Source organism: Vitis riparia, chromosome 14 (genome assembly GCF_004353265.1).
Source record: "Vitis riparia cultivar Riparia Gloire de Montpellier isolate 1030 chromosome 14, EGFV_Vit.rip_1.0, whole genome shotgun sequence".
In the NCBI taxonomy this organism is placed as follows: Eukaryota; Viridiplantae; Streptophyta; class Magnoliopsida; order Vitales; family Vitaceae; genus Vitis; species Vitis riparia.
This window is the reverse complement of record NC_048444.1, coordinates 20,972,772-21,033,727: the sequence shown is the minus strand read 5'-3', so window position 1 is coordinate 21,033,727 and position 60,956 is coordinate 20,972,772. Positions and strand designations below refer to the sequence as shown.

Genomic DNA, 60,956 nt, shown 5'->3' with positions numbered 1-60,956 from the left:
CCCCAAAACCCACTCTAAGGGCATGATGGCCATTTTACATCTTAAACCCGAAGGTTCAAAGTAAAAATGACACAAACATTCATCTTATAATTAGAAATTACCAATTACCAAATTCCTACTCAAAGTAGTAAAATAAATAAATTATATAATCCCCAATTCTCAACTTTAAAAATTAACACATCAACCCAAGTGTTATTGTCCAAATAACTCAAATAATTCAAACGAGAATTAAATTTTAACATCTAAATAATGTCCAAAATAAAGTTTGTACCAAAATCCTAACAATAGCCATCACTCATCGCCCGAACTAAGAGTACCTAAAAAATTATCAACAAAGGGACATGAGCTTAAAGCTCAATAAGAAACATGAATACAGTTTCATGAATAAAACATTTTTAATTATAATTATAAACAAGAGATATAACATATATTCCATTTTCATAAGAACTTTTGAGTTAAACATGCTAATATATTCAAAACTTTTCAACAAAACTTTCTCATATCTATTTCAAAACAATTTCACATCAAAACCAAATCAAATACATTTAAAATATCCTTCCTCTGGTTATAGAATAACAAATGGTGTCCAATTAGGTGGGACTCCACAAATGAGTGTCTAGTTTCAAATTTGTTTCATTTAAGGTGAACAAAACCAAATATCAACAATTATAACCTATTGACTAATAACCCATTGATTAAGGTCGAATATGTCAACAATTATAACTCATTGACTAGGGCCATAAAAACCAGAGTCAAACACTTCATTTAATTAATTCAAATTTACAAAACAACATATCATATCTCCACAATTTCATTTTTCATAAACAAATAAAATGTTCAAACGTATTTTCCATGCAAAATGGATATTTGATATGTGCATAGAAATAAAATATTATTTTTACACATTTTAAAATACAATATAAAAAATAATAATAAATAAATAAATAAATAACTATTTCCTTTTACAAAACCTACACTAATTTCCCTTACCTTAAAGAAACACTCAAAATTTTGAAGAATTTAGCTTGAAGAATTTACTCTTCACCTAACATAATTTCATACACAACATTTATTGTTGATTATTTATCTAAAGATACATATTTGACAATTCTAAAAATATTTTATTTAGCATTAGAGATCCTAATTAATTTCTCATGTTAATGATATTACCACCCAACATTGTTTTCAACTTCCTAAACAATAGTAATATAAATTAATGAATTTCCAATTTTTTATAAGCTCATATTCCTTTGAAATCTTATTATAACCATCTACTTATTTTATATACTTAAATTATATTAAAACCTTTACTAATAACAACTATTATTATTATTATTATTATTATTATTATTATTAATCCCAATATCCTCACTTACTTAACTACCTATGTACCTAACAACAACCCCACCAATTCCACTTATTATTATTATTTTAATTTATTCCACTACCATCCTTTGCCTATCACGGTTATAGATTTATTTTATTTTTTTTAACTCAACAATCTCCAGTCACACATATTCGTTCTTCTTTTCTTCTTCATTTTTTTTTCAAAATTGCCGCTCCAACATACTACCTCAAATTCCAAAATCTAGAAACCCTACAATTATTATTATTATTATTTTTCCTTTTTCGATTTAAAGCCTCCACAAACAATTTATTTATTTATTTTCTAAATCTAAAATTTCTTTTCTTCCATTGATTTTTCATTCTTTTTTTTTTTTCTATTCAATTGAATTTTTTTAAATTTTCCTATTTTCATCATAATAATATCTACATTCATAAATTTCCAATCTTTTAATCTAAAAATTAATTTAATAAACCCTAATCTAGATTGAGATCTTCCAAAGAATATCTAAAGTGTTTAAAACTAATTAACAAATATAAAATATTAATTTAAGAATTAAAATCTTACTTGGAAAATTGATCTTCAACCCTAAATCTTCAATTCTTTAACCCTACGCTCTCTGATATTTATGATCTTCGTGAAAAAAGGTTTTCTGAATAGACAAGATGGGAAAATTTTAATTTATCCTAAGGTTTTTAAAAACGAAAAGAATTTTCTACCCTTATTAAATTAATTAATTAATTAATTAATTTCTAAATTACGAATTTACCACTAAATTAGGTTTGGGGTATTACATGAATGGTGATAATTTTTGTGCATTGGTCTCAGTCCATTCAAATGTATATTTAGTAGTGTTAGTAGATTGGATATTAGACTGATGATAGGAAAATGAGGACCCAACATATGCTATCTAGGATGCAAAAAAGTTATTGGTCATGACATGGCTCATGAATTCCATGGATGAAAACATCAGCTTCAACTAGATGTGCTATTCAATGACTAAGCAACTCTAAGACAATATCAATTAGATGTATTTTGATTTAGGCAATCAATCCCAAGTTTATGAATTGACACTTAAGCTTGGTGAAATCCAACAAGGAGAAGATAATGTCACCAAGTAATTCAACTTATTGAAATAGTTGTGACAAGACCTAAATATATTCAATGATTATGAATAGAAATCTACAGAGTACTACAATCACAACAAGAAAATAGTGGACAATCTAATATTCAACAAGTTTCTTTTGGCCCAACATTGAATTTGATGAAGTGAGAGGAAGAATAATAGGCAAACAACCTCTTTCCCCAATTGGATAAGTATTTTCTAAGGTAAGAAGAGAGAAGAGTCATAAGAATGTTATGCTTAGGAAAAAGGTTGTTGACATATCTATCGAGAACTCAACATCGCTTGCTTTTTATGCAAATGCTAGTGGGACCATTATCAATTAGCGAAGAATAGATGAAAGATTGAGTATGGTGTGACTATTGCAACAATCACCATACGCGAGAAACTTGTTGGAAGATTCATGGAAAATCAGCAAATTACAAAAACAACAACCTTAGTGACAAATCCAATCATGTGTTTCCTTTTGCAAATGAAGTTGAGACGAGTCCCTTTAGTAAAGAGTAGATTCATCATTTTCTTAAACTACTAAAGTCCAATCCCTCATTTGGTATTCCTTGTGTTTCCCTTTCTCAAACAAGTTATAACTCTAATGCTCTATTTTATTATTCAGATTCTACTTCTTAAATCATTAATTCAGGTGCATATGATCATATGACCAATTTTTCTCATCTATTTAATACTTATTCACCTTGTTCTAGTGATGAAAAAAAATTAGAATTGTCGATGGTAATTTCTCACTTATTGCAAGAAAATGCTTGGTAAAAATCTTAGAGAATATAGATCTTAAATTTGCCCTCTATATCCCTAAACTTGCTTGTAATATTTTGTTTTTAAGTAAATTGTCCAAATATTCTAGTTGACAAGTTACTTTCTTTTGATTCTCATTATGAATTTCAAGTCCAAAGCTCGAGGAGGTTGATTGATAATTCTAGGATGATAGATGGTTTTTACTATTTTGATTACAACCTCTTCAATAATAATAAATAAAAAAAACTCAAGGCTTTAGTTAGTTCATTTTTTGTTCATGAACAAAAAATGCTTTGGCATCTTAGATTAGGACATCCTAGTTTACTTATCTTGGATATTTATTTCCTACTTTATTTAAAAATTTGGACTGTTCATCTTTTCATGCGAGAGTTGTCATTTATCAAAAAGTCATCACACTACTTATATCTCAAAACCTTATTGTGCTCCAAAACCATTTTATTTGATTCATAGTGATGTTTAAGGTCTTCCAAAGGCTATAAATTTTTATTTAAAAAAAAAGGTTTATGACTTTTATAAATGATCACACTCGATTATGTTAGGTATTCTTTGAGTGAAAATTTTGAAGTGGAAATTAGTCTTCTTCACTCTAATAATAAAACGAAATATTTTAATGAATGCTTGAGAAATTTTTTGAAAGAAAAAGGTATCAAACATTAATCTACATGTCATGACATGTCTCAACAAAATGGAATTGGTGAGAGAAAAATGAACATTTACTTGAAGTGGCCTATGCCATAATGTTTTTTATGCATATTCCAAATTATTTTTCGGGAGAAGCTATTTTAATAGCATCCTATTTGATTAATAGGATGCCTACTTGAGTTTTAAAATATATCACGCCTTTACAGTGCCTCAAAAAAACTTTTCCAGAATCTAGAATACAATCTTATTTGGCATTTAAAAAAATTTATTGCATAGTATTTGTTCACATAACCAACAAATTTTGATCTAAACTTGATCTTAGAGCTGAAAAATGTGTTTTCATAAGTTATACTCCAAATAAAAAGTGTTATAATCCTCAAACCAAAAAAATACATGGAAGTATGGATGTCTCTTTTTTGGAAAATTGATCTTACTTTAGCAAAAATTATCTCCAAGGGGAGAAAGAGAGAGAAAAATACAATTTTTGGGACATTTTTGTTCTTTTACCTAATACAATTCTTTTTAATTCCACTTCTTCTAGTTTTATCTCTCATTCTTTCCAAAACACCAACTTAGGAAAAAAATCTATTCAAGATATTGGAAATAAAGGAAATTCTAGCTAGCCATTGACAAGTGTAGATGTATCACAAATAGAAGGAGAAATACTACAAAATGATCAAAACAATTCCAAATTATGAGCTTCTAATTTATATTAGAACTCATAAAAAAAAGGGTAAAGATCTACTTATTAATATAATACAGAATCAACCAAAATCTTTGAGAGATGGTCCTTTGATTTAGGTAGATTTGTCTATTACTCTAATATAGAATTAACCAAAATCTCTAAAAGGTGGTCCTTTGAATATTCCATGTAATCTATTCCTATTTCATCTCCAATTTCTTCTAACAATGAGCCTTTTGATCTTGATGCTCCTATAGCTATAAGGAAAGGAACTTGAATATGTACCAATCATCTTATTGCTAAGAATTTATCTTACCAAAAACTTTCTAATAATCATAGAGCATGTACCTCTCAAATTTCTCACTTATTTGTTCATTTGGAAAGCTTTAAATGATCCAAATTGGAAGTTAGCAGTTATGGAAGAGATTAATGCTCTTAACAAAAGTGACATTTGGGAGGTAGTTGACTTGCTGAGGGAAAAGAAGACACTAGGGTGCAAATGGGTATTTACTATAAGGTTGATGGTAGCATAGAAAGGTACAACCCAAGGCTCATAGCAAAAAAATTTACACAAACCTATGAGATTAATTATTAAAAGACATTCGCTCCAATAGCCAAAATAAACTTAATTCGGGTTTATTATCTTTGACAATGAATTCCAATAGGTCCCCATATTAGTTGGATGTAAAAAAAATATCTTTCTAAAAGGAGAATCGGAAGAGAAAGTTTTATGAGCCTACCACCTGGCTTCAAGGAAAGGTTTGGAAAAGATAAAAGTTTGTAGATTAAAGAAGTCTTTATATAACCTTAAGCAATCCCCTAGAGCATGGTTTAAATGCTTTGGGAAGGTTGTAAGATGTCATAATTACCAATTAAGTCAAACAAATCATACTATGTTTTATAAACATTCCAGATATGGGAAAATTGTTATCTTGATTGTTTACGTAGATGATACTATCTTGACAGGTCATGATAATGTTGAACTAGAAAAATTGAAGAGGAGACTTGCTAATGATTTTGAGATCAAGGACTTGGGTACATTGAAGTATTTCATTGGGATGGAGTTTGCTAGGTTCAAGGAAGGTATATTTGTTAATCAACACAAAAATGTACTTGATTTGCTTGGTGAAACATGATTGCTTGGTTGCAACGTGGCTAAAACATCGATTGAACCCAACTTAAAGCTATAATTTGCCAAAACTGAAGATATGGTGAATAAGGAGCAATACCAAAGGCTTATTGGAACGTTAGTCCATTTATCTAATACACGTCAAAGTATTGCTTTTTATAGGAAGCATGGTGAGTCAATCCATACATTCACCAAGATCGGAACACTTTGATGTTGTGTATAAAATCTTTGAGATACTTGAAAGAGACTCTTGGAATTGTTGTTTAAGAAACAAAGACAACTACAAATCGAACTCTACATTGATGTAGATTGGCTTGAGAGTATAAATGATAGAAGATCAACTTCTAACTATTGTACTTTTCTTGGAGGAAACCTTGTTACTTGGCCAAATAAGAAACAAAACATGGTGGCTAGGGTTAGTGTAGAACTTAAATTTAGATCGATTACCAATAGGATTTATGAAATAATGTGGATTAAAAGGTTGTTAAAAGATTTGAAGATTTAAAACTTTTCACCTAAATTTAGACATGTTTTAAAGCAATGAGATTCGTTGGGCATAGAACAAACAATATTTATATGGTTGAATACAGATCGTTACATAAATTATTATTATTTTTTATTTTTTAGAATTACAAAATAAGAAACCCCTGATAACAAAAATCAATTACTTCGTTTACGGATGTTTAAGATGAGTATCACTCAAATATACAATGGTTATCCACATTATCCATTTTCAAATATATAATTTTTATCAATAGAAATCAAGCAGCCTGGAATATCCTCGTTAATCCCTAGGAGAAAAAGTCAAATGATTAAAGTCGCATTCTTTCTTAGCATAGGCATGCATAGGACTATTGCTTTTTAGGGAGGAAAATAAACTTCATCGTCCGCGTCCTGAACGCGTAGTCATCCGACACAAATCATTGACCCCACCAAATCGCGGGTACTCTCTTGATCCTAAATCAAATATAATATCTTAAAAATAATCATTTAATAATACTGAAAATTTCAGTTACGTATTCGCTTTTTCCATTTATGAATTTAAACGGTTAAATTAAAATTATAATATTTATTAAAGGAATAATTAAGGAAAATAGTTTGTTAATGTGATTTTTTTTTTTAATAAAAAAAATTGGTAAGAAAAAGCCTATTTGCAAGCGAAGTGAATACCTTGTCCGATAACGCGGTACCAGACACGCATAATACCCGTAAGGCCCCTGGTTTCGTTAAGCTCAAGAATATGCTGCAGGACAAATTTGGTGTGGCAATTCCGAAATTTTGTTAAATTAAAAGGGCAATCAGGTAGAGGGAACCTAGAGTATGTATACGAACGAGAGAGAGGCCCAGAGTCCAGAGTCCAGACGAATTCAAATCTCAGTCGTCTCCCTAGAAAAACTAAATTCGAAACACAACTCTCTCTCTCTCTCTAGAAAATGGCCGACGAAGGGTTGACGATTGTCGACGGCGAAAAGCTCCGATTCGCCGATCTCTCTCTTCCGGAATCTGATGTCACCTTCACTGGTGCTCAACTCCTCGATGTTGCTGATTCGAAAGTTTCTTCTCTCTTAGGCGGTCTATCTTTGCCGGATACTGTGAAGTCTTCGGCGCTTAAACGACTCAACGTCGGCGATGTTATCAATTTCCGGTGCGCTGAACTCGATCGCGAAGAAGCTTCTTCTAAGTTCAGAGAGTATGTCATCGCGATCGCGGATGAACTGCAAGGTATTGTTTTGATGCTCCGCTTGATTGTTGAGAAAATGGAAGAAAGGACTGAAAATTTTGGGATCATGAGGAATGTTTTTTTTTTACCTTCTGAAGAAAAGAAAAGTCTAGACGAGTAAGCGTGACGGCATTGTTTGACTTGGTTTAGTTTTTCGTTTTATGTTCATATATGGCTGCTGGGAAAATGCAGGAAAGGAAAATGAATTAGAGTTTTTTAATCTTGGAGATCCGGTGAACTATAAGGTTTTTCAATTCATTTTACGGTTTCTGAATCCAATTGGGCTACTTTTCGTTGATGAGAAAATGTAGGAAAAGAAGAATTCACTGGTTTGAAATATTGCTCTATTGTTTAGTTGGGCTGAATCCTTTTTTTCCCCTAAGCGAAAGTTTACAACGGACTCTTGTACTGCAAACTCTTTTCTGTATTTCTATTGTTGTGTTTCTTGTTTCGTGTGGGATCAATTGAAGTTATTTGTGGTTATATTTGAAGCTAATGTTTATGATCCAGTCTATTGTTAGTTTGATATATTCTCTGAATTAGAAGTTTGGAATGGGCAAAACTTCCTTTGTTCCTTTTTTTTTTGGTTCATTTCATCAGTTCATTTCTTGTTTCTGATTTATGATTCAGGGAGAGTATGCTTATGTTTGAATTTGTAATTAGATGATCCAATTGTGGCGTCAGTTCTGGATGGGAACACTCTTCGACTGTTTTTAGAGGATGAAGATGATTTTGCAATGTTAGCAGAGAATCTATTTACTGAGTTAGATATTGAAGATACGGGAAAGATCAGTAAGAGTGAAATAAGGAATGCTCTTCTTCACATGGGAGTTGAAATGGGTATTCCTCCTTTTTCAGGTTTGCATTCATACCTCTATCAATCTTTGATGAAGCTTCTTGAATTTTTATATGTGTTTAATCCAAGTTAAATCTTCATTTGGACACAATGAATTGACTGGAATTCTACTTCTGTGGAATCTATATGTCCCACTTTCTCTATGGAATTGATTTGTGGATCTGGGGTCTAAAGAATTAAACATTGGATTCCAATTTAAGGGTATATAAAGCCAAATAAAAAAAAAAGAAAAGAAAAGACCAGTGGACTTTAGATTAGGGTCCAATTCCACTGACCAGTTGTGATATCTAACATTGAACGCGGGAAGAAGTTTGTGGATAGTATCCACATGGGAGGGAGTGGGTTGTTGCACCAATTCCATGCAACCAGATGCAACCTAACTGTAAATGCATGCATATTGTCCATGTTAACTGCCAATAATTCACTCTCATTTCTTGTTAGCATTTTGGTTGATAAGTATTATTATAATTATTCACTTATATTGATGCTTATGGAACAAAAAAACATCTTCCTAAAAAAAAGAATATTAATTTTGATCATTGCATCGTATTTAAATATAATCAGTGTGCATCAATGTAGTTTTTTGAGTATCTATTTTTGTTTTGTGCATATTTTTATCGTAAATTTCGTATGCTGTTCCCTGAGCTTGTTTTGGATTGGAATGGATTGTTGTAATGCTAGCTTGGTTTTTATTTATTATTTATTATTTTTAGTTTTAAAGAAAGAAGACATTTTTAAATCTTGAGCATAAACCTAATGCTAGAGGCATACACACTTGATTATGTGGAAAATAGAATTGAAATTGAAACCTGATATAAGTTACAGATCATAACACATGTGAAAATGAATAGTGTTTCGATACAATGAAAAGCTGAGTTTAAATGTTTTTTAAGCTGAATGTGAATTATGATGATAATGTCTATCATCATTGAACATATATATAAAACTTTCTGATATGCATAACTGTGTGGGGAAAACTGATAGGTAATTGCATTCCATTATTGTAAACATCACAAATTGGTAGTTTCAATTTTTCTTTGAGGCATTATAATAACATAATCTACGCATACACCTCTCTGGTTTGATTCAAATTTACAATTTTATGCAACATCTTTCATGAAATATGAACTTAACCATAGAAAATAGTTTAAGTGCAAGGAAGGAGGAGGCACACCTTGATGAAATTAATTTGAGAACTAAAAATTATTCTCATGAGGTGATTAAATTTGAAAGGTTGATAAAAATGACACAAGGATCTTCTAAGTCAAAGATAATTTTTTAGAATTTAAAAAAAAAAATGGTCTTCAATCTAGCATGCTGTTTTCAATGTGTGATGTTATAACTCTAACAGCACTGAAACCCTCTTAAAGTACAGTGAAAATCTGGAATTCCAGTATTCCAATGTGATTTTCAGTTGAAAGTTGAAACCAAAAGGTTCTGAGTGCTTTGACCAAAACAGAATTCAAATTTTGTTTCCTTGATGATAGGTTTCATGAAAAGCCATAATCACCTGTAATAGTTGTTCTCTAAGTCAAGTGATAGACGTATCATAACCCCATTACATGCTATAAAGTAGTTGATCCCACCCCTGGTGGTGTCATGAGTGCCTCAAGAAGTTCTAAATTCTTGGACTTTTTAAATTAAGCTTGCTCGATGTTATTTAATAGCATTAGTTCTAGAAGTGATTGGTGCCCATTGTTAAAATTGCAATGTCTAACATACAATTATTGGACAAGATTCTGAATAGCTTGATTTCTGAATAGCTGGAGGATTAGAGGTTCTAATATATTTTCATATCCTCTGTTTACATTTTTTAATTGTTATGATAAGAGTGCTTTATATTTAGCATATTTACTTCAAGCTAGAAGAATTTATTGTACCAAATTTCATGAGGCATATGCAGTGAGATATTATTAAGCAGTTCCTACAAAACTGTAGAAGGCAAAATGCATAGCCAGTCATGGATAAAAAGGCTAACATGATATTTTTGTAGTTATTATGATAAAAGTGCTTTATATTTAGCATATTTACTTCATAGTAGGACTTCCTGCACTAATTTCATGATGCATATGCAGTGAGATATTAAGCAGTTCCTACAAAGCTGTAACAAATAAAATGCATAACCTGTAATAGATAAAAAGGCCAACATGCTACATGAATCTTTCCATCAACTAGTCCAGAGTCAATTTTCAATTGAAATTCTAGGTCATCCACATAATTCAAGTCTCAAAGAAAAATGGAAGAAAATATACTGTTGTAGTCATATCAAGTTTTAGAAAAGAAATTTCAATTTTATGAAATTTATGCATTATTTATGTTCTAAGTCCAAAATTTCTTTGTAAGGCTGGCATTTGCTATAGCAGTTTTTGAAACAAAGACAGGATGGGGCAACTATTTGGAGAGGAAAAAGGGTTAAGTAGGAAAAATCCAGGTAGCAGGTGGTTGTGGGTAGCAAATCTATCTTGTGAGACAACTATTTTGCCTTCAAGCCGTAGAACTTTCACACACTAAAACGCAAGGCAAATTTTTGAAATTAGGCTTAACATTTTATACCATGAAGTCTACCCCAGTTTTCTCCTTAAATAGTGAAGACAAGTGACCTTTGAAATTCAATTATTAATTAGATGGTCTGACCCAATACCTTTTATTTTGGTTTCACTTTGTATTTGTTACCTTTCTTTGTGGAGCTTCTTCAAATGTGATGACCACAAACCTTTTGGAAGGTCTTGTACACTGTCTACACATTTTATTTTAGGATACGGCATCTGATAGGTAATGCTAACTATTTGGTGGTTAAAATCATTTGCGGTTCGAGGTTAGAAATATCTTGTAGACGGTTCAGAAACTTCAGGAAAATCTACCTACATCTTTTAATAAAAGGAAATGATACTAAAAGCCTAAGACATTGCAACTGTGATTTCATTGCATCAGACGAAGATGAACCATCATGCTATGTGGACTCCAAACTCATTTTAAAATATATGTGATGTTGGTGGTGATCATGCATCTAGTTTGGAAGCTGCCAGTCCTTTGTACCAGTGAACCAATTAATTTTGGCCATTAGACTGTTCCCATTGCAGCTTCCTGTTTTTGGGTTTCTGATAGGGATGTGTCAGTGACTTTCAGCATTTTTGCATGAATAGTCTGCATAAACACTGAACCCCGCTTCCATGGTTGACAAACCTACAAGTAATCATTGTACAAACACTTTGTGAACACTTCAGAAAAGCCATTTGCACATGACCATATATAACCCAGTGGTTATCAAGCTTGATCATAGGGATTGTTCTGATGTCACGACGAAGAATTGATCTTCTGTGTGGAGGTACAATCCTTTTCACACAGAATGATTTGTCACTAGCTTCTAATGACAGTATAATATTTCACATGGAGATGATAGTAATCCTAAGGAATAGGATTTACACTGCCAACATCTCTTATTTTTGGCTTGATTCTGCTCAGTTGGGCTGAGTGTTTTACAGTCAATACCTTGTCAACCAGATATATATGCTGTTTAAACTGAATTACTTTAGGATGGCTGTTAAATTGAATTAGGCTAAGGATGATAGAGCTGTTCTCTCTCTCTCTCTCTCTCTCTCTCTCTCTCTCTCTCTCTCTCTCTCTCTCTCTCTACAAATTTATGGAACTTGTAATTTTTCACTCTTTAAGTTTTCAGTTCAGTCTATTGCTGATCATTGTCATGGTAAGCGGCAAAAGTGTGATTTTTTAGTTCTATTATGCCACATACACTAGTTAATATAGTGTAGGTGCTTGGGCATCTTATATCTCTATGTATGTGATCTTGTTTCTCAATGTGTGTGATTCAGAATTTGTTTCTATGTGTTTCACGTTTCCATCCAATATAGGGACATAAGTGATCCAGAGTTGTCTATAGTTATTTTTTGCATTTGTTTTCATGCCTTAGTCTTTTACATCGACATCTAGTCTGCATAAGAGACCTAGAATTATGTCCATTCCACTTTCAGTGACCTGAGGCATTTCTGGGGATGAAGCTGCTAATTTTCTTCTTATTTTGTGGCTTCCAGTCCTCTTTTGCTGATTGAAGAGCATTTTGTTAATATGAGAATGTATTGAATCGTTATGGGCATCAGTACATTGATTTTAATATTTCTTTTTCATGGTACTCTATTTGATTTATAGTATCCTTCTGATTTCCTTACCTTCAGTGAAATCCTTGTTATGGGATTTTCTTGAGTTTTGTTGTCAAATGTCCCTATCTTCCCAGATTTGGAGCACACACACAGTTTGGTCCCCAATGCTCACCATCAACATGCTAATCTATAATGTAACTTTAAGTCTGTTCTCAGAAAGAAATTTTCCTCATAAAACGAAGTGAATAACATGGAAGGTGTGATTGAACAGAATTTCCTCTGCTCAATGACATCCTAAAGAAACACGGAGCTGAGGGGGATGAAGTGTTGGGTCAAGCACAATTTGCTGAACTTCTCCAGCCTGTTCTGCAAGAACTGGCAGAAGCACTTGCTGAAAAGCATGTTGTTGTCATCCAGGACATCAAGTTCAGTGATGGTTCTAAGCTAAGAAAGGTAGTTTAATCTCCCTGTTTTCTCCATTTTGATAAATATCCTTACATATAAGTATTTACAAGGAAAAATCATTCTCAAATTGCACATGCTGTATGGGAAAATAAAGGGCAATAATTCTTTGAATTCCTATTGACACTTGGTACTATTTCAAAATATTACATTTTTCTGACCTTTTTCCCCATCCTCCTTACCAGGCTGATGATGACAATTTTGGAATTCGTATTTTCCATTACAGATAATTTGTCCACCATTTCAAAGTTGGTAAATAATAGGGAAAATATTATTTATAATCCAGAAATTTCAAAATGATTTTGGATGAGGCAGGCAATGCAAAAAGGAAACATACTCTGTCATTTTAAAATTATTTGGAATAATGTGAGAAATTTGCAAGTAATTCAAACAATAGTTTCAATATTGGGATTGTTATCAATAGTACTTAAATTAAATGGGATTAAATCTCCTCTTAATTCAACTTCAGGTATGCTATAGTTCCGTGCTATTTTGAGAATTTGTTCTAAAATGTATTTTTCTGTAAGACTTATATTTTCTTTCTAAATTCTAACCATCTCTTGATAAATAATGCAGCTTTTGGGTGATAAGCAACAATTGAACAATGTCATAGAGCAGATATTGCTGGAAAAATACCGTGCAAAGGATGGACCAGGGAATACAAAACTAATAAGGGATTTCCTTGAGAAACATGGGAAAGTGTTGGGCTTGCCTCCACCAGAAGCCCATGAAGCCGTTTATAACGAGGTATTCTTGGCAGTAGATGACAAAAAGAATAACGAGGAGCTAGAAAAGGATGAGTTTGGGGCACTTGTGGAAGACATCCTTGAAAAATTTGCAGACGAGCTTGAAGCCAATCCAGTGTTTGATAACTGAGGAGGGCAAGTTGGTATACCATATATTACTCTAATCTGGTTCATAGAGCTTCTTGTGATTTTCACAGCCTTACATATTTTGAATTCTATGTTCATATATCTTTTTGCATATCAGTTAAATTTCATCATTCTCAAACAGTCAAACTACACTGTATAATTGTTGCTATAGAATCTAGACTGGTACTGATACCCATACTTGGGATGCCCTTTGAGTGGCTGGATGATTTTCTGCTTTCACTACCTTGCATTGATTTCTAAATTCTAGTTACCATTTTATTCATCAAAAACAACAAATTGGAGTACAGATTGTGGTTATGTCAAAAGTTTTTTTCTGGGAGTGGAGCTGAAACTTGTGCTTTCTAGTTTGTTTGTAAGCTCCAAGAATATTCTCCACTCTTTTAATTTTTAGCTGAAGGCCCAACTTTCCTATTTCATGTAACTCTTTAGATTGTTTTTGTGGTTGGTTGAGAACAGTTTTCCAGTGAAAAAGCCTGGGCAATAGGATTGACTTAAGAAAATTCCGACAACAAATTCAAGTACTTAAGATAGATTTTATAATCTTTTTAACTTTCTAGCCAAGTATCCAAAAAGATGTATCCAAGCATGAAGCCTCCAGCGCATTCTGTTGGAGCCCAATCCAAGCCCCCAAGTGTGCGCGTACAGGGAGCGTCCCTTATTAAATATAGCATCAGTGTGGGATTCATTTTCACAAAGATATGAAAAATCACCCCAAAAGCATACTATCAGGACTTTAACCCTGTTTAAGGCCCTTGCCACTACACCTATGCTGCTTTTTAGTTTCATAAAATGCATATATATATTAATTAAAATAAATTATTGTAAATAAGTTAAATTTAATTATGGTCATTAAATACAAGAAAATAATAAATTTATAAATTAAATTATTAACATTTTTAAATAAAAAATACTTTTATTGTTATAACAAAGTAATAGAAGACAAAGAAAACAAGAAAGAGATGATGGAATGCACAGGAAAAACTAAATAGATTTTCATCAGAGGTCTCTCCCACAAAAAGATATATATGGATGATCTCTCATATTTTATAATATTCTCCCTTGGATGATTATAAGAATATGGTAACTGTTTCATAAAAAACCTTGTCAGTAAAACCTAGTAGAACAAAACCTGAACAAAGGAAAAAAGAGTGTAGTATATCCATATTAGTTTTCTCCCCATTTTATAGACACAATCATGATTTCTTCAACTCTTCAATTGGTAGATTTCTCAATCTCCGCATTCCGATGTCATACCTTGTGATCAAAGGTATAACAGTAAAACATTTTCAATGTGGTTGAAGGTAACGCCTTTGTGAATAAATATACTAGATTATTGCATGATTGAATCTATTGAACATCAATTTCACATTTATCTTGGAGTTTGTGAGTATAGAAGAATTTAAGGGAGATATACTTATTCTGTCACTTTTTATGAATCCTCATTTAATTTGTGCAATACAAGCAACATTATCTTCTTATTATTTGGTTGCATTGCCTCAGATGAAAGGTAGTTCACATGTTTCTTGAATTGGTTGAATATTGACCTTACACATTTATGACTTACTTTATGAATTGCAAGAATTTCTTAATGCTTTGAAGAAAGACTACCATTATTTGTTTGACTGATCTCCAAGATATTGTCATACCACCATAAGTAAAGACATATCCCATTTGAGATCGAGCTTAATAAGGATCTAAAAGATATCCTGCATCTGTATATCCAATCAATTGTGATTTTAATTCTTTTGAATAATATAAGCTCATGTCATTTGTTCCATTAAGATATCGTAATATATGTTTAATCGCATTCCAATGCCTTCTAATTGGGGCAAAACTGTATCTTGCTAGCAAGTTGACAAAGAATGTTATGTCTGGTCTAGTACAATTTGCAAGATACAGTAGTGCATCAATTGCATTAAGATATGGTACTTCTAAACCAAACAATTCTTCATTTTCTTCCTTAGGACGAAACGAGTCTTTGTTCACTTCAAGTGAATGAACAACCATGGGGAAACTAAGTAGATATGATTTGTCTATATAAAATCATTTTAATATTTTCTCTATATATGTTGATTGATGGACTAATATGTCATTTGAACAATGCTTGATCTGCAAGCCAAGATAATATCTTGTTTTCCCTAAATCTTTCATTTCAAATTCCTTTTTTAAATAATTGGTTGTTTTTGTGAGCTTTTTCAGGAGCCCCTATAAGGTTCAAATCATCTACATATACTACAATTATTGTAAGCCTAGTTTCTGATTTCTTGATAAAAACACATGGGTAAATTGGATTATTCACATATCTTTCTTTTAACAAATACTCACTCAACAATTATACCACATGTGTCTGGATTGCTTTAATTCATATAGGGATTTGTAGTTTGATTGAGTACATATTTTGAGGCTTTAGATTAGTTGTTTCAAGCAATTTGAATCCTTCAAGGACTTCCATATATATGTCAGTATCTATAGGCCCATATAAATAAGTTGTAATAACATCCATGAGACAAATTTCTAGTCCTTCAAAGACTATTAAACTTATCAAGTATCGAAATGTGATTGTGTTTATTATAGGAGAATAAGTTTCCTCATAGTCTATACTAGGTCTTTGAGAAAAACCTTGAGCAACAAGTCGAGTTTTATATCTTATGATTTCATCATTCTCATTTCACTTTCTCATAAAGACCCATTTATATCCAATAGGCTTTGTGTTTCCAGGTGTTTAAACTACAAATCCAAATACCTCTCATTTTGCTAACCAGTTTAGCTCTATTTAGATTGCTTCTTTCCATTTTGGCCAATCATTCCTTTTTTGACTTTCATCCACAGGTTTGACAAATGAATATTAAAGTTTTGGCATGATCTTGCCGAGATGTGTCATTTCCTTCCTTAATGGTATTTCCAAGATTCATCACATTTGGATGAATTTTAGTATCCAAAACCCAAGATAAGTAGTTCTTGCTCGAAATATCGAAGGCAATAAATTCAAGCTTTGCAAGATTTGACATTATCTTGAAAACTATATGTGAGAAAGAAAAGAGAAAAATCTTTCTATTTCTTTTGCAAAGTCTATTCGTGTTGATAACATGTTCTAACAAAAGAAAACAAGAAAGAGATGATGGAATGCACAAGAAACACTTAATAGATTTTCATTAAGGGTTTCACTCTTTTATAGGAAGTAACAAAATCATACTTTTTTTTAATTTTTAAAATCAATGAATATAAATATATTTAAAAAATTTAAGATCATTTTTAAAAAGAAAAAAAAAATGATAAATATTTATTTAACATACCTATCTCAATTACACTTACAAAATAACTTTACCATGTGTATTCTTACTTATCTTTTTTTTAAAAAAAAAAAAAATTTTTAAACATTTCAATGAATTTTGAACAATTTTCATTCTATTTATATTTTTGTCATAATATCCACCGATATTACCAATATATTTGTATTTATGGATATTTTCATCTTTGGTATGACTTAACTACTTAATTTAAGTCATTAAATATATTAAGTATGTTTAATAAAAAAAATATTGCATTAAAAAAAAATTTTAAGTATTAAGTTAAAATAGTTAATCCACTAATGACAATATATCTTAAAATTATGATTTTACATCTATGTCTCATTTTTTATAATAAATATGTAATAGTTATCTTATATATCTATAATGCTTTAAATATGGATATTTTATCTGTTAATTTTTTTAATTAATAAAAATAAATTTGAGTTAAAATTAATGAATTAGATATTAATTAAAATTAACAAAAGGTAATTATATCAATTCGATAATTTAAAATAAATTATAAATTAATTTTATCAAACAACTTTAATACTAAAAATAAATAATAAATAATAAGTTTTAAACCAATAATTTAAAAATAATTTAATTTAAAATTACTTTACATCATTAAATAATAAATATTTAATTTAATTTAATTTAATTTTAAGTCATTATCAAGTGGTATCCATAATTCTTTCTTTCTGTTGTTGTTGGTTGAAGTTTTGGTAGTTGGTTTGTTGCCTTTTTCAAGCGCTGGAAAAAGGGTCTCCCGTGATTTGATTTTGGATGCTATTGTATTTCCTTTCCGAGTGTTGATTCTTGCCAGATAGGGAGTGAGTATTTGTTGGGGACTCCCATTCAGCTTAGGTGGAGTGGAGTTTTTTGGCGCCTTCAAAATTGAACCCACCCTCTATTTTAGACATGCCCTTGGCTAATGGGTGACATTTGAGGATCCCATGAGATATGTTTACACTATGTTCCCCGATCCCTTACCAAAATAAAGCACCAGAAAACGACTTTGCCTTTGCTTATTGTGCTTTATTCATTGCAATTTCTAAGTGGGGAGTCCAAAATTTATTGTCTTTACCATTGCCAACCTGTTTCTCTTGTCTTTTATGGTCCCCCAATGCCCATTTGGAAATAAGGGTGTGATTTTGGACATATAATTTTAGACACATGTGATTGCATTTAGCATCAAGCATGTGAGAATGGGAACAATATAGACCCATCTAGTGGGTACCACTAGTCACTTATTTGCTTAATGTGCACAATTTTTTATACCCAATTGCTTTGATTATGTTTATGTTTCGTCAAATAAGTTCGGCTTATTCATTATCAAACGTATTCTAAGTAATGAAAGGACGAGAAATGTGAACATCAAGGAGTTAAAAATGGAAGTTGTGATTAACTAGGAATTTCTAAGGAAGATCAATCATGCCAAAATTTTGACTATGGTGATCACTTTTCACCATCATCTCCCTTGAGCCAGCCAATGTCACTTCCTTGCTATTGATCCGACTCCTCTTGCACCATTTCAAAATGAGTGTCTCCATGTTCACCCACTAATATCCCAACTTCTCCCATCTTTTTAAGGTTTTTCTTTTTAGTATTTCCATGGCATCCGTTAATTAAAATGGCACAAAACCCCTGCCATCCCACTTTCTCAAATGCCCAAAATTATAAACCAAATATTAAAAAAATTAAAGGCTATTGTTGTGCACCACCATGGCTAGCCCATCATCCATGGCACTGTTGCCATAGTTGCAAGCAGCATGGGAAAAATTGAAGGATGAAGAAGGATAATGTGGAGAATAGGGTAAGTTTTGGGAGATGGTCTTTAAACAGATGAGTGAAGTTACCATCTGTTTAGGTGGGCATTGTCAAAAAATGGACTTGAAATAAGAAATAGGAACATTTCACAGATCTTAAATATTGCATTTGAAACACATCAGCGATCACCATCACCATCACCATCATCATCATCCCTATATGTTTCTCAGCCATTTAGAAGCCAATGTCCATGCTACACCCTCTCACCCATCCCCATCCCTCCACAATTTCTAATTCTCACCATACAACCACTCAACTGCACTTATCTCTCTCTCATCCTCTGGGGTTGCCCTCTCAACCCGCGGGGCAACACCTCTTTGCCCTATACAATGCCTCACCTACTTATCAACAGTTCTGTCAGATTCAGCATTAAAAAAGGGTCGAAAAGGATGACCCACCCAAAGGGAAGTTGTGCTGGCCAAATGCGAGTAGCACCACAAAAAATACCACAAGAAGAAAAAACACATTTCAAAGAATATACTCAGAGGATATCCACGGTCCCAAAATCAATGTCACTTCAACAAGTGGGCTAAGTTAAATGAGAAAATTCCAACTCATAAATAAATTGATGATTGTGGTGAGGGAATAGGATGATTTGTGGTCTGGCATGGCTAACATGTAACCATCCAAGGACCACATAGGGAGACCCACTGCACTTTTCTTTCCACCTTTTAGATGGGGGCAAAAGGCAAAGAAAAAGCACAGGACAATCAACATGTGTTGGATCTAGAAAGGAAGATGATTGGAATGAAAGCACCCAAAGTGCAATATTCACCAGATATCATGAGACCCAGCCAAGATCTAGTACTATAGGTGATAAATAAAATTGTCATTCAGAATCAAGCAATGCTTTAGGGAATAGGAAATTTTATTCAGAAGGTACCATATCACACTACAATGGAGCATCACTCTGAAAAGCTAAACAAAATAAAATGGGAGAACAGAAGTTCCCTTGTACAGATGGACTGAAACAGACTGAAATAGTAGCCATGGAACCAGGAAGATGCTATAGATATCTTATCATTTCAATGGAACATGGTAGCTGATAGTAAGCTTTTATGGCATAAGCTACCAGAAATGTTGGCCTCAACAGCTTCACTCTTTGCCATCAGCAGCACGAAGTGAGCCTAGCTGAACCGGGGCTTGGGTACCCACCACCTTGGATGACCCATAAATAGACAGATCAATGCCCTGACCTTTCTCTTTCTCAATCTGTTCCTTGATCCAGAAGTATGTAATTCTCAGCCCATCCTACAGAACAGTAGATTCAAATATGGCTTGATTAAATAGGAAGTTGCAGGAAAACTAGGCAAGTAAATCATCAAGGCATGACTATGAACTTCAATGACTTTCATAAAGCTTCCACATATACACTTGGCTTGTAAGACTGACCCATTGCATAATCCAAATCATAAGTTAAAAAAACCTCGTAATAAGGCAAGCGGTGTCGTGTTATATAAGTACCTTCAATTTCATTGTTGGAGCCCAACCGAGCTTCTCTTTGATCAGCGTGTTGTCTGAGTTACGACCACGCACACCCTCTGGGCCTGGAATGTGATGGATGGGAAGGTTCTTGTTCTCAAAGCTGAGAACAATCTCGGCCATCTCATTCATGCTAACCATCTCATCACTTCCAATGTTCACTGGCTCCCGGAAGTCTGACTTTGTCAGCCTAAACACAAATTGGAGCCAAGATGGTAATCAATGAGAACACTGAAGGATATGGATTTCAATTTGAAGAAATAATACTATTTTTTTCAACAGTTTGAATCATAATTTAATGAGTTTATCTTTCCTTTTTCAGAAAAAGGGAACAGATTTTTTCCCCTTAAAAGAAGAAAAATAGAACTTGCTAAGGAGCATGTATTCCTTTTTATTTCTAAAACAAGCAAAAATTCCTTTCCCCATGAAATCCAGAGAGCATTGACCAGACAAGTTCAATGCTTGTCCCCGAGTCCCCCAGATTCAAGGAAATATTAGTCAAGAGATACTACAACAGTACAAAAAGACGCACTCAAGAGCCTTCTCAGAAGTTTAATAAGTACACTGATTTAAAGGAGAATCTCATTATTTTATTTCCACTTCTGAACTATGAAAGATTTGTGGAATTTGAAATTATGTCAAACCTAAGAACCTCAAAATGAAAAGTGAGTTTCGGTCACATTGCTCACCTGAGAACACCTTCTACACATTCATCAATGAAGGTGAAAGAACGAGTTTGAAGTCCATCTCCCCACATCTCAAACTTGTCGGTGGAAGTGAGAGCCTTTCGGCAAAAAGCAGCAGGAGCCTTCTCTCTCCCACCTACGACAAATATACCAAAACGACAAAATTACTAAGATCCAAAAATATGATTTAAAATTTAAAGCGGGCTTAAACCTCTCTGCACTTGGCTCCCTACCATTGACGGTGACCAAGAGACAAAATCACGAATACATGTAGAAAATCACCATAACTTTTAAGAGCATACCTTTCCATGTTCCAAAAGGTCCATAAATGTTATGGAATCTTCCAATGCGACATTCAATTCCAAAGTCTTTGGTATAGTGCTTACACAACTCCTCCGTAGCAAGTTTCTCCAATCCATAAGCATCTTGAGGCTAAAAAACAAGCAGAAAAAATAAATTCTCCCAAATGATTTACAAATAAAAAATTCAAGCTGATGCCACATTTCTGAGCATTAAACTAACTAACCTCTGCAGGCCATGCATCAGACTCCTTCAAGCTCACATTAGTTTCCAACTGCTTAAATTCAGGGTAGATGCAAGCACTAGAGGCATAGAAGAACCTGCACAATGTGGACTAATCAGATATTAGAGAATTCTCAGAACCAGAAAAATTCATTAGTAAATTTACGTCTCCTAGACAGATAAATGCTGAGTACATGAAACCAATTTTCATATCAAATGGAGAACTTAGTCAAAGCCAGGATAGAACAAATTGAAGACAACAAACCTCTTAACCCCATTGATCCTAGAAGCCTCAAGCATGTTGAAGCTGATCATTGTGTTATTGTACATAATAACTGAATGGTTGGACTGGATGAACCCCATTCCACCCATATCAGCAGCAAGGTTAAACACATGGTCAACTCCAGTAGTGACCTTCAAGCAGTTATCCATCACCCTGAGATCAACAAGATGAAATTCATGACAGAACATATCTTCAGTCATGTGCTCGTTCTTCTTCCAGTCAGAAGCAATAATGTAGTGGCCCTCGGTCTTCAGACGCCGAGCAATGTGAGAGGCAATAAAACCACCAGCACCAGTGATTGAAATCCGGAGCTTTTCAGATTGCCAGTATGGTTCCCTCTCAAGCTCCCCGTAGGTGTACGCACCATAAGTGGTTCCATCGTTACTTCCCATTCTGTAGTAAGTCAATTAATCAGAAAAGCCCGAAGAGCTTACAAGCACCAATAGATCAATAATGTCCATCTTCCATTACCTACTTAAGATAGCTAAATTAAACATATAAAGCCGGGAAAATAAATAGATAATATTAACAATTAATTCATGAAGGAAATGGCAACCCAATCCTTGCAATCTTAATGCAATTCTGTTTCTGTAAACAAAAATTTAATAAATAAATATACAAACAGCAGTAGGAGACACTGATATGAGAAACAGAATCAGAATCAGAATCAGAATCTGAATCTCAAACAGACACCATGATATATATACAAGGAATAAATATATTACTGAAAACAAACCAACCCAATTTTAAAATTTGAACAAAATCACACCAAAATAATCATAAAAACAGAATCCAGAAAAGGTTGAATGAACACCAAGAAAATATAATTTAGAAGTGACAATTGCATCATGTCTTTCACATGGGTAACCATAAATTAGAGAGCAAATACTAAATAATAATCCAGAGCCAACAACTCCAGATGAGCAACACACTCACAATAATAAAATAATTAAATAAACATATTCCATTAAATATACCAACAATGGCATGAAAAAAAGAATTTGTCATTCTGGTTAGCCCAAGAAAAAAAAGGGGGGAAAAGCACTGAAAAAGGTGAAATTTCTCAGAAATTGAACTTAGCAGATGAACAAAATTAACACTTTGAGGAAGTTTTCTTCAAGAACCTTCAACTGATGTTAACAGAGGTTGTGATGTCACCACCACAAACGCATCATGAGAAACCCCCATTGAAAAAAAAAATGTACAAAATTCCTTACAAAGATGAAGCAGAAAAACAGAGGATAAAAGAAAGGGACCCAGAGAAGCATGAAATCAACAAATTGAAAGAAACCCACCAAAATTAAAACCCTAACAGAGGCCATCCAAAGAACCCAGAAGAAAACTTTCAGAGACATCATGCACACACAAACAACAAGAACATTAGCATTGAGAAAACAGAGAAACTAAAAGAAACCCATTACTTCCCATTCTCAAGATTTAGAAGAAGAAGATAATGTGGAAGCTCTCAAGGGAGTGAATGGTTGTGAGGGTGTATGCTCTTGTAACGCCTCTCTTATATGCACGCCCTTCGAGACACATTTCAGAGAGCGTCGCTTTGCGAGAGTCTATCAACCCAAAGTAGGAAATATTACTAATTTTAACTTCTTTTTTTCTACAAAAAATTAATTTTTTTATAGTTTGATTTTAAATTAAGTTGTATATTGAATTTAAGATAATTTTTCTTATTGAATTTAAGATAATTTTCTAACATGATTTTCTACTTTTAAAGAAAATAAATTTTATTTTTGTTAATTTTAAAAACTTTTACTTCAATAATTTTATTTTCTAGAGGAGTGGAAAAAAAGTTGTTTTTATACACTTATATAAAAAAAATCACAAATTAAAAATTTCAAGTTTATAAAATATAAATTTTAAATAATTATTTAAAAAATAATTAACATTTAAGGCTTTTTTTTAAGTCCAAATGTATTTACTTTTAAGGATATATATATTACCTTTGAGCATTCTAAATACTATATTTTTTTAATTATTTTTAAAGGGTTTATATTTTTTAATTATTTTCAGATGAGCATATAAAAACATTTTTTTTTAATGACAAAAACAGGTTTTTATTCACAATTATTGGGTTCTAAGGCCAAGTAACAAAACCAAAAAATAAAATAAATTTAGTACATTATTTATTAATTTTTGAAAAAAAAAGTTAAATTTAAATAATTTTTTATGATATAGAAATAGGGTTAAGTTTTCATATTAATAAATTTTTTCATTTATAATTTTATTCAAATATTAATTATAAATTAAAATCATAATAAGACTTGACGTGGGATAAAGTTAATTTCAACGAGACCCTGTAGTGTAAATACACTAAGTTACTACAAGTTTTAAGTTTCATATATTAACATTCTTTCATATATAAATTTTATAAATACTCTTATCTAAAATATTTTTACTTAAAATCTCTTCAAAAAATAAATCTAATAAATAGAATAAATTAATAAGGGTGTTAATTAAAGAAATTTTAAACCTATGACAGCTTAGTGTATTTACGCTAAAATTGAAGGGTGTGAATGAAATAAATATGGTATTTTTGGGAAATAATATAAAGACCCATAAATCATATGGCAAGTGACACTGTTTGCAGGTGGGTATTGGACTTACTTACCGGGTCACGTGGGCAAAACATGGCCAAGGGGCAGTGGGGCCTGGAAAGGAAGATTCCCAGAAAGAGTGCTGAAAGTGACATCTGTGTCTTCCAACCACCAAGAAATTACTTGGAAAATGCCTTCCCAATTGTACAATGAGATGAAATTTTTTCTTTTTCTTCTTTTTGATGGAGTTGTTATGAAAGGGAATTAATAATAAAAAAGGGATATGAAATTATTAAAAAATGGTGTTAGGTTTTGTTATGGCCAAATGTTAGGTTGATTTTGTATTGGATTTGGTTGGGATGGAGCAGCAATACATGTAATTTTGCTCAAATTCTTACCTACTTTTTGTCATCTTTGTGAAATTCTTGTTTACTGATCCCACATAGATGGGGGTGGGTCATATTTGGGTTTGATTATCTTTGCATCCCCAAAAATTTGGAAAATGGGTTTGGGAGGTTTGGGTTAAAAATGGGCCTTTTAGTAATAAAAGCATATATTTGGGATCTATTTTAAAATTTTTATTTACAATAGTCTATTTGTATTTAATGTCTTATTTTTAATTTTTTTTGAAAAAAAATATTTGAAATCATATTTTGTTTTTATCTTTCTTATTTTAGTAGAAGTCATATTTTCAAATATCAATTTGATCCCAAATTTGAGTTTCTGAGTTATATTTCATAATATCTTTCGGATAGGTTTTTGTTTTGACTTTAATTTGAAGTTGAATATGAAGTCAAAGTCATATTTTTTAAAGAATAATACTATTATGGTAAAAGTTGGATTAAATATGAAAGATTTTTTTAAATAAATTAAAATAATTTTTTTTTATAAAAAAGCAATATTGTTACTAACTTTATAATTAATATGTATAAATACTTTTCATGAAGAAAAAAAAACGATTTTTAATTTCTCAAAAATGAACTCAAATAATACCAACTATGAACTTAACAGAAATATTTAAAATTGTACCTCCTATAAAGATTATTCCAGAATAAATGGAAAAAATGTTTTTAGATTTTAAGTAGTGAATTCATACCGGGTCTAAGTGATTGATCGATGGATGGAAAGAACAATTTCACCGTATTGTTTGTTTTTATTACTTTTGGATAAAGACAACTTACTTTTAAGCTTCATATGTTTATTCTTTTTACTATTTTTTAATATATTACTTATTTCTAAAAAATATTTATTAAATAGAAAAAGTTAAAACATTTAGTTTTTTTTTTAATACTAAAAGTTACTTATTGATTTTTTTTTATTTCTTAATATTTAATAAAAATAAAATATTTAAAAAATAAATATTTTAATACTTAATTACTATGAAATTTTAAATTATATTTAGAATTAAGTAAAAAACAAACAAACAAACAAACACCATCTTACTCATTGATTGCAAATTATAAACCGTTAAAAAGAGTTATGGATGAAATGAGTTTATTGAAACCACTCAAAATTAATCATTTTATAATAATTAAAATGAATAAATATATCCTTATATTTATGCCTCCCCAGTGCATCATTTTGAAAAATAAATTAACTATAATATCAATGAATTCCAATTTCATTCTTTAGAGTCTAAGAAATCAGAGAATGAATCAATTGCAACTTCATATTTTCAGAAAACTAACTTATTTGTAAGTACATTTAGCACACAACTCTATTAGAATTTGATGAGCTTCAACTGCAATTCCCAATCATTTCTCCCCATGTTTTATTTATTTATTTTGGAAGTAACTTTCAGTAAAAAAAAAAAAAAACAAAAAAAAAAAATTATTGTTAGTCTTTATCAAAATTTGAACATGTTTGAATTCCACTTCAGTTATTGAATCTTAATTTTATAATTTTAAGTGTTAGCTTTAATACTAATTATTGTGTCAGTGGAAGCGTTAATTCAAATATATTAAAAGAAAAACACAAAAAATAAAGCAAACCATATAAAAGGAACTCGAGATTTTAATATAGTTCAATCAACCATACCAACTTTTATTGATGAATATGATAGAAGATATTACAGAGGGAATAAAAAAAAAGTACAATTATCGGGTCTTTTTCAATCTTCATCTTAAATTATGAATAATTGTGTTTCTCACTCTTTCTCATATCTACATCCTAATAAACCCTCTTACTTCATTGGGTATTTCTCGTTCTTCTTCACATTTTTTTCTTATAACTTTTTTCCTCTCATGACATAGAACATTTATAAAGATATTCTCATTAACTTTCCTTATTTTATAAAAAATCTAATTATAATTAGGTATAAGTTAGAAAATATTCTATATAATATTCTTTTTATGAAAAAAAAAAAAAAAAGCATATTCCAAATAAGAATTTGAGAGAACATCCCAACATTAAGATTATTTATTATTAACAAAATTCTATTTTCCACCATAATGGTTCAAATTGATCTGATTTTACAGCCATGGATTCTTGGTTTTAAAGCTATTTTTCTTATGTGATACCAATTTTACTCCATTCATTTTGTTTGGTAATAACTACCACTAAGGAAGTTGTCAAATGGTTGTCATTTAAATACAAATATACAAATCATTTTTCTATGCAAGTATTTGTCTTATTATTGTTTTCTTTAATTGTTTTATTGCACCCCATAAAGTAATAAGCAATTTGGGTGGTGATAGGATTTGAATTCTTATTTAGAAGCATGGATTAGTAGAAAGATACTGGATTTTCTTTATGAGATGGGGTGGACCACATTTATGGACAGAGAAGAGTTGAGTAATATTCAAAAAAAGGGGTAGGTCCATTTTTAAATGTTTTTTAGAACCCAAATTTTATCAGTTAAGATTGAAAATCACATAAAAAAAATCATTGAATCCATTTAACAATAAGACCTAACTAACCACTTTTACCAAAAGATTGGATTATAAATTTGTATAACTTTTTTATTTCAATTTTATCACTTTTATAAAATAAAGAGTTTTGTTGTTGAATATTTTCTATAGGAGTCATTGAAGACCGAAATTTGAAAATTTAATCCTTTATCTTTTTTTACTATCATTTTGATAAAAATACCCTTATTTTTTCTTGTAAAAATAATTTTTTTTCTTTTATAACATGCCTATAAATACTTAAAATAATCAAGGGCGTTTATGTAAAAAAATGAGTTACTCTTCAGACAAAAACATGAGAGGTATTAAATTCACAAATATGAGGATTATTTCATTCCCTTTTAACCAATTAATTCTAAAATTTAACTTCTTTAAAATTAAATCACTTATTTTAAACCAAAACATTTTATTATTAAATTTTTTTGGTACCATTATATATATTTTGATAATTATATTTCATTTTTTTAATTCTCTAATTTAATAAAATTAAAACTCTAAATAAATTCTATTTAATTTATTTATAAGAATAGTCATTTTTCTAAATTTCTTATTTATATAGTTTTAGATAAATAAAAAAACGAAGAAAAAATTACAATTTAAAATATAAAAACCTTTTTATATTATTTATTTATTTATTGTATTTTTTCTTTCATTATAAATATATATTGTGGTAATTTATTGAAATTTTCTTTAATATTTTGATAATTTATTATATTTATGAAGTTATAAATTTTCATTAATATAATTAAATGATTATTTATTTATTTAATCTAGCAAGTTAGTTGTTCTACATTATATGGTTGTTAATTTTGTATGTTATTCATGTAGTATGATTGCAATATGCAGGTGAGATTATTGCACACTGTTTGATAGTATGACAGCTACTAGTAAAAAGGATGAAAGGTGAGGGTTCACAATCAATTAATAATTGACAAAAATGAAATGAGAAAAGCCTAATGGACTTAGTATAAAAGACCAACAAAAAAATTAGATGAGATGGAGTCATTACAAATGTGGGACCCATTAACATGATTTGATTTCTTTTAATGGGGTGCAATGGGTGCATTTGATGGATTTCCCATTCATTCTTCTATGCTTTTTAACAATCAAGTGTCACATAGGAATAGAGGAAGGAGGGAGAATGTTATCAAAATTTGTAAGTCATTTATGTTTATGATAAGATTTGTATATTTGTATGGTCTAGTTGGGAAGGAGAAGAGCACAAGTCAAGGGTGTTAACAAAGACTATGTGTGATCCAATGATAACAATGTGCAAGTTATTTGTGATTATGATACGATTTGTATATTTGTATGGTCTAGAGGGAAGGAATAGAGCAAAAGTCAAGGGTGTTAACAAGGACTATGTGTGATCCAATGATAACAATGTGCAAGTTATTTGTGATTATGATACGATTTGTATATTTGTATGGTCCAGAGGGAAGGAATGGAGCAAAAGTCAAGGGTGTTAACAAAGACTATGTGTGATGCAAGAAATAATTTTCCATTTCCCTTACCTAGTAAAATAATTTAACTAATAATACACTTAAATGTTGTAGAATTACTTCCATATAAGTTTATATTTGTTAATAATATTTATGTGATGTTACATATGTGTGTACTTACAAATTTATGACACCTTATCATAATGCATGATATTAGTTATTTGATTTTCAAGGTAATTGTCGCTTTAGAAAGAAGGAAGAAATGTTCAATCATGCACATGATGAATTGGGGAATATGATTGAAAGAGTTTTTGGAGGGTTTCAAAGTTATAATTTTCAATCTTCAAGAGGATAATATCTTATCCTTTCCTAGTGCAAAGGAATATTATTATTGTATGTGTAACAATACATAACTATCTTCAAATGATGCAATTTTCAATGATTTTGATTTTAATAATTTTGTACCTAAAAGCACCCATAATAATAATGAAAATTCAACATCAATAAAATTTAGAGGATATGAAATACAATATAATCGGATTTTATGTGACCAAATTGCAAATGAATTATTTAGTGGTTGAGTTTAAATATTTTCTTTTAGTTATTTTAAATATTTAAGATTTTTTTTTTGTAATAATTTGTTTGTTTAGTAATTTTTAGCATATAATGCATATTAATATTTTTCCCCTCATGTATACATGATAATGATTTCTTTAATTTTTTTAACTAGTAGATCTCTCAATATTCATATTCTGATGTTGTATCTAAACTTTTTAAATGTAGTTAAAGATAACGCCTTTGTGAATAGTATTGGGATTTAATCCCTAAAAGCAAGATATATTAAAATGAAGATAGACTTTACTATCCCTTTGTTATCCCTTTTATTCATTGATATTTATTTGGCCATTCAGACTCATATTCCTTCCATTGTATATGACTTAGGTGTATTAGGAGTTAAATAAAGGATACAAGTTATGAGTTCCTTGCAAGATGATAAGTTGTTCATAATCAATTCATGGATTTGGGTAATCTAGTAGAGATTGTAATGCACTATCTCCTAATTGGAAGGATGACTTATCTTGACCATCAGGATAAGTTTCACATGGTGTGTGCACTAGTGTGTATGGTTACACATTGGGCATGATCTACAGTGAATCATGAAGTAAGGCTATTGGGTTGTTATGATTCACCGAGTCAATTTGTTGTATGGACTCTCAACCTTGAGATGATATTGAGTTTGTGCTAAAATTAATAGAAAGTTTTGACCTATGGGTGAGACTATGGTCATACATTTCTACAGATTGACTCATTGTTGATAAAGGATGGTGACAATAGACATTTTTAATAGAGTCACCCTGATATCTCATGGGATTGAGACAACAAATCCCCTTGTGTGATCTAAAGGACATGTGATCATGAAATATGTTATCATGATAATTCATTTAGTGGAATTTGACATGTACTTTTTAAAGGTAGAGTATGTTAATTGATTACATAATAAGAGAATTTGTAACTTTAAGATTGGAAAGGTAATTTTGATGGGTTAATAACACTACCCTGTTAGATTATGGATATCAATTCATGGAAAGTTTGCATGTAATGAATAGTAGGTCATAGACTCGAGCTTTATTTTGTTGGAATTTCATAGGATATTGGAGTGTGATTGACTATTTTTAGTTCAGTGTTGAGTTAACTTTATAATTGGATTTTGAGAAAGCTAACATTTTCCTATAGGTTCCAATGGTTCTTGCTCAAGCTCCTAGTTCATAGTGACACATTTTGAGAGTATTTTATGTATATAGTTCATAAGTGTACATAAATGTGTTTTGGTAAAAACACAAGGTTGCACTAAATCTTATGAATTGACTTTCTTAAATGGGCTAATTAATTAATTGGAGCTCATTAGGGACAATTAATTAATTCAAACTTAAGTGATTTGGATTAGGTATTCCAAACTCAATTTGAACTCAAGCCACTTAAGCCCATAGGAAAGCCTATATAAACCCTAGGTTTTCAGTTTTCCTATTCAATTTTCTAAAATTCCAAAGAGAATAACCATAGCCACCCTCAAAGAGAGAGAAAGAACCTAACCTTCTCTTGTGTCAAGATTCGTGGAGGGAGAAATTGTTAGGATAAAATCCTTAAAAGCATGATATGATGTAACAAATTTTATTTATTATATGATATTTTAGTTTTACTTTTATTTATCTTTGTTTCATGCATTACACTTTATAAGTATTCTCGTTAAGCACCTCTTACATTATACATGATTTAAGTGCATTAGAAGTTTTATGGAATATCCAAGTCATGGATTCCTTACAAATAGATGATTTGTTCACAACCAGTTCATGGATTTAAGTAATCAATTTGAGGTTGTATTACACTACCTTCTAATTTGACAGATGATTGATCTTGGCCATCGAGACAAATTTCCCATAGTAAATGCAATAGTGTGTATGACATCTCAAAGGAGACAAAGTGTCCTATTGAGTGATCCTAAAGAGGTATGTTCATAAAAACTATGACCATAGTAGTTTCTTAAGTGGAACTTAATATTAGCTTTTGGAGATTAAGACATGTCAATTGAACATATAATAAGAGGATTTGTAACTCAAAAATGGTAAAGGTAGTCTTGAAAGGCTAATGGTTTTCACCTTGTTAAGTCACAACACCAACTCATAGGGGAATGAACGCAATGGATAATAAGTCACAAACCCGAGCACATAGTGTTTCGTTGTTATTTAACATAGAATACTTGAGTTCAATCAATTCTTTGTAGTGAGATGTTGAATCAACTTTAAAATTAAATTTCGAGAGAGTCAATAATCCCGTGGGTCCTAGTGGTTCCCATTTTGAGTTCATATGCCTTGTTGGCATGGGTTATAAGAGTTGGATTAGCTCTAGATTCACTTTTATCTAATGTTCGTACAGTAGTATCTACAACCCCTTTATGGCTCTATATCAAGAAATTTTATATTCTGTTATAGAAAGCCCCTCACATAAATTACTTTATATGGGTAAATAATAATTTGTCCTTGGGGATCTGATATTAATCATCTCATACCTACAAATTGGTGTACTTGAGATGCATTTCATTTAACTCCCGAAAAAGACATTATATGGACTAGATTAAATGGGCCAGTCATCCTAAAATTAGTATTCATTTCTTGTCGCAAATATTCACTTGACACATATTAGATCTCAATAAAGTGAAAAAAAAAAAAAGACAAAAAGAAAGAAAAAAGAAAAGAATAATATTCCAAAAAGTGTTGTTTGTGGATCATCTTCGAGAGACTTGGGATATGATGGTACTGAGCTTTCTCGTTCACAAGAGATAGAGGTAGTCTTAACTGGTATTGCTTGCATTGACAAGGACAATCTTTCTCTTGTTGCTAGGGAGGTTATGGTTGACACTACAAAAAGTGTTGGGTTTGCTCAGTGATCATATCAACACTTATCAAGTGTTAGTGATGAATAATCCACAATGCTCTTTCTTTAACGGATTGCTTAATGGGATGCCAATGAGGATTTTGGTTTGGAATTGTAAAGAAACGAGAAATGAGGATTTTCTCGAGGTGATTAGAGACCTCATCTATGTGCATGACCTGATGATCCTAGTGTTGGTTAAGGTTAGAATAAGTGGTGAGTGGTTTAAAATGCTCTTAGTTAATTCAAAAGATTAAGTGGGAGAAGAGCCCTAGGTAAGTCCACGGCCTCCATGGTTGAATCCATCTTAATTTGGGTTCATCACCACCCTACTAGTGAGTTGTACCCTAAGAATCAAGGGATATGGACAAGACTACATATATCTATAGTGGGAGCAACCAACCCTATAGTAAGGTTCATTACTTGATGACATTGATAGTTCAACGACAATGATTATACACTTAACATTGGATATGAAGTGGTTGAATCATCCATCACGGTCCCATTTGCATAGTTTATGAGCCAAAGGTATGTTGATTTTGCCTTAGATACCTTTCATGATTAAATTAAAGTAAGGAAATCAATCTGAGAGGGTCAACTACTAGTAATAAGGTTACTTGCTTTGATTCTTATAATAAGAAGATACATTACAAAAATATATGTAGTCCTAAGAGCTTTACATTTTTAATAAATTATGTTTGCCTTGAATGCTCAATTATGTTATACATATTGTTGTTTTCTTTGTTATAGATATCATACACTTTGTTTTCTTATCACTCTCTTTCTCACTTTGGACTAAGCCCAACCGATCATTTGGATTGAACATAATATTAACCTAAAGATAGTAATTAATTGCAAAAAAAACTAATTTAAGTAGAGTTAGTTATTCCTTAATTGAGCTAATGCTAAGGTTTTTAGTGGCTCTAACCTGTGAGTGAAACCTTAAGGTTGTCACATAATCTATATGGATTAAGTCATTATTGATTAAGGCAACTGACAACAAGTATTCTTAAGATAGACACCATGATATCTTATGGGTTTGAGGCAATACGTCTCCTTGTGTGATCCTATGAATATATGATCAAGAAAACAATGACTATAATATTTGCTTAATTGAAATTTGACATGCGCTTTTAAAGAGGAGTATGTCAATTAATCACATAATAGGAGGATATGAGACTCAATGATTGTTGATGTAATCTTGAGAGGCTAATAGCATTCACCTCATTAGGTTACAAACACCACTTCATTAAGAGCTTACATACAATGGTTAGTAGGTCACAAATTCGAGTTTCATATTTTAAGTTAATATCATGGAATACTAGAGTATGGTTAATTCTATATAGTAGGATGTTGAGTTAACTTCAAAATTGGATTTTAAGGAGCAAATATTTTCCTTTAGGTTCTAGTGTTCCTTTTTCGTACTCATATTTCTTGGTGGCATATTATTTAAGAGATATTTGGGTTCTTTATTCATAAAAATGCATAAAGGTATTTTGATTAATACACAAGATTGCACAAGAATTTATAAGTAGTCTTTTAAGATTGAGTTAATTAATTAATTAGAACTCGATCAGGCTTAGTAATTAATTTGGATCTACTATGTTAGATTAAGTAGCCCAACCCCAAGATGAGCTCAAGTCTCTTAAGCCCATAAAGGAGTCTATATAACCTCCTTGATCAGACATACTCTTGTATCATTGTCATTCATTCTTCTAGAGAGAAAGGAACCCTAACCTCCACCCCTATGAAGAAGATTCCACCTTCCTCACATGCCAAGATCCAAGAGAGAGAAAGAGTCATTAGGTAGAAGATCACAAGTCTTCAAAATCCACACCAACCTCTTCACTCTAGAATCAATTTGAGAATATCCAAATTGCAGGTATTGCTTTCATACTCATGATTCTTTAGTTTTTTTATATGTATATGCTTCCATTGTGCAAATGCAGAGATCTTTAATTTTGCATGCACTCTAATGATCTAAGGCATGAATGATTTTTTCTAGTCATTCCTACACATTGCTAATTTTATTGGACTAATGTGGCATAGATCATGTTAGAAGATGTCTTCTCACCCAAATTTCTAGGTAATGATGCTAAATAGACAGTGGAATATTGATTTGACTTCTCCATCAATGGATTAGACCTAAATGATACTCTTTCACTTAGTTTATTGATTTGAACTCAAGAAATAGAAACAATTGTAATATTCACTCCCTAATTAGAATCTATTATAATGGCCTACATAGCTTTCGCCATCTAAGCTCCATGATTCACATGATAAGATTCCATATATTTTTGCAATAAAAATAATATTTCTTAATTGCCTTATTTCTTTTAGTATGTCGAAGCTAATTTTCATTTTAAAAAATCTTATTTTTAAAAATAGTTCTTTCCTAACTAATTTTCTCATATTAGGATACTTAATTTCAATAATTGTTACAAAGAAAATGAGAAAAAAAGGTTGAATTTGAAAATGGCAATTTAATCACAACAGAAGCAAATAGGAGGCTCACATCCTTCTGCATGGGAAATGTTAATTTTCCGAATCTAATGATAGACTATAAGAGCAATACCTCTGCTTTATCCCCATTCAACATAGAGGTGTCCAATGGGTCGAGTCGCCCACTTTGGCCCGTGGCCCAACATGCCAAAAGACTAGATCGAGCCGACACAACCCAAAGGAATAGGTCGTGTTGGGCCAAAGGAAACAACCTGTCGCCCTATTGTGTGACCCACCTAACCTTCTTAAATTTCACTTTTCACTTTTTACTTTTTCCTTTTTATTGCATGTCAAATACCTATAATACTCCTCTCAACAACTATATAACAAGTTTAAGGAGTAAAAAAGTAAATCAATAGCTATTTTTACTTTTTTCATGTCAAATTATTATTTTTTATATTTCATTTCCTTTTATATTCTATTATTTTAAATTTATTTTTATTTTGATTAAAAAATAAACAAATTCAAATATACATTTTTTTACTATTTTTAAAAACAAAAAACTAACATTTCTATAAATTTTACAATTACAAACTCGATAAATATAAATATAAAAAATAAAAAGTATAATTATTAGAGGTGTTTAAAGTAATAAAAAGAAATTTTATTTAATAATGAAAAAAACATAAGACAAAATGACTTCAAAAAACTAAATTAAATTTTTTAACAAAGTGAGTGACCCATGAGCCCCAAGCTGCCAACACGGCACGATTACTCCGCGGGCTTATGGGTCATGCCGGGCCACCTATTTAGCATGCATGGGCCGGGCTGGGCCGGCACAATTTTAAAGTGGGTTGTGCTGGCCTGACGCATTGGCCCGTTATGGCTCGGTGGGCCGGCACGTCCCATTGGACACCTCTAAATTTCAACATAGTGGCTTGCATACAAAGTCAGTGAATTTTTTGGTAAAATTTTTTTAAGCCTTCAGGTACTAGAGATTGAATAGAACATTCAAACTACACCAAGGATAAATATTATAAATAGAAGATTTACAGCCAGGTATAAAAAGCATAACTAGAAAGCGGATAGAACAAAAAGAAAGTACCCCACATAACAGTGACAACTGATGGGTTTGAGAAGGAAAAAGGGGAGCCTCTTCTCAATCCCAAGCTAATCTCTGTATTGCTAATCATCTCCAATGCACAAAAGAATATTATTTAATTAAAAAAAAAAAAATACAAGGCATTAGCCCCAGACCGGTGTATTCCTTCCATACTATGTTGCTGCTCCTAAAAGAGCAGTTCCCGATCCATTGCCACTATCAAGAAAGCTGCTAGATTCAGGCTGTGAATGAGAGACAGAGGGGGGTAGGGAGATGTTCAGTCCATAAGAATACAGTATTAATATTAAATAAGAATATGCTTGCTACAAACTAAAAATAATGTCAAAATTTAGCGATAAACTTAATGATTTTTCTAGGGATATCAAAAGCCAAAGCACATTGCGTCCCCAACTGCACAGCTTCTTTGACAGGGGCATGCAACCTTTTAAATGGAAAAATTTCCTAGACATGGCCCCAAGACTAAGGTGGTGTTTGTTTTTTTACTTAATTCTAAATAGAACCTTAATGCTTAATAGTGTTAAATATTAGGTTATTTGTTTTTGTAGTATTTTATTTCTATTAAGTATTAAAAAGTAAAAAAAATCAATATGTTATTTTTTCTATTTAGAAAAAGTTACATATTTTGACTTTTTCTATTTAGTAAAAAGTTTATAATAAATAATTAAAAAGTAGAAAAACAAACAACCTAAATTCTAAAACTAAATTGTTTTCAGCAAAAAGCCAAAAAAACAAACGCTACCTAAGTTTATGTCTATCAAGATAGTATAATGGGTTTACTGGTTTCAGGCACAAGGGCAGAATATGGGAGATCCAATTCAAGTAATTGTTCCTTTCACATGAAGGAATATTGTTATAGAAAGTACAAATTTGGGAAGGTTAGGGGAAGTTATACAGGATATGCAAAAAACTCTGAAAGTGAAAATCATCTACCAACAACATTGTAATCACAAAGTATCAAAACTTTAGGAAGCATTTGCTTTGTGGGAATAGAGAATGAAAATAGGAAATGCATTCAATTTCCCATTCATTATTGTGTTTAGATTCAAATTCATTCAATTTCTTATTCATTAGTGTTTGGATTCCTTATGAGAAATGGAAATAGGAATAAAAACTCATTATCATGGAAACCAAAAGCCACTATTTCTATTTTGATTCCTCTCTTCCTCATGGTACAGTGATTCACCTCCATTTCATTTCGTACTCCTATTTCTATTCATGTGTACCAAATGCACTCTAAATGGTAAAGGTTCAATTGAAAAAAATTTCATTCCATCCTCTCAAATATTGAAATAATGTCTATACGTGGTCCAACTTTCAAATTGTTTGTAACTGTACCTCTTTCTCATGGACTTTTGAAAGGAAAAATGGCTCTTTCTCCCGAATCCCACCATTCTCTTCAACAATTCTTTCTAAATCCTGCTAATGTGATGATAAGTTAAATATAATAATAACATTATGCTATTTGAAAGTCTTCTAATTCCTGGAAACACAATAACCAAGTCAAAAAGGTATTATACCAATTAAAACCCAGGCACAAAGTTTTACTACCAAATGCAAGATAACTACAAGATTCATGAACTGGAGACTACACATGCAAACAAGGTTTACCAGAACAACCAACAACAAAAAGTGCTAGAACACCGCAATGAATGATGTAGATAATCATCTACATAAATAAATGTTATAATGGCAATGCATATATAAATCCACAAGCAATGATGATAATAGTGTATTTTACCTGGACTCACCAACTTCACTCAATGCATCTATGTTGACACAACATGACATTGTGTGCATCTGCATCTCAACCATTCTAATCTAACTAGGTTGGGATTTGATTGGAATTTGTTTCTTTTTTTGTACAGTTGATTCACTTTTGATTTATTTCCTGCAATTAGGACTGATTTAGAAGAGTAATTCTGGGCTTAGAATAGATTGATTGCCTTTTCTCTTTTCCTTTCTAAAACATTATAAATAGGTTGTAAATATATCCAATGAATATACACGTATTATTCAGAAATCATTATCCATTTTCAAGTTCTTATGAAAGATAACTTTGCTTGATTTCTAATTGATTTTTCTTTTTCTTCCTTCTTTTCTTTTATTTTGTTGTATTCAATGTCCACAACCATTATGAGATCCTTTTTAGCTAAGTCTCATATCCTAAAATTTGTAGATGTGAAGGATCAGACAATTAGTCATATACCCATACTTGACACCACACTCAAGCCCATGCAATAGATAATAATAATAAAATGCATGATCCAAACACAAGCATAGGAACCATTCCACCCATATCTAAATGGTGAGGGAAGGCATGCTAAACAATGTCCCATTTAGTTGCCTGCGTGTCCAAGCATTCACTACCATATATAACATGGCATGCAATAGTAAATTAGATGATAGTGTAATCAATGACTACCTATCAAACATTAAGCAAACAATTTTCTGCATAGAAGAAAACACTGATGAGAACTTCATAATGTGAAACCTATTTCTATTGTGACAAAAACAAGCACAACAAAAATGAAAAAGGTGAAGACTTAATTATGTTATGCACATGAATTAGTTAAATCTGAAGAAGACTATCAACAATTGACCAATATTTGATCACAATCTTTTCTTTGTTTTTTTTCTTTGATATGCAATTAGAAATCTATAAACAATGCCTAGCAAAAAAAGGGATGCACCCCATGCACATTGGAAATATAAAATGGGAACCACAAGCTTACAAAATAAGGAATTTCTTTATCTTATAAGTCCAGGAAAACATTCACAATTCACCACTTTCAATACATTTCTAAAACAACAAAATAACAGGGTAGCAATTACAACATTGATTACAAACCCATGTGATTCTACTCTTCACATCAGCTCCAAAACATTCACAATTGATCATCGTCAATTCATTTCAAAGACAACAAAATTACCGGGGTAGTGATTACAACATTAATCACAAATTAAAGAGTGTGCTGAGGCAAGGCTCCTGGAGAGCATGTATGGGTGTTAGACGATACACATGCATACATATACAGAGGACAGGAGATAGAAGATACTTTTCCCCTGAAGTGAGTGTGGACAGTTTGATTTATTTCCGTTGAATATAATGTATTTATAGTGTACAATCTTTATTTCCTTTCTTAATATAGGTCACATATATGGTAGTTAGTTCAACCTAGCCTTATATATATATTTCTCTATTGTAAGAAGTTAATTATATGAATGAGAATTAAGGTTTTCTCTCTCTCTCTTTCAACATGGTATCAGAGTCAAGGGAGAAAACTTTATTCTTTCTGGTTTACCTGTGTAATTAATTTCGGGAATCCGTCCAATGACCGTGTTTCATTTCGGTCACCTTTTCCATCTCCTAAAACTTTCCGGTCAACCATATCGTGGATAGAAAACCCTCATCACCGTCAACATTTTTCCGGCAATATTTTCCGGAGACTTTCCCGGGCTCTTTTTTTTCCCAATGATATTTTCCGACACCGACTACATCATCAGGAGCGCAAAGAGGAGATCTGCAACTTTTCTCAAAGCATCGGAGCCAAAAACTGATCCACGCGCCTTTTTTCTCCGGGGGCCTGAATCCCACGCGCTGGCGCGTGAGGGCGCGTGGCCCACTTTCTGGTGCCGAGCTTCTACTAGTAGGCTCGTCCAGCGCCGTCTTGCACTTCTAAGCCTCCGTCAATCCTCTCCGAACCCTACTTCTCCATTTTATTTTTTTGTTGGCATTTCAGTCTCCATGGGTCTTCTTTCAGCCTCCTCCGGCCTTCGACGGCAGCTCCCTTCCTTGGCCGAGACCTGTGTGTGCCTTGGGAAGGCCTCTTCTTCATCTCCAGTTACTTTTCTCCTTTGTTTGGGTCCCGACATACCCGGTTCTTCTTCCACAGCTGTGATCCGACCTCCCTTTAGGGCTCTCTTCGATCCAAACGTGATTCAATCTCAGGTGAAGTGGATATGGTGACTAAAAATCCTATTTTTACATCCATCATCTCTGGATCTCCTACTATCACATCGGAAAAATTGATTGGTAGTGAGAATTATCTCTCCTAGTCAGCGTCCGTGGAACTCTGGTTTATGGGATAAGGTTATGAGGATCATCTTGTTACACCTGAGGATGCTATACCTGATGTTGACAAAGTGCAATGGAAGAAAATCGATGCACAATTATGCAGCATATTATGGCAATCTGTTGATCCCAAAATTTTACATCATCTTCGTGCCTACAAAACCTGCTTTAAATTTTGGACTCAAGCTAAAGGATTATACACGAATGATATTCAACGATTTTATAAGGTGGTTTCTGATATTGTTCATGTGAGACAGTAGGACATGGATCTGTCAACTTATATTGGTCGGATTGTGTCTCTTAAGGAGGAGTTCTTAACTTTGATGCCCTTCACTAATGGTGTTGAAGCTCAACAAATACAGATTAACAAGTTCTTTATGCTGTTAACCCTCATTGGCCTCCGTCCAGATCTTGAGTCTGTTCGAGATCAGATTCTTGCTAGTCCATCAGTACCATCACTAGATGATGTGTTCGCTCGTCTCTTACGCCTCTCCTCTACTAAGACCTTGTCGATTGATGGCCCTTCAGATTCATCTATGTTAACCTCTCAGACTAACTCTCAAGGAGGACGTAATAGCAATTGGGGTCGTGGACAACGTCCTCAGTGCACCTATTGTAATAAGCTTGGTCACACTCGAGATCGTTGCTATCAGTTACATGGACGGCCTCCTCGCATTGCCCACATTGCTCAGTCATCTGATCCTCTGCTATCTCGACCTGACTCCGCTGTGAGCTCCACATATCAGAGTATCACCCTTACTGGTAGTGATTATGATGCCTATCTCCAATATCAGGCAGCCACATCAGCTTTTGTTGCTTCTGTTGCCCAGACCGGTAATGTCTCTGTCTACTTTACTCAGTCTCCTTCTCTTGGCCCATGGATTCTAGATTCTGGAGCATTTGATCATATCTCTGGTAATAAACACCTTTTCTCCTCTATTACTACTACATCTACCTTACCTACTGTTACTTTAGCTAATGGTTCCCAAACTATGGCTAAAGGTATTGGTTTGGCTCATCCTCTCCCTTCCCTACCTCTCCATTCTGTCCTTTATGCCCTTGAGTGTCATTTTAATCTCATTTCCATCAGCAAAATAACTTGCACTCTTAACTGTTTTATCACTTTTTTTATAAATCTGTGATCTTGCAGGACCGGAGTACAGGGAAGACGATTGGCATAGGGCGTGAGTCTCAAGGCCTCTATCACCTTCATCTCCTGCAACTTGCATTTCCACCGATGCTCCTCTTCTCATTCACAGTCGTTTGGGTCATCCTAGTCTCTCCAAATTCCAGAAGATGGTCCCTCGTTTTTCCACTTTGTCGTCGCTTGCGTGTGAGTCATGTCAGCTTGGGAAACATACTCATGTCTCATTCCCCAAGCGTTTGAATAATCGGGTAAAGTCTCCTTTTGAACTTGTCCACACTGATATTAGGGGTCCATGTTGGACCGCATCTACTTTAGGATTTCAGTATTTTGTCACTTTCATTGATGACTATTCAAGATGTACTTGACTATTTTTAATGAAAAATCGAGTTGAGTTATTCTCTATTTTCCAGAAATTTTATGCTGAAATCCAAACACAATTCAATGTTTCTATTCGAGTGTTACGCAGTGACAATGCTCGGGAATATTTTTCTACACCCTTTACTTCTTTTATGTCCCAACATGAGATCCTCCATCAGTCATCTTGTGCTCATACTCCTCAACAAAATAGGGTTGCTAAACGTAAAAATCGACATCTTGTTGAGACAGCTCGTACCCTCCTTCTCCATAATCATGTTCCTTTTCGTTTTTGAGGGGATGTTGCTCTTACAGCCTGTTACTTGATTAATCGTATGCCCTCATCTATATTACATGACCAAATCCCTCATTCCCTCCTTTTTCCTACCCAACCTCTTTATTTCCTTTCTCCTCGTGTCTTTGGTTGTACTTGTTTTGTTCATACTCTCACACCTGGACAGGATAAGCTCTCCACCAAGGCTACGAAATGCATCTTCTTGGGATACCCTCGACTTCAGAAGGGCTATCATTGTTATTCCCCCGACACTCATCGTTATTTTCTCTTCGTTGATGTCATCTTCTTAGAGGACTCTCCATTCTTCTCATCCTCTGAATCTCTTCCCATTTCTGAAGTATTGTCATTTCCCTATATATTCCTCCCTTCAGATGCGCTCTCTCGTCCTCTTCAGGTTTATCATCGTCGACATCATGTCGTTGCTCCTCCTCTCTCTTTAGCTAAGGTACCTGATGACTCACCTTCTGTCCCACCGATTTCTCCTACCCCGGTCTTATCATCTACTGACCATTTGCCTATTGCTCTTCGGAAAGGTAATCGATCTACTCGTAATCCTCATCCTATTTATAATTTTTTGAGCTACCATCGATTATCTTCATCCTATTCTGCCTTTGTCCCTACTTTATCCTCTGTTTCTCTTCCTAAGAGCACTAGTGAGGCACTTTCTCATCCTGGGTGGCGACAGGCAATGGTTGATGAAATGGCTGCTCTGCACTCCAATGGCACATGGGATCTTGTTTCTTTACCTCCTGGTAAATCTACAGTTGGATGTCGTTGGGTCTACACTGTTAAAGTTGGTCCTGATGGTCAAGTTGATCGCCTTAAGGCCCGCTTGGTTGCTAAAGGTTATACTTAGATTTATAGTTGTGACTATGGTGACACCTTCTCTCCTATTGCCAAGATTGCTTCTGTTCGCTTATTTCTATCCATGGCAGCTATGTGTCATTGGCCTCTTTATCAGTTGGATATTAAGAATGCTTTCCTTCATGGTGAACTTCTCGAGGAAATGTATATGGAGCAACCACCTGGTTTTGTTGCTCAGGGGGAGTCTGGTTTATGGGACAAGGTTATGAGGATCACCTTGTTACACCTGAGGATGCTATACCTGATGTTGACAAAGTGCAATGGAAGAAAATCGATGCACAATTATGCAGCGTATTATGACAATCTCTATATGGCTTGAAACAATCTCCTCGGACATGGTTTGGGCGTTTTAGTTCAGTTGTTCAAGAGTTTGGAATGCTTCGGAGTGAAGCAGATCATTCAGTTTTCTATCATCATAACTCTTCGAGCTAGTGCATCTATTTGGTAGTTTATGTGGATGACATTGTCATTACAGGCAGCAGGAGGGTATCCAAAAACTAAAGCAACACCTTTTCAACCACTTTCAAACCAAAGACTTGGTCAAACTCAAGTACTTTCTGGGACTTGAAATAACTCAATCCAGTTCAGGTGTGGTTATGTCACAAAGGAAGTATGCCTTAGACATCTTGGAAGAAACAGGTATGTTAGAATGTAAACCTATTGACACTCCTATGGATCCAAATGTCAAACTTGTACCAGGATAGAGGAAGCCTCTAAGAGATCCTAGGAGATATCGACGACTTGTAGGTAAACTGAACTACCTCACCATCACTCAACCAGACATCTCTTTTCCTGTGAGTGTGGTTAGTCAATTTCTACAGTCACCATGTGACAACCATTAGGATGTTGTGATCCGCATTCTTCAATATATTAAAGGAACACTAGGCCAAGGTATGTTGTATGAAGACATGGGTCATACCCAAATTGTTGGTTACATAGATGTAGATTGGGCTGGTTCACCCTCAGATAGGCGTTCCACCTCAGGGTATTGTGTTTTTATTAGAGGTAACTTAATATCCTGGAAGAGTAAGAAACAAGATGTAGTGGCCAAATCGAGCGCCGAAGTTGAGTACCGAGCTATGGCTTTGGCAACATGTGAACTCATATGGTTGAGGCAACTCCTTTAGGAATTGAGATTTGAAAAAGATGAACAGATAAAGCTAGTCTGTGACAATCAGGCCGCATTACATATTGCATCCAATCCAGTCTTTCATGAAAGGACCAAGCATATTGACGTTGACTGTCACTTCATTAGAGAGAAGATCGCATCAAGGTGTGTTGCTACAAGTTTTGTTAATTCAAATGATCAACTAGCAAACATCTTCACTAAATCTCTCAGAGGTCCTAGGATTAAATACATTTGTAACAAGCTTGATGCATATGACATATATGCTCCAGCTTGAGGGGGAGTGTTGAATATAATGTATTTATAGTGTACAATCTTTATTTCCTTTCTTAATATAGGTCACATATATGGTAGTTAGTTCAACCTAGCCTTGTATATATATTTCTCTATTATAAGAAGTTAATTATATGAATGAGAATTAAGGTTTTCTCTCTCTCTCTCTTTCAACAACTTCATATTGTTCTATCCTATACAAGCAAGGGTTTCCATCTTATCATCTTTACAACGAAATAATTTATAATCACACCATACAGAAAAGTGAACATATGCGCAAACCATAATATAAGCAAGAGATAGGGTGAAAGAGAGTGGAAGTGAGAGGGTGAGGTAGGGAAAAAGAGGGGATACTTTTCTCCCAAAGTGAAAGTGGATAGTCCTCTGCTCAAGTCAAGCCTTGATTGATTTCATCATGTTTTATCCCAAACAAGCAAAGTTGCCATTTTATCATCCTAACTACCAAATAATTGGCAATCACACTATACAGAAAAGTGAGCATATGGCACAAGCAGAATGCAAGCAAGAGCGTGGTTAATATGGCCTAAGCATAGATTTGAAAGCACTTGGAGAAACCAGAAGAAAGAAAATACAGTACCAAAAGTACATTGCATCAGGAGAAGTAAATGCCTATTGGAAATTGATATTAGGTTGAAAAAAAAAAAACATTACTAGCTATTTTTATTTAAACAGATCATGGCTAAAAGCTCTCTTTACCTTCCCTGTCAAGATCTCAAACTCAAGCAGCTCTTCCACAACCTTCTCAAGCACACGGCGGTTTTTCTGAAGCATTTCTTTTGCTCTATCATATGCTAAATAATACATCTGCATGATACCAAGCATCTAATGAAGAAGGTTCTCTCCCAATATCAAACTAGTTGTAAGAAAATTCGTGGAGTTAGGTTCCTTATATTAGAGCTCAAGAGTTATTTGTATATTAAAAACACTGGAGCACATAATGTACTGCTGCAACATATACAAACCTTTTCAATTTTGGCTGCCACCTTGTACTCATGGTTGTTTCCCATACTCAAAGCACTAACCTGTGTCAGTGAACAAAAATATTCAACATGAACAATCTAGCAGCAGACTGACAAAACCAAACAGACTGAAGATATTACTACAGGAAACTTGAAAATTTTAGATGAGTTAAAAGTAAAATGAACTGTTAACAGGAAAGATAATCTAATAGTCACGTGAAAATAAAATTCAAATCCCATCTTAGGGAAAAAAGAACATCCATGTATATGTCATCTTTGAGTATCATCCTCCCCCAGCTCAACCCTCAGACCAAAAACTAGCCTGATTCATATATTAAATCCTTTGACCTGGGTATTTCATACCAAATTATGGGAACACATCAATCTACTGGGTACCATACCAATGTCAAGTATGTAGCTTTTGGTTAGAGATATATATACCGCATTGCTATAGTAGTAAACTGCAGGACTGTCATCAGGGCCCCATCCATGCTGGATCACCATCCGCGTAGCTATCTGTAGTAATTTGCAAAGAGTAATCAGTTAAGCAAAGCTAAAAATGGCACTTCTTATTTTTAAAATGGGCTACCAATAACAGATCAATGAACATTGCCAATGTGGAAAGTACAGATAATCAATACCTCCTGTGCCTGCTTCAGTTCTGAAGAAGAAAGTATGTTTTCTTCCCCAAAGGGAAGTAGCAGTTGGGATGCAACATATGAACCAAAGCAAAATACAAGTCTTTTTTCAAGGTATGATCTTGTGTCCACATTTCCATGAATGGGACCTTCATTTTTAGCCTTAGTGATCTTTGTACATCCAATTCCCTGCAAAACCAAGGGTACAGAATTTATCAATGCCCTATGTATGATTCCCTGAATAATTTAATTATTAATATCTGCCTCCACTGAGCTGATGTCTGGAATTCTTTCTAGGGTTTCCACCTTGTCTGAGAATACAGTGTAGTGATGCAAGTAGCATGGTAAATCAGTGAGAATGAAAAACTGGGCAAGGTACATACTGTGTAACAAGCCTTGCCTCAGTGCAGCAGCTGTGTTGTACCCCATTTTCATTTAAACTCTCACCTAATCCAACAGTTCAATAGACAGAACACCCAGCATCTCCCATATGCACATATATGGCCTCAAGTGTGTCTAGTTGGTCTAACTTATCTCCTTTTCAATATTAACAAGTTTCAACCATATATGGAAGAGGGCATCAAAGATATAACCATTTATAATCATTAATATTTCTCATGAAGAAAAAGAATAAGAAGAATAAGAGAAGGAAAGAATTTTCCTTGACTAGATATGGCTTTGTTGGGCTTCATCCTTGAGATTTCCAATGAGAGTGAAAATTTTCACTATTTTATATGCAATTTTGTAAAGTGCATGAGCTAGTCCTACAGAAGGTAATGAGAGCAAGGAGCCTGAAAATAGAGTTCAGTACCTCTACTGCCAGAATGTATTAAATTTATTCACATGGCAATTAATATCTCAGTCAACCAAAAGGAGTTATACAGCATTTGAGACTGACATCCTGATTAGGTTATAACAGCCACATAGCACATAGTTTTAATCAGATAGACAAAACAAAAGAACCTACCTGAAAACAGTGGATGAAAATAACAAAGAAATGACAAAAAGAGTAGTAATTAGAAGATTAAAGTGACATATCTATGGATTAAAGTGATGTACATGCATGCATATAGACACAATTTGTAGCACATATTATATTATTATAGGACATAATCATAATATATTGCTCTTGAGGCCTGGTTCAGATGGCAAGCAGTTTGGGTTGGGATGATGAGGTTCTAGATTCTGTGGAAATGAAAATAACAAAGAAATGACAAAAAGAGTGGCAATGAGTAAATTAAAGTGACCTATGAATGGATTAAAGTGATGTATATGCATGCATGGAGTACATATTATATTATCATAGGAAATTATCATAATATATTGCTCTTGAGGCCGGGTTCAGATAGCAAACAGTTTGGATTGGGATGATGAGGTTCCAGATTCTGTGGAAAAGAATGATTCATTGCATTTCTGAAAAAAATGATACAACATTTTTAAAAGGATTTTTATTGTTATTACTATTGTAAAATGATTGTTGTTGTTGTTGTTGTTATTGTTATTGTTATTATTATTATTTATATTAATGCCATGAGTTTTCATGAAAAAATAAAAAATGATTGGAGGTCTCAAAAGACTGTTAAAAAGTGGGATTAAAAAACTTTTGGTGTGCACCATCATTCTTAAGTTGCGAGAATAATGCACATATATGACATTTCCCATAAATATAACCAACACAAAAAATGGAAGTAACTAACCTGCCATGACAAGGGCTCAAGCCACAGATTATCAACAACATCAAAGTTGGGCAGAAGAATGGCACTAAGACCACGACCAGCAGCCCAGACAGCATGTGGTAATTTTGTCTCTCTTGTCCACTAGCAAATCATTGAACTCTTGTTAATTTCAAACTAACAGCAGCAGAAGGAAATTGATGCTATCTATATAATTGTGAGTTTGCTCATACAGAAAAGATAAAATAAAAGAAAGGAAAGAGCACTTATATGCTGGGATAATCAATATAACATAGAATAGAGATGATAACTTATAGACATTTTGCATGTTAAGAAAGGAGGAGGAGGGGGTGGCAGCAATACAGAAGAACTTGGCAATCTCTTGCAAGAAAAAGATCAAACATGAAAACTCAGTAACATTGGCAGAGAGGAGAAAAAAAAAAAAAAAATCGGTAAAGCAATTTGAATTCATGGGTTTTCTCCTTCTGAAAATGTTAAGCATTGCCAAACTTCCAATTGTAAGAATCAGGTCCAGTTATTAGGAACAGGAAACAGGGAAGTAAGTAATTTTTTCCCCTCGTGTTAGCGAACTTTAAATTTGATATCAATAATTCCTATTTTTTTTAAAACATCAAAACAGTTCAGTAGAGATATGTAGTAGCCCTTTCAAACATTAAGTAATAAGAAGCACTAATGCAACAGATGCAAACAAAAAGAATATTGTCGCAGAAGACACCACTATAGTAGTAGTAGTAGTTTCCCAACAAGACAAATTTGCATGATCTAAGATGATTTTATGCAAGTTGTGGCCAAAACATAGATAATTCATTAAACTGCTGAATCAATTTTTCAGTAAGCTCTAGCTTGCATGTTGCAGAGATGATTATAAAATACAAACATGCAGGCATACATGCATGTATACAAACATGTGCATAAGATTGAAGTGGCGTTACTTGTACCATATCTTCTTCATTGCCAAGTAAATAGTTGTCAGGTTTAGGTTACTTTGGCTTTAAAGCTTCTCGACCTTCAAAAGAGTTAAAACACATATCCCATTAAATTATCCAAGACTGGTTCCTGGTCGACTGGATATTTCTATCACTAAAGCTTAAAGTTTGCCAATAAGTTATTGAATATTGGCAACCTTCAGCACAGTTTTTATTTTTCTGAATTCCAAGTACTACAACTTGGAATTTTTTTTTTTTTTTCATTTTCTACATTAGAAACATTTGGCAGCCATCCTTCTTTATTATTATTATTATTTCTTTTGTATTTTATTTTTATCAGAAACAAAAATGATTTCATTAGCATAGTAAAACTGAGAAGGATGAGGAATCCTTCCCTAAATACAAACCTAATCAAAACAAAGGAAAAGAAAAAAGAATCAAAAGACAACAAAATATATCAATATTACTATTTTGACACTTTTGAACTACATATTTGAAGAATTTCTGAATTCCTTTTATTAAATTTTTCCGGTACACACCATACACATATATATACACAAATGACTGAATAAGAAAATATCAATCTAGCTTGATTCTCTCCTAAAATTAGGAAACTGAATCCTAAGGAAATATCCTAAAAGATCTCTCCTTTTTTATTCCTAAAATACTTTCCTAAATTAAAACCCTAACTTTGAATGTCAAATTTCAACACTCCCCCTCAAGCTGGAGAATATATATCATATAATCCCAGCTTGCAAGTTAAGTCTTCGAAGTTAGGCCTAGGTAAAGCTTTGGTGAAGATGTCTGCGGTTTGGTGCTTGGTAGGAACGTAGTTCAATTTAACCGTCTCACTAGTCACCTTCTCTGTGATGAAGTGTCTGTCAATCTCAACATGCTTGGTCCTGTCATGATGCACGGGGTTCTTTGCTATGCTTATAGCTGCCTGATTATCACACATCATCAGAATCGGAGATGAACTCGTTTGTCCCAATTCACTAAGAACCCTTTTTATCCAAATCCCTTCACAGATTCCCTGTGCTAGTGCTCTGTACTCAGCTTCTGCACTACTTCTGGCTACAACTGATTGCTTCTTACTCCTCCAGGTAACAAGATTTCCCCAGACAAAAGAACAGTATCTAGAAGTGGACCGCCTATCAATGATGTTTCCTGCCCAATCCGCATCTGAGTATACTTCAGTGTCACGATTCTCTGTCTTTCTGAAGAATAGACCTTTCCCTGGTGTCATTTTTAAATATCTAAGAATCCTGTAGACTGCTTCCATGTGTTCCTCAGTGGGGCTGTGCATGAATTGACTTACAGCACTCACTGCAAAGCCAATATCTGGCCGAGTGTGTGAGAGATAAATCAAGCGCCCGACGAGTCGCTGATATCTCCCCCTGTCTACCGGTGTACTCTCTTTCTCAATACCAAGTTTCTTCTGACTATCCATAGGAATATCAATTGGTTTACATCCAAGCATACCGGTCTCCTTAAGAAGATCGAGTATGTATTTTCTTTGAGAGACTACAATTCCCTTCCTTGATCTAGCCACTTCCATACCAAGGAAATATTTCAAATTTCCAAGGTCTTTAACTTCAAACTCTTCTGACAAATACTTCTTCAAATTCTGTAATTCCTCCATATTATTCCCAGATAGAATAATATCATCGACATAGACTATCAACATGGCCATTTTCCCGGCATGAGACTTCTTGACAAATAGAGTATGATCAGCCTGACCTTGTTTGTAGCCCAGCTTCAAGACTGCCTTTGTGAATCTATCAAACCAGGCTCGGGGAGATTGTTTAAGGTCGTACAAGGATTTTTGGAGTTTGCAAACCTGATTCTTTGCCATACTTCCTTTGAAACCAGGTGGTATTTCCATGTAGACTTCCTCTTCTAGGTCACCATTTAGAAACGCATTTTTTATGTCCAGTTGTTGCAAGCACCAATCTTGATTGACAGCCAATGAGAGAAGAAACCTGATAGTGTTCAGTTTTGCAACAGGAGCAAAAGTCTCCTGATAGTCTATCCCATAGGATTGTGTAAACCCTCTAGCTACCAAACGAGCCTTGAATCTCTCGACTGATCCATCTGCTTTGTATTTTATGGTGAAAATCCACTTGCACCCCACAGGCCTCTTCCCAACGGGCAAATTTGTGATAGTCCATGTCCCATTCTTCTCAAGTGCATCAATCTCATCTTGTACTGCCTTCTTCCATTCTGAAATTTTGAATGCCTCTTATATTGTGTTGGGAACCTGAGTATCATCAAGAGAATTAGCAAATGCTCTGTAAGATGGTGATAGCCCTTCATATGTAACATAATTCCCAATTGGATGATCTGTACATCTCCTAACACCCTTCCTCAATGCAATCGGCAGAGTAGAATCATCAATGCTGGGAATTAACACCTCTCCAGCCCTATCCTCACCTATGTTCTCTTCAGGTAGACTTGAAATGGAGTCAATATATTGGCCACATGTTGGCTGTGATCCGTGCTCTAATTCCTGTCTTTTCCTCCTCCTGATGTAAACTTGTAAGTTCTCATTAGCAAGTTGTGGGGCTATAGGTTGAATAGGCATGGGAGACTGGATGGTCACGGGAGAAGGAACATTTGTGGGCTGGGCTGGCTGGACTGATGATGGCATGGGTGTGGACAACTCAGTGGGCGCGGATTGGAAAGGATTTGGTGACTCTGAGTGAGAAAAAGGTACAGCCTTAAGAAGAGACTCCCAAACTTGATGTTCATTCATGCTCTCCCCCTGAACATGAGATTTGGGATAGAAGAAGACATGTTCAAAGAAAGAGACGTCCATGGTGGTGTAAAATCTTTTGTTGGTTGGAGAATAGCATTTGTACCCTTTTTGGGTTGGAGAATACCCTAGGAAAATGCACTTATTGGCTCGAGGAGCAAATTTGCTACGATTTTGAGGATACACATGAACGAATGCCGTGAAACCAAATACTTTGAGTGGTAAATCAGAAGAGGCTGCACGGGTGTGAGGGAATTTTTTTAAGAGAAGTTGACGTGGGGATTGAAAGGTAAGCACTCTGGATGGCATACGGTTAATCAAATAGGTAGCTGTGAGAATGGCTTCCCCCCAGAAATAGTTTGGAACATTAGAGGAAAACATAAGGCATCGGGCAACCTCCAAGAGATGTCTATTCTTGCGTTCAGCCACCCATTTTGTTGTGGGGTGTCAACGCAAGAACTTATGTGGATAATGCCGTGATTTTGAAGATAAGTACTGAGACTACTAGTAAAGTATTCCTTTGCATTATCTGACTTGAGGACTTGAATTTTGGAATTGAATTGATTTTGAACCATAAGATTGAAGGTTTGAAAAATGTGTCCGACCTCTGACTTTTCTTTCATAAGGAAAACCCATGTTACCCGTGTATGATCATCAACGAATGTCACAAACCATCGAGTGCCAGAAATATTTTTTATCCATGAGGGACCCCACACATCACTATGTACTAAAGAGAAAACAGTCGAAGGTTTGTATGGGATTTGAGGATATACTGTTTGAGTATGCTTTGCAAACTGACAAATTTCACAGTGATAAGATGCTGGATTTTTATTGATAAATAATTTGGGAAACGATTTTGCAAGGTAAACAAAGCTAGGATGACCAAGGCGATAGTGAAACATTATAATCTCACTATCTTTATTGACCTTAGAATTTGATATAGAATTGAAAGACTCTAACATACTCTGAGACTGTACGCAACTTGCTTGAGAGACTTGGTTTGAGAATTGGCCACATGCGAGGAGGTAGAGCCCGGAACACAATTCAGTACTGCCAATCATCTTCCCCGATTTCAAGTCCTGAAAAACACACGAGTTTGGATAAAATTTAGTAACACATTGGAGATCACGGGCCAATTTGCTAATGGACAAAAGATTACAATCCAAGTTTGGAACATGAAGGACAGAGTCAAGATACAAGTCTTTAGTAAGTTTTATGGAACCTGTCCCAGCAATTTTTGACTTTGAATCATCAGCAATATGGACGTATGAATGACCATTACTTGGCTTGTAATTTTGAAGAATGGCAGCATCTCCTGTCATGTGATCAGAAGCACCTATGTCCACTATCCACGGCTTCATTCCTCCTCGATTAGCAGTGAAGGCTATCCCGATAGTACTGCCACTGCCAACTTGGCTTAATAGTTTCTGTAGCATCTCCATCTGCTATTTGTTGAATGGACTCGGCTCGGGAACAGATGTGCTCTCAGAGTTGGCAGCCACGTGTGCTCTGCCATCTCTGTCAGACCGTGGCTTTGGTTTCCAATCAGCCGGTTTGCCATGAAGCTTCCAGCAAGCCTCCTTATAATGGCCTGGTTTCTTACAATAATCACACCAAGGCCTATCCCGTTTCTGACGATCTCTACCACTACTATTAAATGACCGAGCAGCAAGGGCAGAGGCATCCAATATTGGGGCAGGTTGCTCTTTGGATCCCATCATCACTTTCTTTCTACTTTCTTCACGCCTAACCTCTGAAAAAGCCTCCCTGAGACTTGGCAGGGGTTTAATGCCCATGATTCGGCCTCTAACATCATCCAATTCCCTATTTAGTCCTAGGAAAAACTTGAACAGTCTCTTTTGTTCCACAATTTGCCTGTATGTTGCTGCATCATCCGAACATTTCCATGAGTGAGTCTCGAATAAGTCAAGTTGCTGCCAATACCTTGTGAGTGTGTTGTAATACTGAGTAACTGACTGCTCTCCTTGGCGGAAGTCATGTAGGGCTGATTCAACCTGAAAAAGTTCTGAAGTATTTTCAGAACTTGAGTAAGTTTCTTTGGCTGCATCCCAGATGTCCTTTGCAGTCCTAAACAGCAAAAAATTTTCACCTATGTCATTGTTCATGGAATTGATAAGCCATGACATGATCATGCTGTTTTCAATCTTCCACTTCCTGAAACCCGGTTCTGTAGTTTCTGGCATGGCTGCTTCTCCAGTGAGGTACTCATCCTTTCCTTTACCGCAAATGAACAGCAACACAGATTGTGACCACTGTAAATAGTTATGGCCATTTAATTTGTGTCCTGTGATGAGAATAGGAGAGGAATCACTGCCACCAAGGTTTGGAATTTCATAATTGCCCCCTGATTCTGGTGCCGTGACGCTGGATACTTGTGATGATGCCATTCTGTATTTTGTGGAGATGAGGAAGACAATCGAATATGGTTAGAGAGAGAAAATCAGAGATACCGGCCTAATGGAAAAGAAAAAACAACTGTGGCACCACCGGAAAGGTAGAAGAACACTTCCTAAGGCACGTGCAGGGATTGGGGTTGAGAAAAAAAAAAGCCGGAGGACGCCGGAAAACTGTTCAGAGGGCCCGCGGAGGCAAAAGAACCCCAAAAGAGGCACGTGCAGGGCTCAGATGGCAGAACAGGTATGAAGGGTGGCTAGCCGGCGTCAGGCGAGGCTGGAGGAGGAAGCGCGTCGCCGGAAAGTGGCTCACCCGCCCTCACGCGCCGGCATGTGAGATGCAGTCGCCGGCCAGAAAAACACGCGTGGTCGGCGCGTGAGTGGTTTTCTGGCTCCGGTGCTTTAGGAAAAAATGGAGATCTCCTCCAGGCGCTCCTTGCGGTGTGGGAAAAAGACGTCGCCGGAAAAGTTCGTCGGAAAAGTCGCCGGCGGTGAATGTTTTCTGACGACGATTCGACCGACCGAAAAGCGTTTTCTCCCTTGGCTCTGAGAACAGGGACTGATGGCCGGAATGAAAGATGGCCAGAGAGAGAGATGGTCGGATTGAGAGATGGCCAGAGAGACTTAGCCGGAATGAATGATGGCCTGAATAAGAGGCGACCAGAAGGGATTAGGGTTTCAGAAAACTGGCTCTGATACCATGAAGAATTTCTGAATTCCTTTTATTAAATTTTTCCGGTACACACCATACACATATATATACACAAATGACTGAATAAGAAAATATCAATCTAGCTTAATTCTCTCCTAAAATTAGGAAACTGAATCCTAAGGAAATATCCTAAAAGATCTCTCCTTTTTTATTCCTAAAATACTTTCCTAAATTAAAACCCTAACTTTGAATGCCAAATTTCAACAATATTGAAATCCAATCGAGTTAAATAAGGCTGAGAGGAATGCCCTTGAAAGCTATAGTAGTAGATGCCCAAAATGTCGAATAGAAATAGACTAGGTCCCATAACATTTTGATTGTCCCCCACTTGTCCTCAAAGATCCTTGCATTTCCTTCCCACCATACAATCCAAATCAAAGTAAGACAAGTGATTTGCCATAGGACTTTGCCCCTATTCATGCTCCCCAACCCTTTAAAAGAAATGATCAACATGTCACATACACTTCTAGGAGTAACCCAAACCAAGTTGGCCAATCTAAAAGGCTTATGCCATAATTCCATAGTCATCGAACAGAGTAAAAAAAGGTGATCTATCGATTCTCCACTGCCCATACATAGAGTGCAACAATCCACAGCTGCAGGCAGATGCCATAGGTGATCCATCAATCTTTTTTTTTTTTTTTTTGGGTTTACACAAAATAAGGGTACTTGTATCATGTGCTTACCTTGTAACATAAATATAGGAGCTGGAGGCAGGTTATCCCAATCTTCCTTTCTTCTTCTTTGTTCTCATCATCTTTTAACTCTAAGAAAAATCCCTAGAACTAACAAATCCAATTTGGTGTCAAAACTAGAGGAGATCACTGAAAATTGGGACAGTAGTACCAGATCTAATGCACTGCTACTGCTACTGCTTATGTCCATCTTGTTGATGTCATCAGGGGACATAATCGCTTCTTTGTAATGACGACAACAGGGTTTTCCTACTTAGTTGACCTCTCTGGTTAAACTTGGGCATAGTAGGAGTTTGGTTGATTCATTTTGGGAAAAAGGGACTGATATGTACAGTCTCAAAACTCGTCCCCTGTGAAGGCTTTTTCTCCTTGGCCCACTTTGACCACTCACTGTTGTTTTGACATATTGTGGTAATTTGTGATGATCTATGTTTCTTTGAGGTTGCATCCAAGGTGTTTTCTATGGCTCCACAGTGAAAACCTACTCTCTGGGGCCTGATATGGTATTCTGGATTCCTCAGGTTACTAAGTGCAGGTGGTCTCAGATGCCTTGCTTTTTACATGTGCTTCATACTTAGCGTGTTGGATGTCATATGAAGCACATCTGAAGTTAGCTAGACACTGCAGAGGTCTTCAATGGAAGATTGGACTAAGGTCAGAACCTGCAATGAAAATCCAACCTTGCAGAGCATGATCAAGAAGTTGAACAGCAGCAACTATTTGCTTGGAAGCAAGCAGTCTTTCTGTTCATCCCTGGTAGATGGAAGATGGGTTACTTGAATAGGACAATCAAGGAACCTAGTTCTCATCAGTATACTTATGGTAGGTGGAAAGGCAAGATTGTCAGTGCCTGCAATATCTTAGGCGCAAGGGTTGGCACTTAACAGGTGCTGCTTGTGCAACCAACCATATGGAGGAGGCAGCTAAACAAATCCTCATCCACTGTGAAAAGGCCTGCAGCTAATGGTGTTTTTGTTTTTTGCCTTCGGGATTCTCTGGGCCCTCCAAAGATCAGTAAAGAAGCTTCTGTCTAATTGGCATGGCAGTTTCATGGGTCAGAAGCCCTCAAAAAGTGTGGGGGATGGCTCCATTGTACTTGATGTGGTGTTTTTGGAGATAGTTCGACAACACGACCTTCAAGGAGGAGGAAAGCTTAAGAAAAAAGTCATTTCTGGACTTTTTGTTTCTATTGTCTCAAGATTCCTTAGTTTTTCTTGAATTTATTGTGCTTCAGAAGAGTACAAATTGGGATGGGTTCCCTGTAAGTGTTCCTTTCTATTTTTCTGTTTGGTGCACTTAGTCTATACCTCCTATGCACTAACCTTTTTTGTTAGGTGCCTTTTAATAATTCCTCTTATTTGCTAAAAATAAATAAAATTAAAACCAAAAGAAAGAAAGAAAGAAAGCGCTATACTTCTGCTTTGTCTAATTGCTGAGAAGCTGTAAGAGAAGAAAAATGCATTTAAAATCTCATAACAACTACTCCAACTAAAGCCCATTGATTGGCAATTGTTTGCATATATATTCTCCACAACTGATTGGAGCATTAGGACATGAATATATATGAAAGTAGAATGAAAGGGACTGGAGAAGAATTCAACAAAATGACTAGCAATGCACATATGCAGAAACATGACTAGTGTCTAATACTATCTGGTAGTAAGATTCAGGAAATTTCACATAAGAGAAACTCAGAAAAGCAATCACAATGAAATCTTCTAATCAGATAAGAAACTACAGAGATCAGCTAATGAGAGTAGAATCAATGTAATTTTCCATATTTAACCTTGATGAAAAAATTAGTTTCTTACATCAAGTGGAGGATTCAGAAATTCTATTCCATTGCTTATCTGACCATACGGTTCCATCAAATCAACCACATTCTGCAAATCCTCTTTTGTCAATGTCAGTCCAAGATGATTCACCAGAGTTTTGCTTACTTTCTTCACCAAGTTTGTTTTCCTCATCCATTTAGGGACAAAACCACTGAAAGTCTACACAAAGCAATATTGGGTTATGCCTATATAAGTAGCGAATGTAATGAAAGAAAAAGGCATCCATAGACCACATTTATAAAGTGCATTAATTCAAACCCAAACCTTCTGCAGGGCATGGAAATATATATATATATGAGCCACTAGATACAAGCAATGCAATTATTGACTACCACAACCAATCAAATAATTCAATATATCTAAATTAAATGAATGCATTCACCTGCCCTTCCACTTCCCTTTCCATCCCTCCCCCATGGCTGCAACCCAAACACCCCCCACCTGGACAACGCAGCTTATGCAGGTAGCTGCTATAGAATAGCCCCTGCCCCTGTTTCTTTGATTCATTATTTAAGAAATGGAGCATGCTACTCTCCCATATTGAAATGCTGTCACATTTCAGATCCAATTGGTCACTCAACCTCTCCATCATTCACACGTCAGACAATACAGCCCTTTAATTTAATTCAGTTTTTTATAGGTCCCAATCTGCCATGCTTCTTTCTCTCTCTCTCTCCATATCCAACGCATCGCTGCCCTTCTCTTACATTTCAGAAGACAAAAGGTGCAAGAAATAAATTTCAAAAAGCAAACGGTTTTCGGTAAAACTTAATCCTTAATGACTTAAGATGACTTTAAGTAAAATTATAACTAAGAGGATGTTTGATAAAGCTTGATATTGATTAGGTAATAGTTTAAGTTGACTTTAAGTTAAATTATTCTTAAATTGTTAACTTAAACCTTTTTATTTGATTTTTACTTAAAGTATTAAGGTTTGGTAAAGCTAACTTAAAATTTTTTCTAAATTATCAAATTAACATATTTATCCTCATTAATTTGAACTAATATTTACCTTCATTAATCATAAGCAATAAATTCGTTTGTTAAACATCCATATTAAAAGTAATATAGCACATAAAATGACTACAAAATGTTTACCATAAAACATGAGTCATGAATGTGGAGTTATGGATGTAAAAGAGACTCAGACAAAGGTAAATAGGGCAAAAGAGATTTGAGACAAGTTAATCATTTTAACTTAATACTTAAAGTTATTTTTACCCTCAAGGTGTGACATTAAGTTATTTTACAAAACATTATTAATCTATTTAATGACTTAAATTAAGTCTTAAGTCATATTAAGTCATTAAGTTGATTTACAAAATACCTTCTAAGTTGTTGACTTGAAACTTAAACCCAACTTCATACTTTAAGTGTTAAGGTTGTTTTCTAGCACCAACTTAAAACCTTCTCTAAACTAATAAACTAACATATTTACCCTCATTAATATTAAGTAATGAGATTATAAGAGACAAATAAGGGAAGAATGCAAAAGATGTTTAGGATTTCGAAAGAGTTAATTATTTTGACTTATTACTTGAACTTATTTCTTAACTTTTTGTAATAGTAAGTTATATACCAAACATAATATATCTAATGACTTAATTAAATCATTAAGTCCTATGCAATCATTAAGTTAATTTACTAGACATTCTCTAAATCTGAAATGCCTTTTGGTAATTTAAAAATTGCAAAAGAAAAAAAACTAAAGGAGATGAATAACTAAAACAACAATTATTTTACCACCACCGGAAATTAACAAGTTTTCTTTTATCAAGACCAAAAAATCAATAAATGCATAAATTAATTGCATGAAAATAATTTGGAGCAGATAAATCAATCTTGACAAAAACATTAGGGATATACTTAATCATCAATTAATCAATCTATTAGATTCACATCCACCAAAAAAATTAACAAAATAATAATAATAATAATAATAATAATAATAATAATAATAATAATAATAATAAAAAATAAATAAATAAATATAAATAAAATAAACAATCCCATTTTACATGGAAAAACCTCCTGAGAAAACTATGGCACCTAGCCCCGGCATCAATGGTGCACTATGTGTAAAATCATGTTATGATAGACAGCACCAACACAAACGTTGGCACTGATTACCCAATAGAACTCATTCACATCCCAGTCTCGTCTTAGTACTGTCTGATGATTAGGAATCCTCCAAATCTATCATGCCGAAATCCTTGTGTTTACTCAACCTATTATAGTCTAAAGTCCTTTTGCATAGTCCTAACTTAGAATGAAACTTTATTCTAGTTTTTATAAGTTAACACCTAAGTTAAGTCAACTAACACACACTCTAGTTTGATAAATTGACATTATATATTTCCTGAGTAAGATTAAAGAGACAAGAAAGTCACTAATATGTCCTTGGTGACATTACTTCATCTAAATCAATACTCTTTCCTTTCTAAAATGTACCACATTAGCTCAGTCCAGGAATCCAACATATGATTTTTCCTATCTATCTATCATATCAAGGAATTCTATCTTCTCTCTGAAATTTTCTATATATCTCTCTATATATATCATATTAAGGAATTTTATCTTTTCTCTGAAATTTTCTATCTTATATATCATATTAAGGAATTTTATCTTCACTCTGAAATTTTTCATTAACATATTAAGATTTAAAATAATTCAAACGTTTTAGTCAGGCTCATTTCAGGATGCCCAGGTCCAAAGCTCTAATCTGAACCTCAAGATAGCTATACATGAAACTAAACAGTCACTGTCACAGTGAGAACTAAGAAATCAGGTGATCATATATTAAAAAACTTCTGAACTACTGAAGAGAAAGTCCCATTGCAATATAATAGGATATTTCATAAGAGTAATATAATACAATTTGATCACAGAGGATCGGGCAAGGCTAATGAACCAAAGGTGGTATAATGGGATTCTACTGAATAGGCCCCACATTATAAACCAAACTCCATTTCACAGACCTGGTTTATCTCAAATATAAGAGAGGAAAAGACACAACTAAATCTAGGAAAACAATAATGCACCATATTCAACCAAATGATAAACCTGAAAATTCAGAATAACACCATAACATCAGCTATTTCTTACCGCAAACCAGCTACAGTAGCTCATAAGTTCATCGACATCAAGAAATTTGCTCCTAAAGGCACTACCTTCCAAGGCCACAGGAACAAGTTTTAGCTCTACAGGGCGTAGAAGAGCTGTCTTCTCAGCAACCTTAAGGCAGAGATTTTTCATGCATCAAGAGAAAATCATTTCAGATTTTTCTGCAAATTATTCTATAAGCTGCTCTCTAGAGGAACACTGATTAATTCATCATGGAAAGAAAAAGGTCTAAACTACATAATAATCTGCAAATGTGGGACTGTACATTTAGTAGAAAATTATGCCAATTGATTAAGACCAGGTATGCTGCAAGTGGATATTCACAACAAGAAATAAACTAATATCATGATCAAACAAAGGGTACATGATGTAAACCAACTTAAGGTATCATAGTTCAAGATACAAATCTGCTGAAAAACATATAATTAATGACAGCTAAACAGCAAACAACTTGTTAGTCCTTTCCTAGGCAAATTGTATACTTCAAGATGAGGGACGACATCACACTAATGGAGTGGTCATATAGAGTATTATGAACAAATACAGAAAAAGGCCATGAAATTGAGCCCATAAAATTAATTTGTGCAGTATATAGGTAATAACAGTGAACATCTAAATAACTCATTTACTCTTTCCAAGAAAAATTACCTCCACAAAACCCAAGGGGAAGCAAAAAAAATCAGAGAGGACGTAACTTATATTATTAATAAATGTTAAAAGTGACTGCAATTAAACAGGCAAAACAGACAACTTTCACACTATTCTGTACATTCTTGCCAGCAACCAATGTCATTGATGTCAAATAACACAACTTAAATGCATATGCAAATAACCTAAGAACTAGTTGGCTCTACTGACCTTTCCCCAGTCTACGTAGTCAATGAGCTCATCATCCATAGTTTCTTTTGCAGCAATACGCAATATCTTCTCCCTTTCTGTTTGAGTTGGCTGTTGAAGATAAAATATTCTATCCATTCGACCAGGCCGCTGTAATGCCTGGTCAATTTGCTTAAGATTTCTAGTAGTAGCCATCAAGACAACCCCATCTTGCTTCTCAAACCTGCAGGAAAAGTGTTTTACATTGAAAATTAAACACATTGGGCATCCTTTACTTTAAAATGCAACAAAAAAAAAAAAAACATGTAATTCACATTTCAGAAAATGTTGATCTTAACAAACTCAATACATAAGCCTGGACAATCTTCAAGGGTAAAAGAGGAAACATTGGTTCCTAAAAATCAGATAACACAAACATAAACAATAAATTATATAGCGGAAAATCCATAATGTTCAAGATTCATTTCGGTGACATTTGAATTTTAGTTACTAGAAATAGTACA

At 33.8% G+C, this 60,956-nt stretch overlaps 3 protein-coding genes across 4 annotated transcripts in view; 1 reads left to right on the top strand and 2 right to left on the bottom strand.

Annotated features, from left to right (window-relative positions):
• Nucleotides 1–7,032: 7,032 nt before the first annotated feature.
• LOC117930911 lies at nucleotides 7,033–13,985 on the top strand. Its single transcript, XM_034851699.1, has 4 exons — nucleotides 7,033–7,414; nucleotides 8,076–8,270; nucleotides 12,652–12,833; nucleotides 13,419–13,985. Exons 1-4 carry the CDS (start codon nucleotides 7,126–7,128, stop codon nucleotides 13,716–13,718), a joined length of 966 nt encoding a protein of 321 aa, XP_034707590.1. The 5' UTR covers nucleotides 7,033–7,125; the 3' UTR covers nucleotides 13,719–13,985.
• A 5,717-nt stretch (nucleotides 13,986–19,702) lies between these two features.
• On the bottom strand, nucleotides 19,703–23,347 carry LOC117931000 (GDP-mannose 3,5-epimerase 2). Of its 2 annotated transcripts, XM_034851838.1 has the most exons (7): nucleotides 23,247–23,347; nucleotides 21,808–22,210; nucleotides 21,547–21,640; nucleotides 21,323–21,452; nucleotides 21,024–21,156; nucleotides 20,317–20,524; nucleotides 19,703–20,103 (listed from the first exon to the last, which is right to left on the bottom strand). In XM_034851838.1, the coding sequence occupies exons 1-7, from the start codon at nucleotides 23,251–23,253 to the stop codon at nucleotides 19,948–19,950; spliced, it is 1,131 nt and encodes a 376-aa protein (XP_034707729.1). In that variant the 5' UTR covers nucleotides 23,254–23,347; the 3' UTR covers nucleotides 19,703–19,947. The 2 variants fall into 2 exon arrangements, with proteins under 2 accessions (XP_034707729.1, XP_034707730.1); XM_034851839.1 differs by lacking the exon at nucleotides 23,247–23,347 and having other exon boundaries at nucleotides 21,808–22,217.
• Nucleotides 23,348–35,595: 12,248 nt separating this feature from the next.
• Nucleotides 35,596–60,956, bottom strand: part of LOC117929984 (probable inactive ATP-dependent zinc metalloprotease FTSHI 5, chloroplastic) — a 55,110-nt gene continuing 29,749 nt past the window's right edge. Inside the window, exons 10-19 of the mRNA XM_034850433.1 lie at nucleotides 60,475–60,676; nucleotides 59,599–59,727; nucleotides 56,470–56,652; nucleotides 47,160–47,279; nucleotides 45,466–45,651; nucleotides 45,266–45,340; nucleotides 44,828–44,887; nucleotides 44,562–44,669; nucleotides 37,049–37,129; nucleotides 35,596–35,934 (exon numbers count right to left, since the gene is read on the bottom strand). Of these exons, the coding sequence (XP_034706324.1) occupies nucleotides 35,866–35,934; nucleotides 37,049–37,129; nucleotides 44,562–44,669; nucleotides 44,828–44,887; nucleotides 45,266–45,340; nucleotides 45,466–45,651; nucleotides 47,160–47,279; nucleotides 56,470–56,652; nucleotides 59,599–59,727; nucleotides 60,475–60,676 (1,213 nt within the window). The 3' untranslated portion in view covers nucleotides 35,596–35,865. The remainder of the gene's footprint in view (nucleotides 35,935–37,048; nucleotides 37,130–44,561; nucleotides 44,670–44,827; nucleotides 44,888–45,265; nucleotides 45,341–45,465; nucleotides 45,652–47,159; nucleotides 47,280–56,469; nucleotides 56,653–59,598; nucleotides 59,728–60,474; nucleotides 60,677–60,956) is intronic.

Excerpts from the sequence above, each read along its gene's own strand:
- LOC117930911 (XM_034851699.1), top strand. The coding sequence starts at position 7,126 with ATGGCCGACGAAGGGTTGACGATTGTCGACGGCGAAAAGCTCCGATTC. Across the intron at positions 8,271-12,651 it reads GGGTATTCCTCCTTTTTCAG|AATTTCCTCTGCTCAATGAC; the intron begins GTTTGCATTCAT and ends GTGATTGAACAG. Across the intron at positions 12,834-13,418 it reads ATGGTTCTAAGCTAAGAAAG|CTTTTGGGTGATAAGCAACA; the intron begins GTAGTTTAATCT and ends TAAATAATGCAG.
- LOC117931000 (XM_034851838.1), bottom strand. Across the intron at positions 21,453-21,546 it reads CTGATGCATGGCCTGCAGAG|CCTCAAGATGCTTATGGATT; the intron begins GTTAGTTAGTTT and ends CTTGTTTTTTAG. Across the intron at positions 21,157-21,322 it reads ACCTTTTGGAACATGGAAAG|GTGGGAGAGAGAAGGCTCCT; the intron begins GTATGCTCTTAA and ends TATTTGTCGTAG.